This window comes from Stenella coeruleoalba (genome assembly GCF_951394435.1).
Source record: "Stenella coeruleoalba genome assembly, chromosome: 1".
NCBI lineage: Eukaryota > Metazoa > Chordata > Mammalia > Artiodactyla > Delphinidae > Stenella > Stenella coeruleoalba.
Genome location: NC_137169.1, coordinates 12,934,501 through 12,998,260, shown reverse-complemented (window position 1 = coordinate 12,998,260; position 63,760 = coordinate 12,934,501). Strand labels below are relative to the sequence as shown.

Here is a 63,760-nt window from a genome sequence, read left to right as displayed (position 1 = left end):
GGGCAGTTTTAATGGAATCTCAAGGGATTATGCTGAGTGAAAAAGTCAGCCTTAAAAGTGTATGATTCTATTTATATAACTTCTTGAAAGGACAAAATTATACAAGTGGAGAACAGATTAGTGGTTGCCAGGGGTCAGAGATGGCAGGTAGGAGGGACGTGGGTATGACTATAAAGGGCGACAGAGGGGAGATCTTTCTGATCATGGGACAGTTTCCTATCTTGATTGCTGTGGTGGTTGTACAACTCTACCCATGTGATATAAGCTGGCACAGAACTATACAATACTCGTACATACCAATGTCAATTTCCTGGATTTGATATTGTACCACTGGGGAAAACTGGGTATAAGCTGTAACCATTGGGGAAAACTGGGTGAAGGGTACACAAAACCTCACTGTACTATCTAGGCAACTTCCTCTGAAGCTATAATGATTTCACAATGAAAAGTAAATAAATAAATACCCAGGCTCAGAGGTCACTCAGAATTGAGTTTAAATCCCAGCTCCACTGTTAATTTGCTGTGTGACCTTAGGCAAAATGCATCACCTCTCTGGGCTTCATGTCCCCCTCTGTAATGTGGAACTACCTCAGGAGTTTGTGAGGGTTAACTGCATGCATGTAAAGTACCTGGTGCTTAGTAAGGACCCAACAGAAGTTTGTTGTTATTATAAAAAGGAATATGCTCTGATTGGAGTGGGGCTGGGGGAGCTGGGGCAGGCACCTCCAAGGAAACCTCATTGGAAGACCACTTCTCTTTGTACCTTGGGTGCAGCTGAGGCCCTGGAAGTAGGAGGAACTCTACCCTGGGTCATCCAGAGCCCATGGCGCTGGGAGACTCAGACCCAGTGCTCCTGGCTCCTAACCCCGGACTCTTCTCACTTTACTCCTCTGTCGGCCCCTCCCACCCATGCAGCCAGAGACATTCACTCCTCAGGGTTATCCTGAACACTCCCTGTGTGAGGCCAACAGGATTCCAAGGATGTATGGACTAGAGTCTTAGCTCATGCAGGTTCTTCTTTCTCAAGGGCTCCCTCTGTGCCAGGCTCTGGGTTCGAGTCCTTGACTCCTGAGAACAATCCCAGGAAGTAGGCTCTGTCATTGCCCTGATTTGACACATGAGATAACTGAGGTCCAGAGGAGTGCAGTATGTGGTTCACGGTCATGGTGCAAGTAGGGCTGGAGCTTTGATTCTGGCCAGGCTTTGGATCCAGGGGCTGCCCTCCTAAGGTCTAGGATAATAGCAACCTGATAGCACTTGCTAGCACCACCCTAAGACTAGCTCACTTAGGCCACAGAATGGGGCTCCAAGGTAGCTTCTGTTGTCATCATTCCCACTTACAGAGGAGGGAAGAGAGGCACAGAGAAGTTATTTAACTTGTCCAGGGTCACACAGCAATCGGCAGAGCTGGGATTTGAACACGGACAGGCCAGTTCCAGAGTCTGAGCTCTCCATCTCCCTCCCACACTGTCTCTCACTCCAGTCCACCCTTTTCAGTCTCTTCAGATGGGCCCTGCCTGCATTCTTGGGGTTGTCTGTGCTCACTGCTGCCCTGTGAATCACTGGAAATCCCCTTCCTGCCAGACTGATAGGTCCCCAGCGCCCTGTTCTGGACACAGAGCATTAGGTAATGATGGCATGGGAGGAGGATGCCTCTGTGTCCAGCCAAATTTCTTCCTTCCCTCCAAGGCAGGGAAGGGGAACCAGCCCACAACTCAGGCAATTTGATGAGGTTTGGTAAGAAATGCACTCTTTCGGAAAACGTGCACTTAATGATAGTTATTTAAACTACCCAGAAGATAAAAAGTAATGAGTGGTTTAGGTGTCAGGGTGGATCCTGGCGGGGCAGTGAGGAGTCAATGCAGGGGCCTTCATCCAGCTCAGAGTCCAGACAGCTCCCCTCCCCTGGGTCTTAGTTTTCTCATTCCTCAAAGGAAGGGACTAGATTCCAGCTGGAAAAGGATAACTTTCCAGAGCAGTCTGCTGGACACAGAAATGACGATATTTCCCACATACACACTAGACTCGACAGGCCGAGATCAGGTTCCCGCCTGCAAGGTTCATCCTCCTTCGGTGCCAGCTTTCTGCTTCCTAAGCCCCGCAATCAGGCTGGCGTTTGAAGACAGGTTGCACACCTGGTCACATATTCAAAGCCAAGAAGTTTTCCATGGATCAGGTCCAGACCTGCGTGATCCTGTGTGTTCATTTAAACAGGCCTGGGGCTTCCCTGTCGGCCCAGTGGTTAGGACTCTGTGCTTCTACTGCAGGGGACACGGGTTTGATCCCTGGTCTGGGAACTAAGATCTCGCGCGCTGAGTGCCACATCCAGAAACTTAACAAACAAACAGGCCCACTTTCTTGTCCACTCCCTGAGTGCCCTTCACAGTGGATTGTTCTAGATGGTCAGAATCTGGTCCATCATAGAACTGAGAGCATCAGAGCTGGGAGAGGTGCCAGAGTAGCAAATCCAAGTCTCTTAGGCCAAGGCTGTGTGTGAACCGAATTCCCCATTTTTGCAAGATCTATATAACACCTCATTAAATCTCTTTCTTTAAATAAGCACCTATTTTATTTATTTTTAAATTCTTTTTTGGCTGCATTGCGGCATGTGGGATCTTAGTTCCCTGACCAGGGATCGAACCCATGCCCCCTGCAGTAGAAGCACGGAGTCCTAACCACTGGACCGTCTGGGAATTCCCAATAAGCCCCTATTTTAAACTGAAATGAATCATTTTGAAAAGGAAACTCTATCATTCATGATTGAAAACATGGATTTAATTGCTAGTTAAACAAACATATACATTTCTAAAATGCACAGAAATACACGTGTAGCAATTGGAATTTAAAAAATGTTCATCTGCATCCCAGCTAAAACACCTCCTGGTGCACAGCCGTGGTGCCTGTGTACGCTGTGCATCCACGGACCACGTCCACAGTGTGTGTCCACCGGCACGTCCGTCCATGGAGCACAGACCCATCCCTTCCATTTTGCAGTGAGGATGCCTGGGGTCCAGGAGGTTTGCCCACAGCCCAAGCCTAACATCATTGATGCATATTCTGAGAAGAAGCCCAGGTCTCAGGGTTGAGGGGCAGTGAGGTATGGCATAAAGGATGTGGGTTTCAGAATTGCCTCAGACCCCCAGTTTCCCTCATTAACCGCTGCAGCTTCACAGGGCGCATCTCACTGGGCTGACTCCTTAAGAGTACTTGGTCTATAGTCATTCTCTTGCTCCTTCACCACTTTGCCCAGAGGAGCAGGATGCATTCCTACCCCGGGGCCTTTGCACGTGCTATTCCTACTGCCTGAATTGCCAAGTGAAGAGAGGATGCTGAGGCTTGTGACCCTCATGCCTCTGTGTTGGTTGTAATCTAGGGACCCCATCTAAGGTCATGATAGAATGGGTGACACACCTGGCCTCGGGCAGGTCCAGCATACAGCGGGCACTCAGCCCACACCACAGACTTGCCAGCCCACGTGGTCCACTCTCCAGGAACAGCACAGCCCTGGGGTAGAAGCAGGGCCCTGGCATCATCCAGTTCCATGCCTGGTGTCACGGTTGCCCATAGTAGAGAGAGTATTTTAAGATGTTGCCTCCGCTTGCGACTTAAACCCACAGAACCACGTGTGCTATTGCTATTCAGGACTGCTCTGTTTGCAGCCCCAGAACCCAAGTGAGGGAATTCCCTGCTGGTCCAGTGGTTAGGACGTGGTGCTTTCACTGTCACAGCCTGGATCCCATCCCTGGTCAGGAAACTAAGATCCTATAAGCCATGCCACATGGCCCCTCCCCCACCCAAAAAAAAGGAACCCAAGTGAGACCCCAGTAGAGATAGCAAGATAAGGAATTAAATGAAGGGGTCATAGGAAGAGGGGGTATTTAAGAAAATGAAGGAGGGGGACTTCCCTGGTGGTGCAGTGGTTAAGAATCCACCTGCCCATGCAGGGGACACAGGTTTGATCCTGGTCTGGGAAGATCCCACATGCCGCGGAGCAATGAAGCCCATGTGCCACAACTACTGAGCCCACGTGCCACAAGTAATGAAGCCCGCGTGCCTACAGTCCACGCTCCGCAACAAGAGAAGCCACCACAATGAGAAGCCCGCACACCGCAACGAAGAGTAGCCCCCGCTTGCCACAACTAGAGAAAGCCCGCGCAGCAACGAAGACCCAACGCAGCCAAAAAAATAAAATAAAATAAAAAACAATTTAAAAAAAAAAGAAAATGAAGGAGGGCATGGGGGGAGGACAGCAAGTAGAGAGCTTGTGGGGGACAGTGGAGTAAGTAGAGGAGTGGCTTGGGTAGAGACCTTGAAGTCAGCGGCTTTGAAAATAGATGAAAGTTATGAAAGTATTATATCATTATTCCTTATATTTTATCTTGACATTGTTATATCTCATATTGAATCCTAGTGAACAACAAAGCATTAAGTCACTGCAAAACACACTAGAAAGTACTCAGTTTAAAGAATAAGGTCCTACTGTACAGTACAGGGAACTATATTCAATATCTTGTAATAACCTATAATGAAAAAGAATACATATATATATGTATAACTGAATCACTTTGCTGTACACCAGAAACTAACACAACATTGTAAATCAACTACACTTCAATCAAAAGAGAAAAAGAGAGACGGTACTCAGCTAAGGTGTTCTAGTGATTGCACGACAGGGAAACTAAGACAGAAGGAGGTGGGCTCTGCCTGGCTCAGCGGATGCTTGTGGAGTGGATGGCTTCCTCAGGTGACTTACGGCTGAGCCTACCAGGAAGGGCTGAAGAGGAGACGCACATGGCTTTAGGTGCTGTGTTGACCTAAAGCCACACTGTCCCCTGTTGCCAAGTTTCCCTTACATGGGAACAGCCCTTTTACAGTTTAGGAAGCCCTTTCATGTGCCACCCCTGGGAGCAGGCAGGGCAGGAATGGTTGGCCCCATTGAGAGTCTAGGAGCCCAGGTCCTGGGGAGGTCAATGGGAGGAGGCCAGAATCAGTTCCATCATGCACTTTCCACGCGCTGGGGAGCGTGTGCCTGCTGGACCTACAGCCTTGAGCGGAACCCTCTCCTCTTTGGTGAGCTGGCTCTGTTTTCCACACTTGGGGCCTGAGGTTCTCAGAGATTGCCCTGTGCCCGGTCCCAGGGCCGGGTCTGTCTGACAAACAAGAAAGAATGGGTTGGGAGTCACTTGCTGAGGTTGAAATCTTGGCTTCTCCACTTCCACCTGCTAGACCGTGACTGAGTTACTTAACCTTTTTGTCTCAGTCTCCTTATCTGTAAAATGGGACTGTTATGGGATGAATTGTGTCCCCCCACCACCCCCCTAAAATTCTTATGTTAAAGTCCGAACCCCAAATACCTCAGAATCTGATTGTATTTGGCAGTAGGGTCTTTAAGGAGGTAATGAAGTTAAAATGGGATCACTAGGGTGGGCCCTAATCCAGTATGACTGGTGGCGTTATAAGAAGAGGAGAATAGGACATAGACACACAGAGAGGGAAAACCATGGGAGGACACAGGGAGAAGATGGCTGTCTACAAGCCAAAGAGAGAGGCCTTGGAAGAAACCAACCCTGCCAACACCTTGATATTGGACCTCCAGCCTCCAGAATTGGGAGAAAATAAACTTCTGAGGTTTAAGTCCCCCCAGTCCGTTATGCTTTGTAACAGCAGCCCTAGCAGACTAATACAGGGACCCATAGCAGTAGCCATTGTTGTATGGATGTTATAAAGATTAAACAGGCTTTTCTACGTAGAGCACATGGCCCGATGTCTGGCACATAGTAGGTGCTCAATAAATGTCAGAGCTTGATTCAATTGAAGACCTCTTTTCTCTCACCCGGCTGACTCAGTCCATTCAGTGAAGGTGAAAATCAGACAGTCCGGGTAGTTAGCACAGTGGGGGCCGCCATTGGTTTGGTTTGTTCATTTTCCAAAGGGTTGTTGTAGTTTGGGATGACATGACATGGCCTGAAATGCAGGGGTTCCCAGCCAGCAGGGCCACCTGACATATTCAACAGGCTGAACTCCTTCTAGCTTTATCACTAACATTCCAGGCACATGACCCGATTCTGTAGCTGAGCCCAAAGCCCTGGTTTTTCTTGTCCATTCAAACTCTGTCTCTTGTCCTCACCGGAAAGTTGCCTGGCTTCTCAGCTCCATTACACAATCGATGCTGGGCGAACGTCGGTAAGGCCTGCAAATTGTTTGTCCTTCTCTAGCCTCAAAACCATATATCCATCCTGCCCACGGCCAGGGGAAAATAGAATCTCTGCAGTAGACAGCTTTTATTTGCAAGCTTGGATGAGAGATAGTCTTAAAAAGACCAATTCTGCCAACTGGGCTTTATCACAGGCCAGGAGCACACCACGAATTGCGAACACCAGTGCAGAAGCAGAGAGGGGAGGCACTGGTAGATATAAACAACATACAGACATTGATGCAATTGATTTTGGTCCTGTTTTTCCTGGATCTGAAAAATTAGATTGGGCTCCCAAGGTGTGCCTGGTTTCATTTCAAGTTTCTCCTGGACTCCCTTGTATGAAAGCAGGATAGCAGGACCAGCGGGGGGCAAACTTGTGAAAACTGCTTGTTCCTTGAGGTGCAGGTGGCTGGAGCTACAAAAGTGTGAGCCCCTCAAGCCCTCAGGAAGAGAAGCAAGTGCACTGGCTCCTGGTACTGGGCATAGCAGCGGCTCAGCCAATCTTACTGGAATATCTTTAAATCTGAGTTTTCATCAGCCAGCATGTGCGTCTTGGTGACTAGCATCCTATACCTCTTCACCCTGGAAATAGACTTGGAATAGCTTCTGCAGGGCACAGACAGGGAGGCTTTCCTTGAGAGAGGTGACATGACTTCAAGTGGCAGTTTTCATACTTTAACATACATACAAATCACCTGGGGGGAATCTTAATAAAAATTCAGGTTCAGATTCAGTAGGGCTGGGGCCGGGCCTGAGATTCTGTGTTTCTAACAAACGCCCAAGTGTTGCAGCTTCTGCTGGTCCAGGGACCACACCAAGGGTTTCCTGAACTGGTTCAAGAGGACAGTATTCTTCTCGAATCTCCTACCAGCCGGCTCTGTGTGGCCTTAGGTGGTCTCAGTACCTCTCTGGGCTTTGGTTCTTCGTCTGGATATTATATAGGTCAACCAACATTTATGGACAGCTGACTACAAGTCAGACTGCCCTGGGTGGTTGCTGGAAAAACAAAGATGAATGAGTCACAAGCCCAGCCCAGGAGGGGCTTACAGACTAGGGAGCCTAAAGTTCCAAAGATAATATTTAAAGACCACTTGGATTCCAAAATCTCATGGCTCACTCGTAGCAGAGGCTTAAAAGATCTTCCTCTACTAGAAAACATCTTTCCAAACACCATGACAGGAAGCCTCCACCAACTACTGTTCTTAGAATCAGGGGACATTTAATCCAGAAGTAACCCCCCGAAAATTTAGCCCAAACTATATCTTGCCATTTAGCTGATGGGGGAACTAGAGAACAGAGGCAGAAAGTGTTGGGTCCTGAGCGAATTACTGGTTTCCAGCTACGCTTTTTGGAGGTAGTGCTCTCCAATAGAAATGAAATGTGAACCACAACATTTTAAATAGGTAATTTAAAAATTTGTGCTGGCCACATTGAAAAGATTCAAAAGAAACAGGTGATATTCATTTTAATACTACATTTACCTAAAGGTCAAAAATATTATCATTTCAACATGTGATCAATATAATCAAATTATTAATGAGATATTTCATACTCTTTTATGTTGTCCTAAGTCTTAGAAATCCAGTGTAAGTACACTGACAGCACATCTCAATTTGCACTAGCCACATTTCCGGCATGGCTCTCACGTTGGATGGTAAAGATCCAAGTTGTATCGTCCTAGCCTAACCCAACTGTACAAACACAGACCAGTTTTCCAGTGGGCAGTAGCATCACTCCCATGATCAGTGATTATTTTTTATAGACACTGGACCAGAAAGTTAACTGTCCAACAGGAGGTGTACCTTTCTGTGGCCAAGTTGAATAGCATTCCTTTTCTGGGAGGGACCTTAAAAGTAGCCTAATTTAACTTGATGTATGATTTTATGAACACCCGGGGCAGCAAAATAGCCTGCCGTGGGTCCCAGTGATGGCAGACTGGCAGTTGGAACCCACAATTCCGTAGTTCTGTGCGTGAAGTGCTTAGAACACAGTGCCAGACACCCAGTTAAGTGTCCGAGAAACGTCCGCAAACTTCTCTCCTTTCTCCTCTTCCAGTTTTGCACCAAACTGGTCTGTCCCAGAGAAGTTGCTCCATTCAAGTGAGATAGAATTCAGAGCACATCTTGGAGGCAGAAGTGTCGTTTCCAGCCTGCCTTGTAGGTGCATCTCCCTAGGTGACATTCGTTACAAAGCTGCAGCATGACATACCTAACTGATGAATGTCCACCGCACACCCATTTCAGCCAGGAAAGCCACACCGGCTTCCTCCGGGAAAATAGTGGTGTGGCATGTAGTTGCAAAACTTACTTTTGCCATCTGACGAGTAGGGTCAGTTCTTGGATGTTCTACCCAAAGCGCTTTTCTATGGCAGTGTGACCTCAAGAAAAACCAGTTTCGGGGCACCACACCTAGGATCATATGATGCAATCTGATATTAGCGTCTCATTGCATCAGTGTTTTTGACGCATGTGTCTTTTGCGCAGGCAAAAGGCTTTATAATTGGGAAAGAGAAAAAAGAAAAAGACTCGCTGGCTGACATCTAAAGGTACTGTCAGTACCGCTCCTAATTGGCCACACAGGGTGTTTGGAGGATAAACACCCACCTAACCACTGCCGCTTGACAGGCATCGGCATACCATTTCCTGGAGGGGACTTGATGGCATGTTTAGGTGAAATTCTTGTCTGGTTGGCTCCACTTATGTTTTATACCAAAATATCAAGGTTTAATCTCCTAGATCTTTTTAAATACATGACTATTAAGAAGAGGTTTTCAAAGGGTGCTTGGCCTTTCTGAAAAATCTCTGAAATGTACCAGATGATTTCTCATTTCCAAAGTTCTTTTACGTAAGTGCTCTTGGCTCCCTGGACACACATACACTTTTGACTCTGATCAAATACCTTAGATTTAGGCCTCTTGGTTTCTCTGTCTTCCTTTAAACATTTGTTGCCTCCTGAATCCTGCTTTTTTTGTGTGTTTTTTTTTTTTGTGGCACCACGTGGCACGTGGGATCTGTGGGATCTTAGATCCCCAACCAGGGATTGAACCGGCACCCCTTGCCATGGAAGCTCGGAGTTTTAACTGCTGGACAGCCAGGGAAGTCCCATGAATCCTGCTTCTTCCTATAGTGGTTAAGGAATTAATTGACTGCAAAAATCCTAGTACTCTAGCCATCTTCAGGAAGTTGCCTAAAGTAGGAACTTCCTTGTGCAGAATGCTTAAGGAAAAAGGAAGCCGGTAAAAATCTTTGGTAGGAGACCAAGTGATATTGAGGTCATAATGTAGAAGGGGAGACCAGGCCTGCGTCTCCAGCTCGAGCCATATTGTTCTCTCTCAACCCCACGGGACACTTCTCCCAGGAGGCATGTCAAGACCCCTGGACTTTTGTGTGTACAGCTCCCTCCACCCGCCCCGGAAGTCTTCTCACCCCTGTTCATCTGTTGAGTCTTACCCACCCTGTCAGTCACTCAGCTCAGATGATTCTTCTACAGGGATGCCTTCCCCGACCCCAGAATAGGATGAATTCCCTTGCCATAATGGCCCTACATAAGCATCACTTTGTAATGCTTATATAGGGGAGAAAAAAAGCTTTCCTTGACCCGGTCCCTGGCTGGGTTTGAAAATTATGCTGACGGAGACAGATTAACAGGAGAAAAGCCTACAAATTTATTTTAACCTAAGTTTTACATGACACAGGAGGCTTCATAAGGAAATGAAGACCCAAAGAAACAGATGTGTGTATCTTTCTGCTAGTTTTGCTGAAGCCTGGACAGTCTGGAGAACTTGGAGAGGTTAAGGAGCTTGAGGCTACATGTAGTAGACTGGGGGCAATTTAACAAGCCTTGTTTATCAGGATTCTTCTTGGTTTCCCTTTGTTTTCAGAGATAAGGTTGTCCCTGTCCTCCTGGAACAGGGAGGGCACCTCTCACCTGAGGGTTTTATGACTGTTTTGGGGGAAGAAGGTCAGAATGACCTTCCTGCTTCTGCTGTTTTCTCAAAACTTCTTCAGTTTATTCAATATGCCAAGGTGGCATAATTTGGGGTAGCATGTCTTGAACCCCATCACTTACACTTGCAATTACTTGTTGAATTATCTGTCTTACCGTTAGACTGTGCATTCCACTAGGGCACAAATCTTGTTCTCTAGCTTTGTTTCCTCAGCGTCTAGCACTGTGTGTCTTGCATGTACTGAGGCCTCAGTAAATATTTGTAAAAAAATGAAAAATTTCCATTAGAACTAGCCTCCAGTGCCTCCTTGGCTTCCAAATTAATTCGCTAATACAGCAAACCTTTATGTATGTAACTCTACCGTGTAACAGCACCTTGCTACATACTGGGGCACATCCATAGGCAAATAAAATAACAGCTTCTCTCTGCACAGGAGAAAATTATTCAAATTGTATTCATCTTTCATTCCACTCAATTAGGACACGTCCCTTGTTGGCGGATTCGTGAGCGAAGTAACTATTTTCCAGCGAGTGTCCTCAGGTGACCTGTCTAGACATGCCCAGGAAAAACAATCTAACACTCTCCTAACCCTCAAAGTAATCTCTGACGCGCTGGACGTGCTGCGCCGCCTGCGAAACGCGCAGGACCGGGGAGTGAAGGCTGGCGGCGTGGCGCCCAGCGCAGGCTTCGGTGGGCCGGGCTGCCCCGCGGGCGAGGGCGGGGGCCGGGCCGCCGCCGGGTCCGCCGGCCGGCAGGGGGCGCGGGCGCCCCGGGACCCGCGCCGCCTGCCCCGCCGCGCGTTCGCTTGCCGCCCGGCAGCACATGTGTTTCTGTTTTGTGTTGTAGCATTTGTTCTGGAAGCTTGTATTTACATTTTAAGTGTATCTGGTGAGTGGGCTGGAGACCTCGTCTGGGCTGGGGGAAAACAAGCCCTTCGGTTCTTTTAGTCTCTCCTCTTCCTTTTTTCTCCGGTTTCTCATCACTCCACGCAGGTAGGGGCTGAAAATGAAATCGACAATGATCAGTTTGCGGGGTCTGGGAAAGTTTTTTTTTAAAGAGGAGAAAAGGTAAAAAAAAAAGAGAAAAAAAACCTGGGGGAGGTTGGGGGAATTGAATGAATAAAAAGGGGAAGGAAGGCGGATCCACGTGGTTTAATCGGAGACAGACAGAGATCCCATTGTTCAAAATCAATTTAAAAAAAAAAAAAAAAGCAGACAGGGCGAAGGGGCAGGGACGCTGGGGGAAAGTAGCGGCGGAGCCGGGCACTTTGCAGCCGGGATCGGAAGGATCGGCTGAGCCGCACGCTCGGGGAGGGGCCGGGAAGAGTGTCGGGCACCATTAAAGTTTTTATTTTTCGTGTCTGTGCTAGCAGGTGTTTGGGGCCGGGGGCCGGCTCTATTTGCGCCACCACCCTCCCACCCTTCTGTGGGGGGCAGCCAACCCTAAGGGATTCGGCTAGACCCCGAGGTCGGAACCCCCAAGCTGGAGCGGAATTGGGGACTCAGGCGGGGGGTGGAGAGAACTGCATTTGAGTGGGCTTGGGGACGGGGGTGCGGAGACAAAAGCAGCAGGTGGGGCCGCCGCGGAGGGGGTAGCTCCTTCACCAAGGTGCCAAAAGGGGGTCTTTGAAGTGTCCCAAAGCCTTCTCTAATTAAAACCTCGGGGATCAGAGACTTCCTTTTTCTTTCCCTTTACTTTTTGGGGACCTGGCTGCAATTATGATGCGATGTAGGCAAACCTAACTTGAGGAAGGGCCCGGGGGGGGGGGTCTCCATTTTTTTCTTTCCCTGAGCGGATTGCAGTCGGGGACCTGGGCTCCCGTGCGGGATTCCCCGGAGGAGGCGCGCCGGGGCCCAGGAGAGGCGCGATTTCCTCCCGGCTCGCCCCCTCTCCGCCCACCCCGCGGCCGCCACTTTGGGGAGGGCAGGGGAGGAAGTGGAGGCCGGTGGCTCGGCTGGCTCCCCTCCCCCCGCGCAGTTTATAACCCGTCCATTGTGCGCCGCTGCCCCGTGTCTCCTCCAGCGCGACCATGCCCAGGAAGAAGGCGGCGGCGGCCTGGGAGGAGCCGAGCTCGGGCAACGGCACGGCCCGTGCCGGGCCCAGGAAGCGCGGTGGCCCGGCCGGCAGGAAGCGCGAGCGGCCCGAGCGCTGCAGCAGCAGCAGCGGCGGCGGTAGCAGCGGCGACGAGGACGGCCTGGAGCTCGACGGGGCACCCGGCGGGGGCAAGCGCGCGGCGCGGCCGGCGGCAGGCAAGGCGGGCGGCGCGGCCGTGGTCATCACCGAGCCTGAGCACACCAAGGAGCGCGTCGTGAGTGCGGGGCCGGGGCAGGGGGCCGGGGGGCAAGGGCCGCGGCACGTCACCGCGCGCGTCCTGACCGGGGGCGGCGGGGCCGGCGCAGGCCGCGGGCTGAATCATCGCCGCCGCCACCGCATAACAAAAGGGCGCGGGGCGGGCGCGGGCCGGGGCCTACCCGACCCCGCCGCCGCCCACCCGCGCGGCCGTTGGCCGTTGGGGCGCGCGCCCCGGGCCCCCCGCCGGGGGAGGGGCACCCGGAGCCCGCGCCCGCCCGCGCGAGGGGGTCATGGCCCCGCCCCCGGCGCCGCTCGAGCCGACTCTCTCCGCCTCCCCTCCCCCTCCCGCCCCGGGAAGGGAGACTTTTCCAAGTTGTCTCCGGCCGGAGGAGGGGAGGCGCGCACCGGGCCCGGGGCGCGGCGCAGCGTGTCCTTGGTCGCCCCTGGCCCCCTCTGGCCGCCGGTCGGCCCCGGCACCGCGGGGGAGGGGGCCGCCAGCGCGCTGCGGGAGCGGCGGTTCAAGCCGGGGCTTTGAGGTTCCCGCCGCCTCGGCTCCGGCGCTCCGGGGGGGCGGGGCTTGGCGGCAGCCGCGCATGCCCCGTGCGGTCCTGCGCCGTCTCGCGCCGCCGGGGAGGCGGGGGTGGCGGGCGCCGGGGCAGGGTGCGAGGGCGCATGCTCCGGAGAGCCCTCCCCCTGGAGGTCGGGAAGGGCCCCCACACCCCCAGAGGTGTTTGGGCTTTGTTCGTCACTTGTGGTCTGAGGGAACGAGCGCTTGGTGTGGGCTCGGTGCAGCACCCCCCCCACACCCCCGTGGTCTGAGTGGGCTTCAATTTGTTCATTAGAGTTGGGCCTTCAAATCTTAATTAAGATCGTGACCAATTCATATGCCTGCAAAACCCTGCGGAGCAAGAGATGTTACGTGGGTTCAGTGATGCTCAAACCCCACGGGTTTAGTGTGGGACATGTGTTTAGGGTCAAAGCTTTCACCAGATGCTCAGATGACTCCAAAAGAGTTAAGAACTTGCACTTAGGGTCTAGAGTCTCACGGTCTGGAGGGATCCTTTTCTCAGTCCGTACCAGCGTGATTTCCCCCGGGGGAGTTCAGACAGTATTTAAATGGTTAAAAATAATTGCACTTCTAGGTCCACTTTATAGGTGAGAAAACTGGGGCACAGAGTCTAAGGGACTAGCCCAAGATGACATGGAGCTAGATTTCCATTGGGCTCAGGGTTTTTTTCTGATGTCATCCTTAACGCCTCTGCAAATTGTTCATGTGGAGATGGCTTTGTAACTGCCATCTCAGTGGAAAGGGTCAACGTGTTAGATGGTGGAGGAGGGTGATGTTAAGGAGAGCCTGTATCACTGAAACGTGTCACCTGGGGTTGGGGACCAGGCCAGGACCAGGGTCATGGCCATGACCACAGTATTGAGAAAAGGGAGCGCAGGGACTGTTTTCCTTTAACAAATGTGATCTTCTGTGCGGGACTCCAGACATTTTCCCTCCAATCCTGGTGTTAAGAGGGAACTGAAAAGAAAGGTCAGCTGGGCTCTGCCTCTGCTGCATTGCCTCTCGAGTGTTTCCAGTCAACCTTTTAGAGTAATGAGTTTTGTTATCAGGAAGTAAAAGATTCTTACCGTGATGCTGAGATTCACCCAAGGAGGTAGTCACGGAGAGAGAGCATGTGCAGTGGACTGGCCAGCACACCATCAGGAGACTGAGGGTCCAACGAATGATGCTCTTCTGTGCTTCATGGAAAGTGCACACCTCAAGCTTTAAGTCACTTTCACTTTTAGCATCCGTTGGTCCAGGGTCAAGGCCAGGCCCAGGCTGTCCCATTGCGTTCCCAATGCCTTGCCCTAGGTGGGCATTGCCCCGAGTCCTGGGTGAATCCCTGGTGCCGGGTTCCTAGACTCCAGGGGAAGCGCCTGGGAAGCAGTCCTGAGAATCCTGTCTGCTGCCACAGGCCAGCGGCCGTCCCCAGCTCTTTTCAGAAAGAGACTTTTTACTGAGAGTTTCGCAAGCCTCGCTGCCGTTCAGGGCTGTTGGAAGGAGGTTTGTATGAGAGCAGCTGCCAGGAGTTGTCTGAAGCCGTGTTGCCTTCAGTTACCTCAAAGCGGCAGATGTTGGGCTTGTGAAAGATGAACCCCAAGTACTTGTATGGTTGAGGGACAGAGTTGCCTTGAGGAAAAGCTGTGTATTTTTATAAAACATTCTTAGGATTTCAGTCTCGGAAAATGCTCTCTCCAAGGACCTCAGGTTTCCGTGTAGTTGTATCAGATGAGCATTTTACGACCCTCTAGGTTTGATGCAGCCCGAATTCCCTGTGAACTTCGTAACCCTGTCGGTAAAGCGAGCAGCCTTGGCTGACTCCTAGAAGACAGGTGAGTGTCACAAGCTGTCCAGGTCTTTGTAGTTCTTCTAGTTTTGGGTTGCTCAGGTTTTGTGGGCCCTGAGACAACTCTGTTCCGTCTGAAAGGACCAAATAAATACAATTGAAAGCTGAGCTTGAAGCCTGTCTTAGTCGCTATTGATAGCCCACTAGGGAGTAGGCGTTGCGGCCCTCTCTCTGAGTGGTCTTCCCTCCGCCGGGAGCGACAGCCTTCTAAATGGATGCGTGTTAGAGATCGACTCTCAGCCTCGTACATGTGCTCCTGGCGCTTGGGCAGTGATTCAAAAACCGCTTTGGGCCAGAAACCCCATTTTGTTGATTGAAGAAGCTCGGAGCGTGTGTCCCGGCCAGCGAAATTCACCCATCCTGTTGGCAGACTGTTCTCCCAGCTTTTCTGCCACATGATATTTAGACATGGGCAGTATGACTGCCGATTTCATCCAGAAAACAATCTCTTGACCCATCGGTGAAGCCCAGGGAGGGTCCTGTAACCTCTGGTGCTTGCAGCCCTGGCAGCTGTCCCTGGGGTTCCTCTGGATGGAGCCCCCCGCATCCGGGGTCTTTCCCACCTGTGGGCGGGTTCAGCTCTGTGACAAAGAGGGACATGGGCTGTGATTTTTTTTTTTTAATTTTTATTTATTTATTCATTTTTGGCCGCGTTGGGTCTTCGTTGCTGCATGTGGGCTTTCTCTGGTTGTGTCGAGCTGGGGCTACTCTTTGTTGTGGTGCGCGGGCTTCTCATTGCGGCAGCTTCTCTTGTTGCAGAGCACGGGCTCTAGGCGCACGGGCTTCAGTAGTTGTGGCTCGCGGGCTCAGTAGTTGTGGCACGCGGGCTCTAGAACACAGACTCAGTAGTTGTGGTGCACGGGTTTAGTTGCTCCGCGGCACGTGGGATCTTCCCGGACCAGGGCTCGAACCCGTATCCCCTGCACTGGCAGGTGGATTCTTAACCACTGCACCACCAGGGAAGCCCATGGCTGTGATTTTTAAGTGGGTGTTAGGAGTTCTGGTCCTTACTTGAATTTTTTATTTCATATAAGGTGGAGGGAAGAATTGAATTATAAGCAGCCTACAGCAAAGAGTTATATAGATAACATCTAACGTGTGAGGAAATGAGGCCCATGACAAAAACACAGTTAAGGTACGGCTTACCACCCTCCTTGGACCACTGTCACTGGAGGAAACAGTTGACCAGTGTTGATCAACGTTTCCCACAAACACCTTGTGTCGGAAGGCTTGGGGTTTTGTATAAATGCTCAGCTGGCTCGATGGGCCAGTACACATAAGCCCTTGTCCCCTTGTGCAGGTGCTGGCATCTCCAGGTCACAGAGGAGACCCTGCTTGTGCCCAGGGTGATGGCAGCTAGTTCTGGCAGAGCTGCAGGTCCCGCGGCAGCCAGCAGCACTGCCGACCTGTTGCAGTGCTGAGCGCTCCTTGGTGTGGAGTGGTTTAGCCGTATCTGCCCACCTAGGGGCCGGTGGGGGCAGCCTGGCCTGAGGTCACGGCTCTTCCGGAATCCTCTCCCCACCCTCTGGCCTGGTAGCTCATCCCACGGTGCTTTGGTCCATTCTGAGTCTCTGCTGCCCCTCCACGCAGACCCGAGGAATAGTGGAGAGCAAGTCAGTATTGTGGGCAGAGACCCAGGGCTGCTCCTTCCACTGGGAACTTGACAATCCCCTGACGCTATTTGTCTCCTGCAGTAGACCTGTAGAATGTTCCAGCCAGGCCCGCCAGTTAAACAAAGAAGGGGAGATAACCAGGGGAAACTCGGCTCCCATTCAAGTAACTGGAGTCTGGGTGCTGTGGGGTTGGACTACCCCGATTAAGGTCATTCTCTGAATAATTGAAGTGTGGCGAAGTCATCCTCCAGTCCTGGCTGCTTTGTCGCCCCTTTGCATTGCTGACCGTGGGTGCGCGCTGTAGATGGACCGTCTGCCTCCAGCCCTGTACTCGTGGCTGAGCGGGCGAGCATGACAGGACCGGCGGGTGGTGGGCAGGGTGTGCCCGTGACATCGGGTTTGGGTTGCCCAGAGTTCCCTAAGAAACGGAATGCCCCCCATAAGGATGTGTTCCTCTTACACATGCAGGTACTGGGCTGCCAGCACGTACCGCCCGGGCAGTCACTGTGTAGGGCTTAGAATGACTGGATTTGCAGCTGTGTGGCCTTTTTTTCCTCACAGCCTTCCAAGAATGCTTCTGTAAACCGAAGGAAAACTCCTCCTTTGCTTTTAACGTCCTGGGATGCTGATGATGTAAAGGATGAAAGCAGAACGGGAAGTTACTGCTTCCCTTGCCTGTGTGGAACTAAGTGGAGCCTTCAGAAGTGGATCTTTGACTAACAGTCGACTTTAAAGAGTGTGCTGGGCATCTCAGAATCGAAGGGAAGGGCTGAGCACAGAACGAGTGCCACCCGGACTCAGACAGTGGCCTTTTTAAGTGGCACATGCTCCCCCTGTGACAGTGAGAGCGTGTGGCCCTAGTGATGGAGGATGGGGACTGAGGTATACTGGCGGGGCCACTGGCCATCGGTCCCCTGGCTCTCGGCCAGCAGTGAGGACGAGCCCATCGGAGGCTGCCCCATCTGATCCGCCAGCCCCACGTGGGTCTTCCTCCCTCCAGTGGAGGAATGAACACGGGGCTCTGCTGTTTTCCCCCCGCGGAAGGCTCCTGGCAGCGAGGGCAGTGCACAGGGAGGATAGGAAAGTCAACCGATGGGATCGCTGTGCAGAGATGCCCCGGGCCCCCAAAGCCTTCAGGTCCATGTGAGGTATGCTGTGCTTGCAGCGGGAAGATGCAGCCTTGGCCCTGAGGACAGCGGTTTTAACGCTCACTCCCTGTGTGACACAGCAGGCCTATTGCAAATACCTGTACAAGGCAGTCTGCAGAGCGGAGGGGAGGAATTGCTTTTGGCTTCTTTTGTAGACTTTTGCCAAAGATGTTTTAAAGAGAAATCAAAGGATAAAAAAGACCCTGGGCTTAACCGATGAGCTGCCGGGGCAGGTTCGGGATTCCACGTATGGAAGGGGCTGGCGAGGTGTCCCTCTGTCCGCTGTGTGAACCGCTGAGGGACAGCGTTAACAATGAATTATTCTGTTTCCTGCTGTCGTTGGACAGATTTGGGAAGCTAGAAGCAGCATTACAAGCTAATTCTTTCTCCCTCTCTCTTTGTCTCTGTAGAAACTTGAAGGGTCTAAGTGCAAAGGGCAGCTTTTGATTTTTGGGGCAACCAACTGGGACTTGATTGGTCGAAAAGAAGTGCCTAAGCAACAAGGTATGAGAAACAATTTCTAAAGAATAGAAGACGCTACTATTGATTGAGTGCTTCCTGTGTGCGAGGTGTCCAGTGTGATTCTGGTGACTGTCTGCAGGTAGGTATTCTCTTTACAGAAGTGCTCAGAGAGGCCAAGCGATTTGCCCAGGGCCACACAGCCACTCTAGTGATGGGGCTGGATTTGAACCCGGGTCTTGGGCAAGTCTCTCACTTGGGTACAACTCTGCTTTTGAAAATTCCATTGAGATTAAACAGAAAAATATAAGTAGTAGCCTCAAATAAACCTCGACACTTTTTTCCCCATCTTCTCATGTCACTTATTTTCATTAAGATGAAGAGGCTGGTGCTGTGGAATGTCAGAATGTCCTCGATATTTGTCACGTGTCAGATGGCGAACTTGTTAGACATTTCAAAAGAGTCCACGTTTCCTTGCAAACTGCCAGGTTGTTGCGGGAACTGGTTTGACAGAGCAAGTAGCAGTCTGGAGTGGAGGAAGCAGGGAAGCCCTAAGAAGTATCTTAGCCCCCAAGTGTTTTTAGAAAATTGGTGTCTTTTCTCAGGAGAATACTGGCCCATCCAAGAGAAGTAAGGCTGGTACTTTGCCATATTTTATGGCTTCTTGATTTCATTTGGAAAGATTCCCAAAGTACTTACCGGCATTGCCCGGTGAACAAATATTTGCACACTGACACTCCCTGGGGCCTCAGGATGGGCAGTGGAGATGACCTTAATCCATGAAAACAGCGGGCGGGGTTTCAGTGGCACTCAGGGTCCAGATGAGTTAGAAATGGGTTTGAGCCATTTTCTTCCTGTTGGGAAAAGTGCCCAGCCTTCAGGACCAAGCTCTCAGCCTGAGCTGCCTGATGGCTGGTGTCACCTGGAACCTCTCCTGGGACGTGATAACATCAGTCTCCCTGCCAGCCCTGGCGCAGGTGTCGCATTGTTTCTCCAAGCTGTTCTTTAAATGAGTGGCCCACTTGCAATTAGAGACACGCAGGCCCCAAGCGGGAAATAGATTCCAGAGGGGAACCCATGGCAGAGCGGGGCCGCCTCTAGTTGCAGGAATTTTGCCCCACTTGGGCTCATTTGAAGAGTGCCTTTTTGTCTTCTCCGAGGCCCACCTTTGCTTCCCAGATGTTTCTCCCTCTGAATGAAGTTTTATGTAATTAAACAAAAATTTTAAAGTCTTGCAGTGTCTTTCGGCTCTCTGTGAACTAGCCAGTAGACGTAACGGGAAGGGAGGGAGAATTTGTTTTCCCACGGGTGCCAAACATGAAGGGAAGAAGGATTTCCCCTCCCGCCCTCGCTTTTCCCAGTCCGTCCCATTCTCGAAGCTGCCTTCCTTCCGAGAGCCCATCGGCTCTTGGGTACGCGTCACTGGATCTCATAAAGTCAGCAGCCCCCTTCGTTTTCAAGATAACACAGTGATTTTGTGCTCCACCTCTGACCAGGACCAGGCCCTGGGCATTAACAACCTCCAGCCAGGCCGAGTGGCCCGGGACTGCTGCTCTGCATTTCGTATGACTAGGATCCCTCTGAAGAAGGTTCCTTGGGAGGCCCCGAGAATCCCTGCCTCTCATGAGCTGATGACATCTTGGGCACTGACATTCGTGGAGCTCATGCAGGGAAGATGCTTTGGCAGATCAGACCATCCACTCAGCTGTGAGGGGTCCGCTTAGCCACTCTGGGTCAGCCTTGGTGTCCCGTGGCGTCTCCTGGCACTGCGTGTTGTCCACAGGCATGGCACACGGCCGTCATGCCACCATGATGAGCAGACGTTAGCATAGGTGTGAAGGCTGTCGTTTCTGGTTTGCTCTTTCCCAGGAAATTGCTGGGTCTTCTTTCACCTTTCAGTGGTAGAGGAGCGTCTTCGGGTGGAGAAGCTCAGGGGTGCCCTGAATCATGGTAGGGAACTTCCCTCTCTTGCCTGACCCGCCCCAGGTAGTTCAATGAGAGGCCGCACCCGGCACCCTCTGCTGGTGGGGTGCGGGCAGGGTGGGGACGGACGGGAACAGTTCTACAGAGTTTCTCGCGTGGAGCCAGGTACTTGATGGAGAAGTTGACCTCTCAATCCGTTCCAGCATCCAGGTCAGTCTGACACAGTTGATTTCGGCAGCAGCTAGCATTTCATAATAGTCACCACGGACCTAAAAATGGGCTCGTTTTTCTGTCCTTGAGAGCCCCAAGTTGAGGAAATTAAGCCCCAGATCGGCCACGCCCTGTCCACTAACAAGGTGAAGGGGGGGGGTGTGATGGAGGCGGCTGTCTCCCCCCGCCCCCCATGCCCGCGAACGCTTCCCAGTGCCCTGCCCCAGGCACGGGGAGGCCCTGGCCCTCGGGGTGGGAGGCACGGGAACTCAGTAGGATAAGTGCTGTGACAGGATTCACAGGGCGCTGGGGTCCAGAAAGCAACGAGTTGAAAGGGGGATGCGGGCAAGGAAGGCTTCCCAGAGCAGGGGGTGTTTGACCTGAGAGGTGAAGAACAGAGGCAGGGGGCAGGAAAGGGCCTTCCGGGGGAGCAGATACACGGGCGGAGCTAGGGGTCATGACTCGGCCAGCATGGTGGGACTCCTGAGAAAGATGGGGTGCAGGCTCGGGCTTGGCCCCCAAGGGAGCCTCGTGGCTGCAGGCCCCCAGCCCCTCCCCACCCCCAGGTAGAGGGCCGGGAGGGTGAGGGAGACTGGGGGTCTTCTCCCTGCTCTTCGGGGTCGGCCCCCAGCCCAGCGGGGCTGCAGGGTGGAGGCGGTGGCACCTGCTTCTCGGCCACTGGCTGTTGGGCAGCTGGGTTCGGGCCAGAGACGGAGGTGGGGCGGTGTCGGTGCAGATGGCCACCGACGGGTCCACACCGCTGGTGCGCTGCCCCGGGAGCCCCCGAGGGTGGGCTTTACGTGGGGAGTGGGGGGCGGCCCTCTGGCTGGTGACACTGGGGCAGCTCTCGGAACCCACCGGGGCTCTGTAGCCGTTTGACGTGTGTTCCCTTTGCCTTCGCAGCCGCCTACCGCAACCTCGGTCAGAACTTATGGGGGCCCCACAGGTACGGGTGCCTTTCGGGGGTCCGGGTACGGACGGTGGTGTCGGGGTCATGCGCCGCCCACAGCCTCCTCATCACCACGGAAGGGAAGCTGTGGAGCTGGGGTAAGTACCACGGGGACGCGGCGAGACCCGTGGCCCGGCCCGCGGGTGGGCTCCCGTCCCCCATCCCCTGGAGGGGAGACCCTCGTCCGCCCTCCGGGGCTGTGCTGCTTGCTGTGCGTTTCCTCTCTTCCTGATGCCCGGCTAGTCTGTGCCCCGTGAAAACATCGCTTCCTCCCCTCCTCTGCCAGGTTTTGGTCTGTACGTAACCCCCGATTTCTCTGAATCCTCTTCTTTAGGCAGCCTTTTCCCGAACGTTCTGACTGACTCTGGATCTGATACCGAGGTGTGCCTAGTATCGAATTCCTATTTTAGGTGTGCTGTCCCCCCAGCACACAGCACGGTGTGACGTAGACCTCTGTTCTTGCCACTTTAAATGCCACCAGCTTTGACATCTGCCACGTGGTGACACCAGCCCGAGTCTCTGTTCCTCTGTTTCCTGTTCCATCGCCCCAGAGAGTTGAGTTTGCTCTTTCCAAGGTGATCTGCTTGCCCTGCCGCTGGACTCCCTCGCCTGGGTGCTGGGGGGCGCTGTCCTTGTCTTCTAGCCTCCCTTCCCTTTCAGGGTCCCCTGCAGAGTGCTTCCACGCCGCCTGCCCTGTTTCCTCATCCAGAGCCTTCACACAGGTCCCGGCTGGGGCTCAGTTTCCCCCACGCCCTCTGCTGCCTCCTGGGCTCTTCTTCCCGCAGGCGGTGTTGGCGTTTGTCCTCACCCTTTGTTTCTGGCCCTTTGGCTAGCTTTGGGTCCATAAGACTGCGTTCTTATTTTGGGATGTTTGAACCTTTTTTTTTTTTTTTTGCAATTTCATGAGTGGCTGTACCAAAGTCCAAATACATTAACATCTGTTGTCTTCCCTGCACTCTGCTAATTTTGTAATTCTGTTGAAAAAAAGCTAACAAGTGTGTCTGGCCCAAATTTAAACTTCATAGTTTCTTGGTGACACACTGACATTGCCACGATTTTCGTTTGCTGCCAGTTGGGGCAGGGTTGTGTCCCTCCCCCAAAACCCCCTTCTGCCCGTTGTGCCAACCCTGAACGCAGCCTCCTACGTCGGGGTTCCCAACTTCAGGTGTCCTCTTTCTGATCTCTCTACTGAATGTCACTTTCGTGTTGCTTCTAAAAATGTCCCCTCTGCCGACCCCCTGGGCAGGGAATGATTCTAAAAGCTGTGCGTCTGACCTGCCCCAGAACAAAGACGTGTCCCATGAGCAGACTCGCCGCTGTAGGGGGGATGAGCCAGTGGGAGTGTCATGAGTCCACAGTGAGTCCCTGGAAGGCTCAGGGCCCAGTCCAGCGCCCGAGAGCCTCGGTGCTGCGGCCCGGAATTCACGGGGTCTGCACCCGTTGACCACCTGGGCCTCTCGAGCCGAAAAACCGCGTCTGGTCCTCGTTCGTGCCTTTCACAGTGAACTTGGGCACTTTCCACTAGAAGCTGGTGTCCGCCTGTCCTGCTGGAGCGCCATAATCAAAGCCCGAGGACGGTTTTCCTGTAGTAACGGCGGCTGGTCACCCCTTCTCGAGCCCTGTCCAGGACAGTTGAGGCTCATCTTTGTGGCTCTGCTCCCCCTCTTTCATGACTGCAAGGTCAAAGTTCATTGTTGGGGAAGGATGTGGAAACCTCCCCCGCTTTCCGAATTGCCTGGCTTTCTGGCCCCATAAAATCTCCCGAATTGTTCGGTAACAAGTGTGGTTCTTCTCTTAGAGGTACCTGGGAGAGGCCCACCGAGGTGCTGAGTTTGGAACCCTTGTAGCCCGTGTTGAAAACTAAGTACGGTTTAGGGGGGCCAGCCTTCCGGCCCCCCAGCTCTCCACACCTGCTTTGAGCTGCAGGGCTGTGTCGGGGCAGGACTGTGGTGCAGAGGGCCTGGCAGGTCTCGACCTCCGGCACCCCCCGATTCCACGCCAGCACAGCCCCGGAGGTGGAGGTCAGCCCGTGGCCAGGGAGGGCCTGTGTTCAGAGCAGTCTTGGCCTTTGGCCGTCGCTGGGGTTCACGCGGCTAAGCGTCCTGCGAAGGCTGGTCTGTGGGAGGTGGGCTTAGAGAGGAGAGAAATACAGGGTCCACGGTAGACGCCTGGGGCGCTGAGGGAATCAGACTCCTGTGAGGCAGGTGTTACCATCTTAAAATACCTCGGAGTGAAGCGAATGAAGGAATTGGCGTCTGGCAGGTGTGGTGAGAAGTGAGAGCTGTGAGCTTCCCTGAGCGCTCGTCCGCTCGTGTGTACCATCCAGGTTGAACCTGGTTTTCTTCCATTTCCCTCGGGGGCAGAGAGCTGGCGAAAGTGCTCCGATCTGTCCCAGCCACTGCCCCAGAAAAGAGGGTCAGAGCAGGTGAGGTGGTGGCTGGTAGCTGCACGCCGAGGCGACTCTGGGGACAGCCCTGCGTATCTCATCTAGTCACCCGACCCCACCGGCAACCTTGAAAGGCTGGCATTGCCTGCGGAGCCGGGCTTGTGGGTTTGGAGGGCGCCTTCTGGGAGACCCAGCCTCGCCCGGCAGCTGCTCCAGCCGCCCTCTCTCCTCCTCCCCGCTTTATCTATCCTGCTCCTGACCCGCAGGGCGAAATGAGAAGGGCCAGCTGGGCCATGGCGACACCAAGAGAGTTGAAGCCCCCAGACTCATCGAGGGGCTCAGCCACGAGGTGATCGTGTCCGCGGCGTGTGGGCGGAACCACACCTTGGCCTTGACGGGTAAGGAAGGGCCGCTTCCCTCAAAATGGGGTCAGAGGCCAAATGGTCCACCTGGGGCAGGGGGTGGGGCTGCCCCCGTGACCCATGGTCACGATCAGAAAGATGCCCAGGGAGACCGCTGGACAGCTGCTTGAGGCATCGGGAGCCTAGCCCACGGGCACCAGTGGCTGGGGCAGCGGGAGGGTCTCTGCTGGGGAGTGGGTCTGCTCTGAGGTATCTGCCCCACCCCGTTTTGGAGAATTGTCTCTCTTGCATTCTTCCTGGCAAAGGAGCTGTTTTTATTATTTTAGAGCCTTTGATTCCAAGCCTAGTTCTGAATACTCAGCATTATTTTCCCTTTGGTGATGAATGTTGTTCTTTCCTTCCAGAAACGGGCTCCGTGTTTGCATTCGGGGAGAACAAGATGGGGCAGCTGGGCCTCGGCAACCAGACGGACGCCGTGCCCAGCCCCGCACAGGTGCCCGCCCTCCTCCGCCTTCAGGGCCTTTGTTTCTCGTTGCTTTGGGGTTGGCTTTTCTGGGGTGAGATCAGACATTCCTCTCCATTGTTTGAGTTACTGGGTCCCTTGTAAAAGGAGGATCTCGATGCTTTGAGTGGGTCAGGGTTAGATGTTCACCGGTGAAGAACATCTCTAGAAACAGTTTTTCATTCCGACTGAAATAATTTGTTCCAGAGGCCTGTTTGCAGCCTGTTCTATTCCAAAGTGAGAATTGTTACATGGATGTGATCGGTCTTTATCTGAGAATACTCTGAGTTTTGACTTTGTAACAAGTCACCGGCCACGTACTTAGAACACAAATAGGAGGTCGGTCGTCTCTCATTCCTGAAAAACTTTGGGTCATTTGGAGGCGTGGGATTTATACCTAAAAAGTGAACTACTGACATAAGGCAGCAGGATGCTACAGTGAGTGTCTGACGAGGGAAGGGACTTGGGTTTCTTGGTCTTAAAAAGAGACCTTGACCTCGGCCAAACGTACCTATAGTTTGCAGGATTTTCGAGGTGTTGCTGTTTTGTTAGCCATTTGCTCTGCAGTGGAATGTGACGGTTCCCAGAGTGAGCCGGGGCGGGGACAGAGCCCAGGACTCAACATCCCCTCCCCAGTCTCATCGCCTTTCCCCGCGATTTCCCGGGATGTCGGTACTTCACGCCCTCCAGTTCCTCCAGTCTGGCTTTCCCAGACCGATTAGTTTGCAATAGCGAGTCTTCTAAGCACTTTCTCAGATTTGTTTCCAAATCCCAAGCCAAATTACTCAAGGCCTTTGCTGTCTTCCAAGTTCCTAATTTCGAACCATTATATTTCTTCTTCACACCTTCAATTAAGGCTAATTAGCAAGCGGCTCTTAACAGTAGTACAAGAGAGTGTGAAACAGTTCATTTTACTGGTTGGCAATAACGCTTATAAAAGCTTTTCTTTTTAAAGTTGCGTGACATCAAAACTAGTGACTAGAGTGGGATTTGGGAACTACATGTGATTAGTTTTGTTTTCTGACACCTTCGTGCCCACACCAGTCAGTTGAATTCAGCATTCACTGGGCACCAGGATGTGTGAGGCACAGCGCTGTGCATTTTGAGGGTTACAAAGACCCGGGGACATGATTTGCTTGTCTGAACTGACTCTATACTGGGACGTATTTCTTTACATACATTCTAAGCTTTGTTGCCAGCGTTGTTGGGTCCATTAGAAGTCCTTTGTAGCCTAGTAATTGTTTCACACCAACCTGTGAGGAGGTAGAGACTTTATCAATCTTTAAAAAAAAAAAAAAGTCTAAAAGTCTGCTGTCTTTTCTTTTCAGATAATGTACAACGGGCAGCCAATTACCAAAATGGCCTGTGGGGCTGAATTCAGTATGATAATGGACTGCAAAGGAAACCTCTATTCCTTTGGGTGCCCTGAATATGGTCAGCTGGGTATGCAAAGTACATTTTTTAAAAGCTCTGTAATCTAACTGTATGTTTAGAACCAGAAGTCAGTGTGGGGCTTGCACACACATGGTAGAAATGTGGGTAATTGATCGCAGATAATAGCCTTGATCCATTAAGTGGATGTCCTGGTTAGTGGACCAGCATGTCGTAATTCATGGGGTTGTGGAGTCTGACAGTGACTTGCCTTAATGAAAGTCAGGGCTTGAGTCTGACAAAGGTTTTTTTTTCTGATTTGGGAATTCATTTTTGTATAAAAGGATATCAGAGCTCTTTTTTTTTTAATCAAACCACCTTCATTCATTTTCATATTTAAAGATTTACCTTCATTGAAAGTGAGGAAATTATACAAGAATAAGGTTGTTTTGAAAACCTCGGCCTGAGCCATTATTTCAGGTATACACACGAAGAGCCCAATATCATGAAAAAGTGGGATTGTCTTCCGGATTTTCATCCCTAAACAGAAGGGATGAAATTTACTTATTATTCATTGAGTAGAAAAGTAAAACTCAGCAGGTAGTTCTCATCAGTTCTCAGCGAGTGGAAAATGACTCTCCATCCTGACTTTACAAGGTCTCCATTTTCTTTTCCCATCTGACACCGAAGTGTTTTTTTTTTTCCCTTTCTGGCGTCTTCCCACCTTCCAGCTCCTTCCAAGTGGGAGGTGAGGAGTGGGCGCCCTCTGCTGGCTCCTGAGTTTCACGCTGCTCCGGATCCTCTGCAGCCCCTGGATCTGGGTTGCCTGGGTCTCCACGTCATTAAAAGCAGGCAGATGGAAGATAGTATAAATAGAACGAGGAGCATCTCGCTGGCCTTTAGACTTTAGGGAACAGTGACTTTGTGAAACTAAATATACCTAAGTCAGAAGTGAATAAGAGAGAACAGCCCCATGCACATTTCAGCTTTGGTTGCCAGGGAGTTGCCAGAGACTGTTGGAGAGACCGTCTCCGTGCAAGTTTCTGGTCTGCTTCCGGAAACGTGCGCAGCCCCCCTGCTGTCTGTGGCTGCCCCAGATCTGCAGACAGGCAGCTGGTCGCAGCAGGTAGGTTTTCCTTCAGGGAAATGAAATGCCCCTGGCAATGAGGATGACAGCTAACATTTAGTGAGCAGTTGCCATGAACCAGTCCCCATCGCAGCACTTTATACCGAATCTCATTTGCTTGGTTTACACTTGTTTAAAGGTATTTTGAGAAGTTGGCTTGATTTATATCTACAGAGTCAGTTAATCTTCCCAGTTTATTTTAAAACCGGTTTTCAGTGTGATTGTCCAAACCCAGAGAGATCCCTTTTCAGAACTAGAACTTGACCTCGGAAGGTGCATCCCCAGCGTGCACTCACCCCCGTGCTCGCTCCCACGACGTGTCAGGCAAGGCAGAGGCGAGAACGTACGTTTAACTCTGCTTTAACGACCATGATGATGTATTAGGTTACTGGTAATTCATAAAAAAGCAAGCCTGGGGGGCTTCCCTGGTGGCGCAATGGTTGAGAGTCCGCCTGCCGATGCAGGGGACACGGGTTCGTGCCCCGGTCCGGGAAGATCCCACATGCCGCGGAGCGGCTGGGCCCGTGAGCCATGGCCACTGCGCCTGCGCGTCCGGAGCCTCTGCTCCGCAACGGGAGAGGCCACAGCAGTGAGAGGCCCGCGTACTGCAAAAAATAAAATAAAATAAAAAGCAAGCCTGGGAAAGTGGCTTGAACTTTTTTGTCCGTTCTCGGCCCGTGCAGGGCTCCTTGAGGCCCCCAGGTGGGGCACAGAGAAGACCCTTCCTTTGGATCTGGAGCTTCCCACTTTTTTGTCCACAGCCCAGCCCAAACGTACACTCGCAAAGAATTTTCACAGAAGTCCTCGTTACAGATGGTGTCCTCGGGTGTTTCTTACTCTGTTCTATTCATTTTTCAAAAAAAGGAAAAAACTGGTTTCAACCCACAGCACCGATTCTATGCCCCACAAGTTGGGTCGCGCCTCAGGTTGGAGGACGCTACCTTGGTTGACAGGAGTCCCCACGAGGACCTGCCCAGCCTGGCTGGGCAGGTGCTCTGTGCTATGGCCGCTGCTGACGGCCGGCCCTGTGGTCGCTGCAGGACACAACTCGGATGGCAAGTTCATTGCCCGGGCGCAGCGGATAGAGTACGACTGCGAGCTGGTGCCCCGGCGAGTGGCGATCTTCATCGAGAAGACGAAAGACGGCCAGATCCTGCCGGTCCCGAACGTGGTGGTACGGGATGTGGCCTGCGGCGCTAACCACACGGTAAGGCTTGAGCGTTTCTGGCCTTTCTTCTGGCTTCCAGGGTGTCACGTCAGTGGAGACCCTTGGCTTTGCAAAGCCAGGAACTGACCCTGGCCCCCTCGACATCCCGCCCTCCTCAAGGGCTTCCCACCCTCAGTTGTCCCGGGGCGTCATTCTCCCCTGACAGCTTCTCCGTGGCGTCCACAGATGTAGCTGAACGTGCAGACGCTTTGAGTTGGGATCATGCAGTAAGAGTGTTTCTGCTTTTGTCTTTTGTCTAATAGAACATCATGGATGTTCTTCCAGGTCGATAGACAGTATCTCAGACGGGGTGTTGAACAGACTCAGTCATTAAGGGTGTTTCCTTTCCTTAAAGGTCAATCTAGATAAACGGCAATAAAATTTTGTATGTGCATCTTTTTTTTTTTTTTCTTGGCCGCTCGGCATGTGGGATCTTAGTTCCCTGACCAGGGATTGAACCCGTGCCCGCCGCAGTGGAAGTCTTAACCACTGGACTGCCAGCGGAGTCCCTATATGTTCGTCTTTTTATCTTAGTTGCGTTCCTGTGGTTATTTTGCCTGAAAATGCCTGAGAGTCAGACTTGGTTCTCGTCTCGCTTGAAGGAGCAGGGCCGGGGCTGAGAGTTCAGAGGCAGGTCGGTCTCCTGTGTGCAGGCGACTGGCTGGGTGACCTCAGGACTGGGAGCTTTCAGTCCCTTCAGGTCCAACAACTGATTCTCCCTTGTACAGCGTACTCAGGAGAAATAGATCTTACTTAGGCCCCTGGTGTCAAATCATGTTAATAAGTTGTACATTCACATGATTCAAACATGAGACATCAGGGATGCTGTGAAGAAAAGAAGATGGATTTAAAAAAAATTTTATTTTTTTTTTAATTTTTTATTTTTTTAATTGAAGTATAGTTGATTTACAATGTTGTGTTAGTTTCTGGTGTACAGCAAAAGTGATTCAGTTATACGTATTCTCTTTCATATTCTTTTCCGTTATGATTTGTTACAGGATATTGAATGTAGTTCCCTGTGCTATATGCTAGGGCCTTGATGGTTATCTATTTTCTATATAGTAGTGTGTATCTGCTAATCTCAGACTCCTAATTTATCCCCTCCCTGCTTCCCCTTTGGTAACCATAAGTTTGTTCTCTGTGTCTGTGAGTCTGTTTCGTAAGTAAGTTCATTTGTGTCACATTTTACATTCCACATATAAGCGATATCATATGGTCTTTCTCTTTCTGACTTACTTCACTTAGTATGATACACTCTGGGTCCATCCATGTTGCTGCAAATGGCATTATTTTGGTTTTCTTCATGGCTGAGTAGTATTCCACTGTGTATATGTGCCACATTTTCTTTATCCATTCATCTTTCCATGGACATTTAGGTTGTTTCCATGTCTTGCCTATTGTAAATAGTGCTGCAGTGAACATAAGGGTGCATGTAAGAAGATGGACTTTAAATTGTTGACATGTCACCGTGCACACTGCACCTGTGACCAGGTGGAGGTCACCTGTGTGAACCTGCCTGAAGGAGAATCCAAGGTGGGCGGGGCTTTTCCTCTGGGCTCTGTCTGCAGTCTAGTCAGGATTGAAATAGGAAGTGGAGTGCAGTGGCCTGCTCTGGAGACATCACCCTTGTGTTTCTGATGAGGGAAAGGGGAAGACTTGTGGCTTTAATAATAATAATTTGTTAGGGATGGAAAATGGTGTCCCTGGCCGGGAAAACATCCTCGCCATGTGGACCCGCTGCTGGTGCCTCCTCTGTCAGAGGCCGGTGTGGGTCATCTTGGGTGTTTCTGCCCTTTGCCCTTAGCCCTGGCCACAGGCTCTCAGAACAGCAGCCACCCCGCTTGTCCCCTGTCCCAGCGCTGCATTTTCTCTCTCCTGCAGCTGGTCCTGGACTCCCAGAAGCGCGTCTTCTCCTGGGGCTTCGGTGGCTACGGCCGGCTGGGCCACGCCGAGCAGAAGGACGAGATGGTTCCCCGCCTGGTGAAGCTGTTCGACTTCCCTGGACGCGGGGCGTCCCAGATCTACGCTGGCTACACCTGCTCCTTTGCCGTCAGCGAAGTGGGTCAGTGCTTCCCCGTCCGGGCCTCGGGAAGAAGGCATCCAGGGCCAAGTCATGGGTTTCCCTCCCTGGCTGTGTGCTCTGGTGGGGAGTCCCGTGACCTTTGCCCTATTCAAGACCAGGGACCTTGACTTCATCGACCTCCTGGATTCTTTGGACAGAGCCGCTTGTGGTCACCGGTGCCAAGCGCCGTGCCTGGCGGGTCCCAGTCCTCTTCCCTTTCTCCTTTGATGTTGCTGAGATGAGGATCCAGCTCTTGAGATGATGATGACAATGGAGACGCGTTTGTCTTTCCCAGGTGGTCTGTTTTTCTGGGGGGCCACAAACACGTCCCGGGAGTCCACCATGTACCCGAAGGCCGTGCAGGACCTCTGCGGCTGGAGAATCCGGAGCCTGGCTTGTGGGTACGTGGCTGTGTCTCCCGGTTGGACACACCCAGGAGGCGCCTTGTCCCTTGAGGGCTCCACTCTTCCCATGGGGCATAGGGCGCACCAAATTCTAGAGTCAGGAAGGGGAGGGACTGTGCTTGGGGCAAGAGGGGTTGGGAGGTCTTAGAACAGGTGACTCGCTTTGCTGCTTCTGAGGGTTTCGTTCTTCGAAGGCTTGGTGTGCTCTGTTCGTATTGCAGGTTCAAATCATATTTAGTTAGGAAATTTTAGTTACTGTGACACAGTGGGACCAAGAAAGTATCCTCAAGTCAGTGATTTTCCGTTTATTTTGAGGACACCTGTTGAACTCTGTAGCACTTCTTGATGAGGAGTTTTATAATGTTCATCACCTGCCGGGTTTTGGGGAGATGACAGTGTAGTTGTTGGGGGTTCGGTGTGGTTTTAATCTGAAACCTCTAGCCCCGCCCAAGTTGTCTGGCAAGTTCCGCCCCCTTTGGAATAGACTCTCACTTCATCCTGATTTGTTCTCTTCTCCTTTTCCCAGTGTGTTTATTCATCTAAAAGTGACCCCCCCCACCCCAAGAGCCCTAGAGCCCGAGTGGGGTGGGGCGGGGAGATCTGGGGCCCCGAGGCTCCTGGCTCTAAGGGCTTCTGCAGTTTGGGCCTGCGCGGGACAGCATTTGGGCTTCAGAAGCAGCCCATTGGCCCCGTGCTGTGTTGTTTGGAATGGAGTTTTTAGTGGGCCCAGCTTGATTTTAATGCTAGTAGGTCACACCCTGAAGGGAGCCCATGGGAAGTGCCCTGGGCTGCTGGGTGGGTGAGGTGCAGCGCTGGGCTGCCGCCCCCGGCGGTGACAGCCTCTGCCCGTTTGCAGGAAGAGCAGCATCATCGTGGCCGCGGATGAGAGCACGATCAGCTGGGGCCCGTCGCCGACCTTTGGGGAGCTGGTAAGCTGGTCCACCTGGCGGAGGCAGAGCCCTCTCTGGGTTCCCTGAACCACCCCTGAAAACTCGCAGGAGGAGAGTGTGTGCATGCGTGCGTGTGTGCGCTCGCTTGCGTGTGTGTGTGTGTGTGTGTTTCCTTGTTGCTTGAAGGTCTGCGATATTCCCTAATGTTTAGATCACTTGAGGTTTAATGAGTTTGCTCATCAAATAATTGTGAAAGTTCTTTCTGTCCACATTGTTAAGTTGAAATGGGGAAGTTTCAGATCCCATTTCCCCTCATGTTTTGTAAACCGTCATTGTGGGATGACGTCAGTAGGAAAGAGGATGGTTTCTCTTCCCTCTCCCCAGGAGAGTTTCAATCGACAGGAGCAGCTTGTCCTTTTAAACGGGTGGGGTCAGTTGTGACCATGCATTGAATCTTTCTGGTTTCCAGCCTCTTAGGCCTTTTGGGGACATTCTTCTCTTATTTTTCCCAAATAAGTTTGTCTGTGTTCCTGCTTTTAATCTCAGTCACTTGAGTGACTAGAACCCATGGCCCTCGGATTCCCCCACACCGTTGGCCTCCTCAACCAAATGTCTGATTCTTAGCTTTCTGGGGCGTGGTGAGTCCTTAACTTTTAACGTCTTCATCAAGAACAGCCGGGCTATGGAGCTCATCCTGACGGTCTACCTGTTCTACCTGCAATTTGATCGTCAGCCTGGCTCTTTTATTTCCTGCTGGGAACTCGGCCTATTTTCCCTTCCTTCTGCTCTCATGGGTAGGAGCTGATGGGGTGATGGAAGGAGGCGGGTGCTTCTTGACCCCCTGCGCCATCTCCAGGGCTGGTGGCCTGAACATGCCTTTTCCTCGGAGCTGTGTGCCCGCTTTCAGTCTGGTGGCTTCAGAGGGGGCCCCATGTGCCGCACACGCTGGGGGGCCCTTCAGAGGTGGCCCCATATGTGGAAGCTTGAAAGAGACTGAGAACCTGGCCCAGTTTTTTTTTTTTTTTAATTTATTTGTTTATTTTATTTTTGGCTGCGTTGAGTCTTTGTTGCTGCACGCGGGCTTTCTCTAGTTGCGGCGAGCAGGGGCTACTCTTTGTTGTGGTACAGGGGCTTCTCATTGCGGTGGCTTCTCTTGTTGCGGAGCACAGGCTCTAGGTGTGAGGTCTTCAGTAGTTGTGGCGCGCGAGCTCAGTAGTTGTGGCTCGCAGGCTCTAGAGCGCAGGCTCAGTATTTGTGGCGCACGGGCTTAGTTGCTCTGCGGCGTGTGGGATCTTCCCACACCAGGGCTCGAACCCGTGTCTCCTGCCTTGGCAGGTGGATTCTTAACCACTGCGCCATGAGGGAAGCCCCCTTGCCCAGTTTTTACGGGTTGTTCTTAGAGAAGGACAGATGTTCCTAGGGCCCATCAGAAATAGACTCTGAGTATCGATTTGGAGACTAGAGGGGAACGAGGGGGACTTGGGGGGCAGCCTCTCGTGTGAGGAGTTGGCGTGGCACTTGGCGGGTGGCAGCTGAAGCTCATCTGCCGTGTGGGCCCCTCTTTGAGCTGAGCTGAGGGACCTGTCCACCTTGAAATCGCCCATCTTCACACCACAGCACGTGACAGAACCCCCACCCCCACCCCAAGCAGTCCTTGACCGTCCCTTCCATCTCCGGTGTCCTGGAGTCATTGCTGATCATGGACACAGGTGGGGATGGGGACAGCCAGCACTCCTTGTGACCTGGTGGGCCTGAAGGGCCGCAGTTGCCATTTCTTCCTGCCCTCGCCATGGTGTCATCTGACCTGTGACTCTCCCTAAAAGGTGTCCTCATCACATAAACCCCTATAGCTCACGTCTTAGCGTCTCGGGCCTGGGGTTAGGAACCGGTCACCTGCTGGCACCTGTGGATTCTTGTTGCTGCCCGGGCCTGGCTTAGGGTCTGAGACGGCGGGGCTCGGCCACAGAGGCTTCCGGGCCCGTGGGAGGTCCAGCCACATGGTGAGGTTCCCTCTTTCTGACTGGCGTTAGTGACCCGGGTTCTGTGAGCATCCCTCTGTTTGCCTCACCAGGGCTATGGGGATCACAAGCCCAAGTCTTCCACTGCAGCTCAGGAGGTGAAGACGCTCGACGGCATCTTCACGGAGCAGGTGAGTGAGGAGCCCTGGGCCCGGGGGGCGGGGGGCAGCCGCGGGAGCAGAGAGAAAAGAGCAGTGTTGCATCGTGCCTCTTCCTGCTTCTGCTCTTTGCAGCCCGCTTGAGCCGCATCTGACATCTCCTTGTGTAGCTTTCCTGTGCCCCGTGCTAACGTTTTCTGCTGGGTGACAGGGAAGGCACAGAGGTGGGCCGGCTAGGCCCCGCGGCTGCTGTCAGCCTGAGGGACACCGGCCAGAGTCCAGCCACAGCAGGTTTGCTCCAGGCCGAGTGTATCACTCACGTCAGCTTGGTACCTTCACCCAAGACTCTATGCACCGTTAGGCTGTGGGCAGCTGGTGGGGCGAGGCCTCTCACCAGGTTGCCAGCCCTTGTCACCGATACGCACGTGGGGCTTGTGCCCTTGCACAAGGCAGGGCTGTGGTCCAGAGAGGCGCAGGGAACAGGGAGCACGGTCCTGAGTCCCCGCAGCCTCTGCAGGCAGTCGGCATCCAAACGCTGCCTGGGGGGCCTCTTTCCACCTTGTCTCCCGGGGCCGCCCAGAAGGCAGGCTAGCAGGGCATTGGTGGCAGGTCACGTTGACACTGGTGGTCCTCAGCAGAGGGCTTTTCTGAGCCTTTCAGGATGCCTGTGTTTTGACCTCTGTACTGACCCCCGTTGGCGAGCCCAGCTTCCCTGTGTCCCGTCGTCTGCATTGGGCTTGTCGGCTCCAAACTCTGCCTAGCCGAAGCACACCCAGCGCTGGTTTGTCCCCCAGGTTGCCATGGGTTACTCACACTCCTTGGTGATAGCGAGAGACGAAAGTGAGACGGAGAAGGAGAAGATCAAGAAACTACCAGAGTACAACCCCCGGACCCTCTGATGCTCCCGGAGCCTCTCCAGCTCCACACCTCTCGCGGCAGCTGTCATTTCCACGTGCACTGGGACGGGAAGTCACACGAGGAATTTTCAAAAGCAAAAGTTGACCGAAGGTGCATTTTTGTTAAGACTCCCTGAGGTTCCGTTTTTATAAGTGATTCAACGTCAACTACCTTTCCTGTATGCTTTCCAAAGTGTTTTTTTTTTCCCTCTTAATGATTAATTAAAATATTTGCTCATAGTTGACTTACCATTCCTACAAAAGAGGCAGAAACTTTGAGCAATCTAGGTTTGTTTTTTGTTTTTTTTTTTTAAGTTTTCCTTTTTTACCCCCCTCTCCTACATACACTTGTCAAAAACACCCCTTCCCGGTTGTGATTAGCACGGTGAGCCCAGCGGGTGCTACCTGGGAGAGGAGTCGCCACACGCTCAGAAAACAGTGTCCCTTGCAGGAGCCGGCAGCATCTAGGCAACGACCGTCCCTGGTGGTCAGTCTCCATCCAAGATGGCGCCCGTGTGCTCGGAAGCATCTGGGTCGCTTCTCTCCTGCTTCTCCTTCTAGCCCGGCTCAGGCCGTGTGTGTTCTGCTTCTCCCCTTGGCTGCTTCTAAGCCCCCCGCCGCCTTTTGGCCGCGACATTATTAGAATCTGCCGTTTTCCCCCCTGGTGGGGGATCTGTGTGTAGCCATTTATATCTGCTTTAGCTGTAAAAGAAGTCCAAATGAAAAGCAGGTGATGGTGGAACCAGTGGGGACTTGCGGGGGTGGGCAGGTGTGGGGACAGTGTACGTGGTTCCAGATGCGGCTCGAAGGCTCCTCTGAGCCGGGGCCGCCTCGCCAGCACTCGCTATTAGAGATTGACCAGCCAGCAGTAAAAAGTGCATTCTGGAGTCCTTGCAAAGAAGGATCAGCCCTTTGTGTACCAGCCTTTATCGCCTTTGTGCTTCTGTCTTTATTCCGAACCCCTTCCCCCCGCTGGATCCTGCTGGAAGGGGCCCGGTCTGTTTCTGAGGCCCGGGTTCCTGTTCCGCTAACCCAGCTCTCTAGTCACGTTTGCTTGGCTGTGTAACCAAATAGTTGGGATCACGGAAGAAGTCCCCTTCCCTGCGTGTCAGCACAGAGGCTGTGACTGCCACCCCGGCTCCCCGCCAAGTGCCCTGTGCCCGAACCCGTCCCCGGCGTCGCGCTGCGTGAGTTATGAGGTGCCTTTCCCGGAACCCTCCTCTCGCTTGGACCCAAGAGAGGCGACAGCTCTGGCTGGGGCTCTTGGTTTCGAGAGGGTCTGGACTGGTTTGGGTGCTTTAAAATAGATTTTTTAGTTCAGTGGTGCTTATGGGGAAAAGGGGATAGAACTTCAGTGTGAGACTTGGGTGATGGGAAAGTTAAATATTGGTCTTTTTTATTATTATTTTTTGCTTTGCTATTGTTACCACTTTTGTCTCCATGTTAAAATGCCAAAAATGATCTAGTCGTTGTTGCTTCTTTCCCTACTCGTCCCCCCTGCCCTGTCGCTCGGGGCGGTGGCTTATGCCTTCGCAGGGCGTGTAACGGTATCTGTCCTGGCCAGTCCCAAGGCCTTGCGGGAGGAGGCCGGCCTGCCTCTTTCTAATATTTAGTCTGACTTTGTGCTCGTCTCAACTGTCCTGTGTTTATAGTCCAGGGGAGAAGCTTCTGCAACTTCAGAGCTTCTGCTAAACTAACCTGATTTGTCCAAATCACCCCCCAACTACCACTGCTGACTCAAGCTTCCCTGCATAGAACCCCTCGGTTTCCTGACAGACCTCTTTCCTGGAATGGGCTTCGGCGCACGTGCTCCTTGTACCCGTGCAGCCTCCCTTGGGTTGTGCAGTCAACTAGAGGGTCAAGGGAGCAGTAGCCTGGGTCCTGGCCTTTGCAGGAGCTGCCCTTGGCCAAGTGGGGCTTCAATCTTCAAGTGGACTCATCTGAAACCCACCACCAGCCCGCTCTCGGGCCCCCTGCCAGGGACTGGAGCAGGAAAGGGATGTCCTTTCCACGTGGAGACTGCCCTGTTCTCCCACGATCACTCCTTGGGGCTTAGAATTTTAAAATGAACTTCCTAAGGGGGAAAATCCTTTAGAACAATGAGTGGGGGGAGACGGTCCTGCGCTCCTAGAGGAAAGGACACAGCAGCGGGGCTGGGGTGCGCTGATCCTTCGGGCTCCAGACGTGTCTTCCAGCTCAGGAAGGTAGACTGGACGGCTTAGCGCGAAGGGGAGAGTCCAAGGAGAGGTTGTGATTTGGTCGAAGGTGCCTGGTTTAGTGCTGTAATTGTCTTTTTTTATATATATATTTCTTGGAGTAAACATTTTAAATAAACGACATCATTGTTTACTCTGTTTTGGCTTCTGCACTTCTTTTTCAGCGGAATGAACGTAAGAACACGGAACGGCTTCTTGCGTGAGCCCTTCCTGCCCCGGCCCGGGCTCCCACTCTGGGCCCCGGGGAAGCGCGGGTCGTTTTAGCTTCTAGGCTTCAGCCCTGCTGGGGTTGGGAGGTGAGTGGAGCTCCCAGCTCTGTTCCTGGAAATGTGTGACCCTCAGGGACGCTTCAGCACCCCATTGGCCCAACTCAAAACGTGGAGTTTTTCATATTCATCGTGTGTCCTATTCCTGGGGCTTTGAGAGGAGGAGACGCGGAAAGCGCCTGAAGAGGGCTGTACAACGTGTGCCTTCCCCACCCTCCTCCACCCACTCCTCATAAGGGAGCCCTGTTGTCACTTCAGCGCTGGTCACAAATGTGCCCCTTGCAGGCCGTGCTGGCCCCTTACTGGCAGTGTGGCGAGCTGCCCAGCGGGGGGCACCAAGCAGCCAGTCGTGGGTTCAGAGGCCCCAGGCCTTCTCTGTTCTACCCACGTTGACAGCCTTTGCTCCAGGTCACCAGCCACCAGCATGCCGACACCGGTCCAGTTTGTGGAGCCTCTGGGTTGCCGGCTGCTTTATGTCATCAGATCAGCCCCTCCCATAGGCACTGCCCCGTTCCACGTACCTGGACTGCTTGGAGCTTCCCGTCGGCAGGAGGAGGGGCAGGGTGGGAGCAGCTGTGGTTAAACCTCAGGATCATTTGACTTCGTAGCATTTTTGTGCCATAAACGTAGGGGTGGGCAGAGATGATTGATGGGCAATAGGCAGCTTTGGGTCCTAGAGTGGGTGTTCGTTTCCTCTCCCCTGGACACTTCGGGCTTAACAAGGATCCACGCAGGCCTGCCTGTCGCAGCTTGGCCTTCAGAGTCTTATACCTGCTGACCAAGGAGACTAGAGCCTCTCCCTGCTGATGCCCGCTGTCCACAAGGCACGGGGGTCACTCTTCTTCGGGCCTGGCCTCCTGCAGCTCCTACCAGGCCGAGGGGGAGTCCTCTCCCTTCCCCAAGCCTAGAGTCTGTCACGTTCAGCTCAAGCACCTATGTCCAGCTCATCAGATGCTTGAACTGGAGAAGAATTTGCGTGATCGGAGCCCAACCACTTCCCACTACACGCAAAGACCTTGAAGACAAGGGACAGCAACTCCATGGTAGCCTGGTCTCCTGCCCCTCCCAGTGGGACAGCCTGACCACAGGTGTCCCAGCTGCTCCGCTTGCCATCCTTAGCCATTACCCCCTGCCCTGAAATGAGGCCGTGGCCAAAATGCAGTGAGAACGACTAGAGCTTTAATGGACATTCAGGAACTTCTCAGTGACCATTTTCCATCTTTTTCCAAGGGGCTCAAGCTGCCAGTATTGCCACCCCACTGAATGCTGAGGGACGGGGGTGGACAGGGTGAGTAAGGGGTGTAGTACCCTGACTCCAGGCCCCTGAGCAGGGCAAGGGTCAGATACTGTTGAGTGGTGATAGTGGGCCATTCATGCTGGGGCAGGGCTGGCAGCGCTAAGGTGGGTCTAGGGCACCATCCTCCACCATTTGAAGGCAAAGGGCACCCGGCGGATGTTGGCACAGGAGCAGAAGTCTCCGATTTCAGTCAGGTAGCAGTCAAAGTCATTAATGAAGGTGCACTGGAATCCCAGGGGCTCTAGCAACTGGCGGATCTTTTCCTCCAGGCAGCAGGTACCATTGATCTGGGGCCCAAAAGGCTTGGGGATGCCCAGGTTCTGGCCCATCACGATCATCTGCAGCTGTCAGAGAGGCAGTTAGGATGAACAGGGGTCAGAGCCGTGGAGGAAAGGCCCCTGTCCCTCTTCTAAGGAAGGAAGGCCACTGGGCTTATTGCAAGGGAAAACCCAGCTGCCTCTGTGGCTGGGCTAGACCAGGAAAGACAAGCACAGGGTACCCCTTCTCCAAGCCTGTGCTCAGACAGACATCGCCAATCCATCCGAGCAAACTCCACCCCACTCTGCTTAACCCTCCAATGACTCCTGATATATTTCTCAATAGCAAAACCAAAATCTTGCCCAGCTGAGGTCTGCCAACTTCCCTGTTGCGTCCTCTACTGCATTTCTCTTGTCCTGGCCTTCTAGTCTTGTTTGTGCCATAATCTTGCCTACCTCTACTGGAATGCTCTCTACGCCCGGCTTTGCCATTGGACTTCTGTCCATTTTTCACGTCTTAATTCTAGCATCTCTTCCTCAGAAGCAGCTTCTCCCACCATTACCCATACCTCCCTACTCCCAGGGCCTATGTAGCCTCCTACTGCATGCCCAGAGGGCCTCACTGGTCTTGTAAAAAAGAACCCCGTGCGATTGAATGCAGGGCCTGTGTCCCTGGGGCTCAGAGAAGAGGCCTGGAAGTGTTTAAGGAATTGATGAGCCCAAGTGTCTCAATTCATTCTAAGCACCTATGTGATGGGGCACAGTGGTGAGAGAAAGGTCAGATGTAGGCCACGGTTGGAAGGCTTGGCCTTAGCAGGGGTCTCGCATATACCCACACCCCCAAATTCCCAGTTCCTGTTCTAAATAGGGTGCTGCCCAGATACATGGACAGGAAGCTGAGCCCATGGTCTCATGGGCTCAGGGAGCTTGCCCATGGTCTCATGGCCAGCAGACAGCTTTACCCCCTCCACTCTGGTGGAGCCCAGCGTCCCCGTCTGTGAGGTGGGCCCTTGAAGTTGGTCCCTGTTTGGCAAGTCGTCCAGCCTGGGCCCCCGCCCACCTGCTCCCTGGAGGGGTCTTCTCTAACTGGGGGAGAGAAGGGCTTTCACCTCTCTTCCTCTCAGGCGCCACTGTCTGCTGGGCCCTGCCTCCGTAGTCTAGCACCGTGTCTGTCAAGAGACTGGCCAGAGTCGGCCAGACTGCCCCCAGCCCCAGCCCGGGGACACCCAGCCAGCACCCTGCACCCCTCACCAGGTCAGGGAAGTAGGGCCTCGCGTAGAGTTTCTCGGTCTGCTCGCTGGAGGGGATGTTGGCGATATGCTCCAGGCAGAAGAGCTGCGGGATGTCGATGATGTCCTGTTCCTCCAGGCCCAGCTCCCTTTTCAGGATACTGCGGTTCAGGTCGATGCACTTCTGCGGGGCGGGAAAGGGCCGGGAGGGCAGCGAGTTTGTCGGGTACCGGCTGCCAGCCCGAAGCAGCTGCATCTCCTCGGCGCTGACTGCAGGCGGGGAGCCGGCGCTCTGAAGTCGGGGCTCAGAGCAAAGGCCTGGTCTCGAGAGGCCGGGATCCCTCAGCTCATCAGCGCCAGGGCAGCCCCTAGTCCTAATTCTGCAGTAGCATGGGGCCCCTTAGCCCTCAGTCCTGGCCAGAGTGGGGGACCTGGGCGAGGGCAAGAATAGGTCCTCAAAGCCAGGCACTTGCTCCCATCCTTAGGAAGGGACACCAGCAGTGGACTCCCGGGGCACTTCCCTGCCCAGACCAGCTAATACCCAATGCCTGAGCATCTCCTAGGTCTTGACATAGGGCTCATGACCTCACACCCACGGTGCATGTCACCAGGGCTCAGAGATGCTGTTTGGACCCCCACCTGGCTGCTGCCCACCCTGCTGTGCCCGGAGGCCTCCCCTGTTTCAGCAAAGGTCAGGGCGCGGAGCTTGCCTTGGCCGGGAGCCATAAGGACTCAGCGGACCAAGCGATATTGTGCTGACGGGTGACCGTGGGCCTGTCATCGTCCTTTCTCCAGGCCGTGGCTTCCCCGCTAGAAGGTATTTAATTTCTGGAAAATCTGCTTCTCACAGCCTGTGATTCACATTTTAAGGGACCTGAGGTGCTGGGTGATTCTGACTCTGAGCTGAAGGGCCGCTTCATCCAGAAGTGTTGAGAAGGCCCTGGTGTGTTCCCTGGTGCCCAGAGCTTCCCAGAGAAGCCAGGGTCGGGGAGGTCTTCTGTCGGGAGGTTGAGCTACAGCACTGTCTTCGGGTCCAACACTAGGTGACTTGGGGTTCAAACCTGGTTCCCCAGTTCATCGGCTCAGGCTGGTGGCTTTCTTCTGAGCCTTGCTATCCTCATAGACAAGGTGGGTTTACTTCATAGGGTTATTTTGAGGATTAGAGTAAGGTATCATGTGTGATGCTTGGTCATAGTTATTGCTCAGTTAGAGACCCATTGCCAAGGCGGTCCCTGCCTCCCCCTGCCTTTTGGAGAAGGTCCCCAATCCTGGGCCCCTACCTCCACATAGGCGTTCTGCTTCCTCATGTTTTCATCAGCCAGAAGTTGATTGATGGTATTGGCCTCCCTCCCTGTAGGAAGGAGGAGAGGGCGGGCAGGCCTGTGGGCCAGGGGGGCGGGCCATGTGGTCCAGGGCTGGGCAGACTCCAGTCCTGGTCACAGATGACTGGGTATATTCTCTGGCCAGTGACGACGGTGGGTGGCCTGACTGGCCTCCAGGGACCCATTCTAGGTCAAACGTCACATGTGGGGACTCAGCAGGGTCCATGAAAGCGCAGGACGACTTCCACTGCCACAACCGGCCACTCGGTCCCGGGTCGGAGGGGAGGAGCCTGGGATCGGGTCTGAGGCGGGCAGCCTGGACCAGGTGAGCAAGTGCTATCGGCCCCCACTCACCTGGGCGCCTCCACGCCTTCTGTGTACAGCCTGGCTACCTGCCACGTATGATCTTGCCCGGGTTATTTAACTTTGTTCTTCAGTTGCTCCACTTGGCCATCAGCTGGGATAACACAAGGTCTTTGGTGTGTGACAGGTGGCTCATACTCAAGGTCGCCTTCCATAAGCCCTCCTAGAACCATGAGATCCTGGGCCCCACCTCAAAATTTGATCTGAAATTCTGCATTTCTCACAAGCTCCCAGGTGATACTGAAGCTGGTGGTCCTCAGGCCACACGTCGAGAACTTCACCCCCTCCCCCACACTCCCTTTCTAGGTTTCCAGAAGGTTTAGAACAGAACTGCTGTGGCACCAGGCCCCACAATCTCTGCTTGTCCACTTACGTCTTCCTGCAGGGTGACCAGGAGACCCTGAAGTCCCAACACCCAGGTACTTTACCCAACCTTCCCCGAAGACACCCAGACACCAGTGTTGGTAGCATCTGGTCTGTCCCCCACCGCGTGGAGCCGTCCATGTGTTAAGTTCCCCTTTGCATATATCCTGGCGACCTCTCAGCCACCCCCGAATTCCTGGCTGATCTGCCTGTCCTGTCCTAGTACCACCAGAATTACCCTGAAAGAGAACAAGATGTTCTAATATGGTACATTTCATGCTTTTATGCTTCCCTAGGATCCTTTTCTATCAGGAGGAACCAAGTAGAGATGGTTCTCTAGAAAGGACATCTGGGACCGAGGAGCTGCCCTCTGTTGCGGAGGCGGGGGGGTCCCCTTACCATTAGAAAGGAGCTGATCTTTTCTAATCCCTTCAAACAGACGTGCGTCTCCATAGCCCTCCTTCTGTTTCTCCTTGAACAGTTTGTAGCAGGAGCTGGGGCTGGCCAGGAGCAGCCAGAAGTTCTGGGAATCAAAGAACTAGGGTCAGATTCTAGCTTCCCTTCCCCAAGTCTCTGAAAGAGGGGGGGAGACATCCTCTCCAGCCCCCAACACAGACCTTTCTGTCCTCCACCTTGTACTGTGAGGGGATGAAGCACATGAACTCATAGGCATGGCCAGTCATCAGCCAGTCGGAGAAGAGTTCCACTGGGGCCTGGACCTGCTGGGCGTAGAGGAAGTCCCGGAGGGTCTTGCTCAGGTTCCGGCAGTCCTTGCTAAAGGGAAGACGGAAAGAACAGCCCGTGAGCTGGCATGGCCCAGGTGGGCTGCCAGCAACTCGGTGAGTGCCAGGCTACCTTTGGGTAACTGGCCGCTCTACCCATTGGCTGGTCCGTAGGGGGGTGGGGTGGTTATGAAGGATCCCTTACCACTGGAGAGCACAGGGAACTATATTCAATACCTTGTGAGAAATCATAATGGAAAAGACTATGAAAAAGAATATGTAGACAAGTATAACTGAGTCACTTTGTACAGCAGAAATTAACACCACATATGTAAGTCAACTATACTTCCATAGAAATTTTAAAAAGAATCCTTTACTCTGGCTCAACTCAGGACTGAGCCAATGGATTCTGGATGAAGACTGAACCCTGGGACACGAGTATTTCCTGGCTTTAGATGAGCGGCCACCGAGAAATCTAGCCACACGTCTTGTGGCAGCAACATCGTGTTGGGTCAATAGGCCAACCAGATTTAGCATGCTTCAATTTAAACCCTGGAATCACCACTCAATGAGTGGCTTGTCTGCTTCTTCTACCTCTAGTCTCCTACATGAATCACAGACTCAGAGGTCCTGACTTGACGGTTTAAGGTCCAGAGCAGATGACCTGCTGAGTCCTCTGGGAATCAGGTGGGTCCAGGTGAACTACAGGAGTCCCTCCCTTTGGTTTTAAGGCATCTGGCCACTACCTGGCCTCTTGCCTCACCTGGGGTAAAAGCTGCTGCCAATGAGGATCCTGCCTAGAGGGTATTCTTTCCCTTGGGCCTTGACAGGTGGGGACACCATCAGGTTCCCAATGGAATCTATGCTGGCCACCGTATGGTCCTGGGTGCGTTGGGTCATGTAGCCAACCCCAGGGCTCTGGAAGGAGACCCGGCAGGGGCAGGGTGTTAGGAGGGACAGGCGTTAAGCCTCAGTCTTACCCCATTCCAGACTCAGTAGATCCCCACACCCCCTTCCCCCAGAGGCCACCTGGGCCCTCTCCCCTGGCACCCATCACTTCCAGCAGGCACCAGGCCTGAGAGGTTGGACCAAGTTCAGATCAGTCAAACCGAGCCCCCACCAGTGAGTATTTCATGGGGAAATCGTCGAGCTTGGGGAGCCGAGGGGTGTCGAGGACCAAGGAAATAGTCTTGTGGGGAGCCTGGGTATAGCAGAAGGCCATCTCATCCTGGAGGACACAGGGAAACAAGTTGTGAGTTTCTCTCGCTCCATCAGCTGCTTTCCCACATCCAGTTTTCCAGCCACAAGTGCTCCCTGTACACGGGCCACCTCCAGAGAGCAGGTACAGGGAGAACCCCCTTCTTCCTGCCACTTCCTGCTCAGCCCTTAAAACCCTGCGCAGGCATCCCCTGCTTCTTGGGGATTTTCCCTGGCCTGTCCTTCTGTTCATCAGGTTTAAAACCTGATGAGTCACCTAAGATTCTTCCTCCAATCGTCTCCTGCACCGAATCCATGAACAAGCCTTGTTGGTTTTATTTCCAAAATATGTTCCAAGTGGACTCCTCTCTGGTACTATTCAGGGGAAGCCACCTGGGGAAGACCACCTCTTCCCCATGTGACTGTCAGGCCCTCCAATCAGCATCTCTTCTATTCCTGCCCCTCCCTAAGGCTGGCGCTCTATTTCTCAGCCAGAGGGTCTTTTTAAAACCTAAGTCAGGGGCTTCCCGGGTGGCACAGTGGTTGAGAGTCCGCCTGCCGATACAGGGGACGCGGGTTCGTGCCCCGATCCGGGAAGATCCCACATGCCGCGGAGCGGCTGGGCCCGTGAGCCATTGCCACTGAGCCTGCGCGTCTGGAGCCTGCGCGTCTGGAGCCTGCGCGTCCGGAGCCTGTGCTCTGCAACGGGAGAGGCCACAACAGTGAGAGGCCCGCGTACCGCAAAAAAAACAAAAACAAAAAAACCTAATTCAGAACGTTCAACTCCCCTGATTCATACCATTCAACGTCATCTTGTTTGGTTTTGTTTTTGCTGCACCAGCGCAGCTCGCGGGCTTTTAGTTCCCCAATCAGGGATCGAACCCGGGCCCTTGGTGGTGAGAGCACAGAGTCTTAACCACTGGACTGCCAGGGAATTCCCCTCGTCTTGCTTGGGACTGGTTTCTTCTCTTCCTTACCTTTGTGTAAAAGGTCCCCGATAGATAATTTAGCTCTTACCTACCTCTGACGGTAGTTCACTCTGATCTGGCCACACCGGCTTTTCTGTTCCTCACGTGGTGGATCTTCAGTCGGCTGTTTCTGTGCCTGAAGGGCTCCTACTTCTAATCCACCCCCAACCCCAATCTTTGCACGGCCAGCTCCCTGCTTCCCACGTTTAAAGACGTTCCTGACCACGCAAAGCGCCGAGGTAAATCTAGTAACTCACTAGATCATATCATTTTCTTGCTTTCATGGTACTTAGAGTTCTATCACGGCAAGATCAAGGGCAGAAGTCGGCCCCTTTCTCCTTCATCGCTACTACTTAGGTCCTCGTCATTTGTGACTACAGACCAGACCTCAAAAGACTGGGCTCGACACTTCCTGCTCAGTCAGGGTCAAGCTGGACCCTGGGGCAGTGCCCCAGGCCTGCCAGCCTGTAGCTGGAGGCATCAGCCCCTCAGACACCTGGGCCTTAGGGTTAGGTGTTCTGTGGTCTCAAACTTGTACGTTTTGGAATGGGAGGAGGTGGGACTCCTTAGTGGCTAGGACTTGGGCAAGTCATTTCATCTCAGCCACCACTGACCTCCTAAGAACAAAGCCGCCCCTGGTTAGTCTTAGCTCTGCTGGAAGGCTGAACAGAAGCTGGTGAAGTTTGTTGTATGTGCCGCACATGGTGTTTCCCCCACCCCTCCCCCACAGGTGGGGGGTTACCTGGAGCCACCTGCCCAGGCGGTTGGGGTCCTCGTAGACAGATGCCACCTGGATGTTACTCCTCTCGCTTAGCTCCATCACTGTGTTCACGAAGCCCTGGACCTGCAGCTCTCTGCCACGGGAAATAAGCCAGCTCTAGGACGGCCTCCAAGGCTCCCCAGCTGGTCATGACCTCTCTGTCACAGGGGAAGAGGGAACCTCCTCCTGCTCAGGAGAGATGATGCCCCTGCCCGTGAGGTAAGCAGAGCTGCTGTCCCCCCACTTCATGGAGCACCAATTGGTAAGCTCAGGGTGTGCCTTGCCCGGAATCACTTGGTTTAGCTCATGGCAAAGTCAGGTCAAGAATTGCTAGTGTCTCCTTAAAAAACTAAAAACGGAACTACCATATGACCCATGATTATGGGTCATAATTATGATAATTCAAAAAGATATATACACCCCAATGTTCATTGCAGCACTATTTACAATAGCCAGGACATGGAAGAAACAACCTCTTGTTCCATCAACAGGAATGGATAAAGAAGATGTGGTGCATATATGCAATGGAATATTACTCAGCCATAAAAAGAATGAAATAATGTCATTTTCAGCAACATAGATGGACCTAGAGATTGTCATACTGAGTGAAGTCAGACACAAAGACAAATATCATGTGATATCGCTTATATGTGGACTCAAAAACAAAGGGTACAGATGAGCTTATTTACAAAACAGAAGTAGAGTCAACGGTTGTAGAAAACAAACTTACGGTTACCAGGGGGGAAAGGGGAGGAGGGATAAATTGGGATTGACATATACATGTTACTATAAATAAAATAGATAACTAATGAAGACCTACTGTATAGCACAGAGAACTCTACTCAACATTCTGTAATAACCTATACGGGAAAAGAATCTAGAAAAGAATGGATATATGTATAACTGAATCACTTTGCTGTACACCTAAAACTAACACAAAATTGTAGATCAACTATACTCCAATAAAAATTTTTTAAAATTACTAGTGTCAGTCTCCACTCTCATGTCCTAAGACCCTGCTTGTCCCTACTCTGCGGTCACATTCCACTCCCTGCCCCAGTGATCTAGGAAATGCCCCCAGGCTCTCCTGCCTTGATCTACCCAGAGGGCTGACTCCTCTCACCGCAAGGGGGCTGTACTTTTCTCCCGAGAAGCCAAGAAGCCTAGCGCCCCCTTGAGATGGCCAGCAAGGTTGTCATATTCATATGGTTGGCAGGGGTGGGTCTTGAGCCCTGAGGTCTTAGTGCCATCATGTATAGCACCAGGCTTACAGGTCCACAGTGCACATCCATTCCTTGTTGGAGAGAAACAGTGATGTTTGGGGCTGACGTTGAGACCACCCATTTTACCAGCAGGTCCTCATGAGTTGAATGCCAGCAAGGTCACCATTGGGAAGGGTAAAAAATTTGGATTCTAATCCAGGTCCAAAGCTTGAATTGCTATTCCATGCTACTGTTCCAAAGAACCTACTTTTCGATTCTACACAGACAAGACTGCAGGGAACTGGCCAGCCTGATGAGGTCTGAAACAGTCTGAGATGTGTGCTGGGGGAGGAAGTGTAGCCCCAGTCTTGTATACCATCTGTGGCAAAGCTAGATCAAGCTGTGCCTGAATACCACCCTTACGGGAGAGTCTTAGAAGATCAGAGTCTCAATAGATGCCTCCTGTGAGTGAACTTCTGTCTTCAGATACAAAAGACAAGAAAGATCTTACACCTGGATATCAGTTGTCAGCAAAATCCCTCGAGCTCTTCCCTTTTACCTTCTCATTCTGAAGCCTGGCATTCCTCTGTGGACCCAACTCCCTAGCAGCCCTCCCGTGGAAGAGCTATTTTTCTTCTTCCCCTCCACTGAGTCTGGAGGAGGGATGGACGTACTCCTTGCCATGAGGTGCTACGGCCAGGCCACCGTGACCTCTTCAGATCCTTGACTTGACAAGGTCTTATTTCTACCCTCCCATCCTAATGGTCTCACCACCTCCAAGATCAACTGTCCAGTTCCATCACCTCCATCTTCCCTGCTCACTTTGGTCCCTGGGCCAGCAGCTTGATATCACTGTGATGCCTGGCCCTCAACTGCTTTTATTCCCATCACCCCGTGTCTTTTCTTTTCTCCTTATCTAACTTTGAGTCTGTGACGCATCATAATAATTATACCCTTATCCTTCCCCTTGGCCTTATCTGCCTGGCAAAACCACAACCCTGCTTAGATTCAGTTCTACATTTCTTCTTCCCTAGAGCTCGTTACCAAAAATAGTTGGAGAAAAACCACAGTGACGGTTCTCTAAGTTGGCAACTTCAACAGGTCCTTAGCACCAGACAGCATCCTACCACTAACAGTTCCTCTAGTCAATTTGCTCCTACAACGTGGGTGAGCTGTCCTATCTATTAAGGCCAATGTGACCTGTTCGCTTTTTCCCCACCAAGTTTCCCCCTTCTCTGCTGGATCACATCCATTAGCATTATTCTTTGCTTCCCTTAAGAAACAGCCTTCCCTTTCCCAAATCCCCTTCAGACCACTTCTCTGGCATTTTGCAGAGTACTCCCCTCCCATTCATTCCTTCGACGCAATTGTGACCCCACCACACTTTCAAACCCACCACTCAGGATCACGCTCTGCACAGTGGCCTCCATCTTGCCAAACCCAGTGGGCACTTTATTCTCCTCGGAATTTCCCATGGTTGGCCTCTTACCAGGTATCACCCTCCCCTCACCTCTGGGTCTCCGCTCTCCTGGTTTTCATCTGAACTTCTTCCTTCTCAGGCTCCTTTGCTAGGTTCTTGTCTGGAGCCGAGGGTTCGACGGCTCTAGAGCTCACTTCTCAGGCATCTTCCCAATATATTCCCTCCTCCTCTGAGCTCAGCTAGGCCTGTGGCTCTGAATACCCACAACGTGCCAGGGCCCCCCCATCTCCAGCTGCCAGACCTTCCCTTGAGCTCCAGACACTTAGAAACGTAACGGGTGTCTCTAGCTTTATGTCTCTAGAGCCAAAGCACGAATTGACCACCCCCCCCCCCCCAGGCAGGGACACCACCATTCATCTCGTTGCATACCCCAAACCCAGGGGACACTCCTGTTTCTTTGCATCCCATCCCTCAGCTAACTTGGGGGCGGGGGAGCCTACCTTCCAAGCAATCCTGAATCTAACCACTGCGCTCCCACCGCCCCGGCCCGAGCCATGGCTGCGTCTGGCCCACGTGATCGCAATGGCTGAACTGGTTCCTTTTATTTGTACCTCTGGTTTTCCACGTGGCCGGAGTGGTTGTGCAGAACCCTGGATGGTTTCCCATGGGTTTTACCTGCCAGAGTCTTTTCTCCCCTCCTCCAGCCGCATAGCTAGAGATCGTTCCTGGCCTCCCTGCCGTTAGGTGTGGCCTGCACCTCTTCAGGCCATTGGCACGTGAGCAGAGCAATTCAGGAGCCTTCCAGACTCCAGCAGCGACAAATGGGTGGCTTTGCCCGGACTTTGGCTCTTCCCCTTTCCTAGGGGCCGGGCCTCAGAAGTGCCTGTGCTCAGCCTCCATCATAAAGATGAAGCTGCCGCCCCAGGGGAAAGCATTATCACAGCCTGAAAGGAACCAGGGCCCCTGACTGCCACTGTGGGCATCTAGGTGGGAGAAAGTTGACTTTAAACCACTGTCTGGGGGTCCGTTACAGTCCCGGAGGCTACGCCCTAATATGTTGAGGCCCTGCTCACCTTGCCCTGTCGCCCCTCCCCCTCCTCTTGCCTGCTCTCTCCTGGTTCTGCAGGCTTCCCTGCTGTCCCTATAACGATCTCATCCTTACCCCTCCATCCTTTTACCTGGTTTTATAGCCCTGGATCCTACCTGAAACCATGCTGTTTGTCTGTCTCCCCTTAAGACCAGAGGGGGACTGCCGTGGTCACGGCTCCAGCCCTAGCCTTGTAAGTATCCAAACAAGCATTGGGTGGCTGCCTCAGGTGGAAGGATTTCACATTCCTGGTGAGAAGTCTAATCATCTTTACCCACCCCGCCGACAGACAGGAGAGCCTGCCAGTTATAGAAAAGACTCGGTCCAGGCAGCCGGAGGGTTTCTTACCTGCACAGGTATACCTCTAGAGGCATCTGGGTGCTGGAGACAAAGACGCAAGGAGCTACCCGGAACACCACGGTGTCTTTGTACACCACGGTCTCTGGAATCGACTGCGATGTGAGACGAGGTGCTGCTGGTGACCTGGTTCCCCGTCCACCTTCTCCCCCTCCCCCCACCGGGCCTCCAGCTGCTCAGCCCAGCCCACCTCCACGCCCTTACCTGTCCTCTACAGACTCTTACCCGAAGGTGACACCCTAGCTCCACCCACCGTGCTCCCATTTTCTGCCCAGGTGTGACAGGTCTCCCTTCCCCCACAGTCCCTGCTCTGAGGGCTGCTCTTCTACCCGGGGATGTACCAGGTCTTGAGACTCTTCCACCAGGGAGGCCGAGTAGGAAATCAAGCCCGAGAAGCTGGCGGATGGGAACTCTAAGGCTTCAATGTAGAAGGTTTCCTCCAAGTCATCCTCGACGGGGGCCAAGTTGTAGGTGTGCTGGTCAGGCCCCAGCACCAGCTCAAAGGTGCTAGAGCTGTCTTCTAGGAAGGAGAGAAGGACAGACCGGCTGCTGAAGGAGCCTGGTGCCCATCACCACACCCAGTGGCACGCTCCTCAGGTCAGAAGTCGGGCCGGGAGTCCCAGGAGAGCGGGGGCCAAGATGGCTTTTCGGCCCCTAGGTTCCTGGTGTTTAGGGCTTAGTGGACAGCAGGTGTTTGTTCACAAACGGGGGCCAGTTACTCACTCTTCAAAGACCTGTCGGGAGCTGGGACTCAGATAAAAACACCTGCCTTCAAGAGGTGAAGGCTCATGGTGGGCCTACGCTTTGGCCAACCTTGGGGAGAATATCGTAAGTCTTCAAGATGAGAAGCTGTACAGAGATAGGCTTGGAAGCCTCACCCAAAAAGTCCGACACAAGCTGGGGCCCTGGCCTGCTTCACCGGCCTCTTGCTCTGGGTTGCAACACAGTGATCACCCGAGTGGGGCTGTGGCTCGCCTCGCAGACTGGCTGCAGGCGGTTCTGCAGAAGAACCTCGTCGCAAGGGCTAGGGGTGCTGGCTGCAGGCTTGGCCTTAGCGTGTGGCAGGGCCAGCTGGACAGCCCCAGCGCTGGGGATGTACCTAGGCGGCCTCCTGCTTCTAGTCTGCCTGGAGGCTTCCTCGCTTGCCCTGAGCCAGACCTTGAGGGGGCGAGACCAGATGACCACCCCTTGCGTCCCTGCAGGGCCCCCGCCCAGGGTTCGCAAGAGGCGTGCTTGGCGTGCTGTTGGGCTGGACAGTGACTGCCCACCACCTGGTCTCCCTCCAGCTGCTGGGGGCCTTCTCTCGTATCTAGTCGCTTGCGCTTTGGCACAGTTAACGTTTCTTGTGGACTTACTACACGCCGGCACCTGGGGTCGGGGCTCGGACTCATTTGCAGCCTCACCATCCTTTGGGGCAGGTGCTGTAACGATCACCCCCACTATACAGCAAAGGGGGCCAGGAGGCCCAGCCACAACAGTTACCTTTACCCAGAAGGCCCTTTCTGCCTTCGCTCAGCTTACCTGAGCTCCCACCACCTCCACTCCCCAAGCCCCTGCTTGGAACTCGGCTGTCTGTCCATCTGCCCTAGGCTTTGAGGGCAGGTAATATCCTTATCCTTCTAGAGCAGGAGCCCCGGGGCACAGAGGAAAGTCTCCCTTGAACTGTGCTCCTTTCTTCTACCTTCTATGTGCCCCGGGCTTAGAGGTAGGGCAGTTGCCCTTTGATCTTCAATGGTACTTCTAGACCATCTCTTCATTCCTCAAGAATCTTGTCCCTTTGAGGGACACGCTATCAGATAATGCCACCTGCCCCCTTCCTCGCTGTACCTGACTACCACCCTTTCCATCCTCCGTGGATTGTTCTAGAACTGGCTTGTCTCCACCACTAGGCTGCTGGGTACCATTTATACCATAGACCAGACCATCCAGTCCACTTCTGCGACCTCATTTCAATGAACTTGAGTTCTGCATCATCTTAGACGCCAATGTCAAGGCTCATGGCTCGGATACCACCTCCAAGACAGATGCGGCGTCTCTTCTTTCAGTCTTTCCAGCTCATCTACAGTCTCATCCCAGCCCCAAACCTTTCTACACGGCCGATTCCCACCCTCCACCCTCACTCCCCTTTGCACCCTCCTCACGTTCCAAGACACATTACCTGACCCACTACCCTGCACATGCCGTCAGCTCCCACACCAAGACCTCAACCCTGGCATTCAAGCAGCTGGAGAAAGCCACACTTTCTAGATCTTTTTAGATCTTTCCTAAAAGAAAGATCTTTTAGGATATGATCAAACCTCAGAGGGGGCCTCCGCTGTACTTGGAAACACTATTTTGTGGCCATTAACTCTCCCTCTTCCCATATTCTGAGTACTGTGTATCCATTCCTATAATTTTCTCCTGAATCTATTTCACCACCCCTGTTGGATGGATCCCATCTGCACATGGATATGCTGTGTTCTACCATCTTCAGACACTGTTCCCCACCCCCACCCCATGCCCCACCCAGTTATTACCGCCACATACTTCCCTTTATGGCAGACTCCTTCCGTGGTCTATGTTCGCTGTGCCTGCCCATTTTACTCTTTTTTTTGGCTGCACTGCGCAACTTGTGGGATCTTAGTTCCCTCAGGGATTGAAGCTGGGCCACTGCAGTGAAAGTGCTGAGTCCTAGCCACTGGACCTCCAGGGAACTCCCTACTCTTGTTTATCCCCACTGTTCTTTTTATCCCCACTGTTCTTATCAAGGTCACTAATGACCAGCTTTGAAAACCAACTTTCCCACTGATCTGGGCATCTTAGTCACTCAACCGCGCTGATCATAGTTGATCACTGCTTTCATGCAAGTGTTTTCCTTTCTTTCCTCGAACATTATGCTCTGGCTTTCAATTTCTCTGGAAATTTCTTAAATTCCTTTGCTCTATCTTTTAGACTATGGCTCTCCAACTTCAGCTCAACTCAGTTTCACCTGGAGGATATGTTAACACAGTGTGCTGTGTTGCCCTACCCTAAATTTTTGAATACTTGAAAAGGCAGGTAGGTAGCTTGAAGTATGGCATCTTGGGCGGGTACACACATCCCTGGCCTCCTGAGCAGGGTCCAAGGCCCATCCAGCCCAGCCCACCTCAGAGCTGCCTGGACATAGTGGGCTTCATAGGACCAGAACAGCCCTCATGGCCTGAACCAGGCCTAGAGCCACAGTTTCTAAGGCTCATTTCTAGCCCACATGTCAAAGGACCACATACAACCTGGGCTGCCTTTTCTGCTAGTCCCAGGTCACTTCCAATCCAGCTGTGACCTAGGTCTGCAGAAGAGAGGGAACAGCTGCCTCGGAGGTGAGGCCCCCGAGTGTGGGCAAGGAGGGAGCTGCGGCGCGCTCCCCCACGCTGGACACAGAGGTGGCCCACCGCGAACCACGTGCTCCCCAGTTGCCCAGCTGAAGCTAGACTTGGCTTTTAAAGAAAGTAGCAAAGAGTTAAATCTTAATTGAGAGGCACTGAATACTGAACCCGTTTAGGGAAATCCAAAGACTTGTCTGTTGAAGGGTATTTTGCTGGAGTTGGGCACATCCACTGTCTAAGCCAGCAGCCCTCCCTGCTTTCATCTGTAGAATAGGGACATGCCACCTGCCTGCCACATGGTACCTGGGCTGCGTGGTACCTGGGCCGGATGTGGTAGCATAGCTGCCACTCTGGCCTCCCAGCCTCTGAATTCTCAAAACCTAATACAGCCAAGTCTCGGTTAAGAAACAGATGGATTCGCCTGGCAGGAATACTCGGGAGAAGACATTAATCTATACAAGGCTATAGCCACCATTTCATCTAATGCCCACCTCTCTTCATACGGCTATGAAAGTCCTGTAGGAGAGGCACGATCATCGCCCCCACTGGGGAAAGTGGCTTGGAGGTACAATGACTCACCCACGTGTATAGACTTACTCCATGGTGAAGGTGGCAGCCAGAAGATCCCAGGGACACAAGTCCGGCTGTAATAGACCCTGACCTGTTGCTCTCGGTCCCCAGCTGGCTTCTGACGGGGACACTGCCGGGAGCAGGTGTGGCCACAACTGGCCCTGGCATGTGGAGAAACACTCACTTTGTGGCCGGTAGACTCTTGCCTTCTCCGACTCTTCCTTGGAGGTGTGGAGAACCACCCGGCATTTCTTTAAAATGCAGCTGGGTCCCTGAACTCTCAGTATCATCTGGGACAGACTCTTTGTTTCTGAGCAAAAGACAAGGCAAAGATTCAGGGGCTTCTGGAGGCCAGCGCTCCAGGGATGGAGGGAGCAGTAGGGTCGGGGTGGAGGGGCTTGTACCCTGCAGCACCGAGGACGCTGTGCCTCCCGCTCTGGCCTAGGCCTGCATCATTGTCTCTGCTACTTGCTGCACATATGGCTACAGGCAACTTGCCGTGGCTGGGGCCCACTCTGAGTGAGGGTGGCATCTACCCCATCAGTTGTAAGGGGTAGATGGTCCCCACAAACACCTGGAACAGGGCCTGGCATGGTCAGTTCAGCGTGCGTTCCCCCCCAGCCTTGGTGTGAACCAGGAAATCCCATTCTACTGCTGGGACCTGGAATCTACGTCCAGACCACAAGTCAGGACCAGATCCAAGAGGGCTTTGGCTAGGACACCCAGGGTCCTGCCCCAGGCTACAAGAGTGTTTTTAGGGAGGGTCTCGCCTACCCCTTGTGTGTCTTCATTTAGTCTTCTCAACCACCTGTGATGTCCGTTTTATCATCCCCATTTTACAGATGGCAAAACAAGACCAGGGAAGTTAACATACTCAAGTTCATGGCCAGGAAGTAACTGTTTGTTACCTGACATCAGAGCCCATGTTCTTGCCAAGGGGCCCCTTTCTGCCCAGTTACACGCTTTCAAGCCATTGAAAAGAGACTTGATGGTCCCAGAGCAGGGACATCAGCCTGGAATCTGGGTTTGCTGAGGGGTGGAGCAGTGAAGCCCCAGGGGAGGCAGAGCCCAGGGAGGAAAGTGGGTGATGGTCCTTGGTCAGCGGCCAGTTCTCACCCTCTGTAGAGAACACCTTGCTCTTCCTGTCCACAAGCTGGTGTGCATCAGCAGGGCTGCAGTTCACAAGAAGGATAGCACCCCAGCCCTTGGGGCCCCAGACCCAGTTTTTCTGTAAAGAAGACAGGAATGTTGGTTCAGGCAGAAGCCAGGTTAAGTCCTTGGCTTTGCAGATGCTACTCCACATAGGGGCAGAGTCAAGCCTTTCTCCAGGGCGACAGGGACCTCTAGATCAGACTTTGCCCACTCAAGTACCTACAGGGACAGGACAGTAACATCAGGTAAGCGGGCTGAGAGGAAGGCGGAGATCTAGATGTGGGTTACCAGTTTCCTACCTTGGCTCAGTGTCAGTGGAGGAGGGGTCTGGGGCAAACTGGAGGAGACATGTCCCATCTGAAGGGGGCAGCTGACCCTCCGGCCTTGTTGGTTACACAATCAGGCTAAGATGGGAGACTAGTGCCACCAGACATTCTAATCTTTTGGAAGAGCTAGAAATTGACGTCATCAGTGCTGATCTGTATTGTAGCCACTTGACACTCTGAAGGCCAAATGGAGTCTGTGGGCCAGATCTGGCTCCTGGGCGCCTGGCCTGCTTCCCATCCCCGGCAGCCTCACCTTAGCCTGCTTGTCATTGGTCTCGAAGTGCCCACTGCGGTAGACATCCACGTCCAGGGAGAGCTCTGCAACAGGAGGGAGAGGCCTCAACCGTCTAGACCAGCTGGATGCAGCCTTGGAGCTGTAGGTAAGTCCCCAGGGCTGCCTAAGGCTGGTATCAGGGTCCTCCAGCCTTTGGGCATGCTGCCGGCTTGGAAGAAATTTCCTCAGAGGCAGACAGTGTCTCGTGAGCAAGCCTGGAGAGGCCCAGGTACTCATGTATCTCCCCCAACCTCCTGGGAGGCCACAAAACAAGTCCCCTGTGGTCATGAGGCCACTTGTGCCTCTTGGCTTCTTCCCAGGTGATTCCTACGTGGAAGGCCCTCCTCCCCAGCCTCTGGGAGGGCTCTTGGCTCCCTAGGACACAGCCAGGGCTCCATACACGGCGATTCCAAGCCCCTTTAGAGCTGGAGGATCTAGGCTTCTGCCCAAGTATCACCACAGAGGCTCCTTCTGGGTCTTTACATCCCACCTTCCACCACTCCCCACCCTGCTGACCACCGCGTGGCTTCACCCCGGTCGTATTTTTGTTCATAACTCTTGACATTCAGCGTGCTATTTCTCAACTGGAATGTCAGGGCCAAGGGAAAAGACCTCGTTTACTGCTGTCCACTCAGCACCTGGCAAGGATGCCCGTCACCAAGCAGGCACTGTTCTAGGTCCTGGGGATACAGCAGCGCACAGGACAGGCCCTGTCTCCTTTGATCTTAGGATGTATGTGGGCGTACCCATGCACACATGCGCCAGTGGCAAGGGGTGAAGAAATAAGTAAAATACATATTATGTCCAATGGTAAAATGCCGCAGGGAACAAGGGGGTGGAGGGGGTGTCTCAGTTTTGGATCAGAAAAGTCTTCTAAGTGTGAACAGAGACCTGCAGGAGGCAAGAGAGTGACCCGTATTAGTATCTGGGGTAAAAGCAATTAGAATAGGAAGTGCATGGTGGGAACTTCAAGGGTCAGAGAGGCCAGTGTGCCTAGAACAGGATGAACAAACGAAGAGAAAGAGGCCGTGGGTTAGAGGTAGCGTAGGGGCCAGCTGAGGTAGGTTGTGTAGGTAACGGTGATGCCAGCTTTAATCTGAGGGTGGGCAAGCGGTAGGAGGCTTTGACTGGGAGAGACGTTATCTGATAGCCTTTTAGAGAGGTGCCTCTCTGGGGGTCGAATTGAGACTGGACCTGTAGAGGATCAAGGATGGAGGAGGGAACCGCACTAGGGACCTGTCGGTGACCCAGGCAGAGATGACCGTGCCTCGGACCAGGCTGAGAGCTTTGGGAGTGGCTGGTGGCTGGATTCGAGCTAGACTTAAGGCACCACCGACAAGATTCATGATCAACACGGGCTAAGAGGAAAGCAAGGGCGACACCAAGGGCTTGGGCCTGACCAGCTGGAAGGATGGGGCTCCTAGCATCATGTGGGAGACGACTAGGAAAGAGGCGCTTGGGGGTAGAGGGAATCAGTTCAATTTGGGGTGTATTAAGTTTGGTTCAGACTCCACGCTTCCCATGCAGGGGCGCCGGTTTGATCCCTGGTCAGGGAACTAAGATCCCACGTGCCAGCAGGGTAGGGCCAAAAAAATAGATAAATAAAATTAAAAGAAGAAATGTTGATCTAAAAATTGCATATCGCTTTCTCTGAAACACTCTCCTAGGGTAATTTGATCTGGTTTGACATATAGGAAAACTGCCTATCACTCTAAGTATTCAAAAAATGTTACCTGTTATTACAAAGAAAGGTTTGAGACATTGGTCAGACACTCAGGAAGCTATGTTGGTGAGTAGACCCCCCAAGTTTATGGGCGATGCTGGGCTAGAGAGTTTTGCGAGTCACCTGTGGGCTGTGTGCAGAGCCACGTGACCGGCTGCCTGAGCCCTGCAGCACTGCACTGACAGGCGGGGTCGGGGGGGTGTGGCCAAAGGATCCAGCACAGGGATCTGAGAAGGAAAGGCCAGCTGCAGAGGGGCAAAGCCGAGCGCAGGGTCCCTAAGTGGCTCAAGAAAGGACCACCAGTGTCGTGAACACTGAGGACAGGTCCAGGAAGAGGAAGAGAATAGACCACTGAACTGAGTGCAGTAGAAGGTGTTCGGGGGTTCGATGAGGACAGCATTGGTGGTAGGGGTCTGGTCTGAGCAGGTTCAAGGGAAAGTGAGGAAAAACTAAGGATGCAGAGAGGTGGGGGAGTGGAGTTTGAAGACAACATAGAATCAGGTCTAAGAACAGACATTAAAGCTGGTTCCTTAAGATAATAGGCATAGGGCTTCCCTGGTGGTGCAGTGGTTGAGAGTCCACCTGCCGATGCAGGGAACACGGGTTGGTGCCCCGGTCCGGGAAGACCCCACATGCCGCGGAGCGGCTGGGCCCGTGAGCCATGGCCGCTGAGCCTGCGTGTCCGGAGCCTGTGCTCCGCAGCGGGAGAGGCCACAACAGTGAGAGACCCGCATACCGCAAAAAAAAAAAAAAAGAGAGAATAGGCATAATAACTTGTTCCTATTAAGGGAATAGATATAGTTTGTTCTGGAACAATCTAAAGAGGAGGGCAGGAGGGGTAGTGGCTTCCTACATCAGTAAGAACTGCTGAAGGAATGTTATTGAATGAGAGGGGAAAGAGTCTGGTATGGTTAAGATTAACTTGGGACCAGACACGTCATCCATTGCAACAGAGGAAGCGGAATGTAGGACCCTGACACAGGTAGGTGGATGACGTGAACACATGGGGTGCCGATAGCCTCTGTTCTGGTCAGAGAATGAGGTCAGCAGTGAGCTTTGAGGGACCATGGGAACGGGTACTGTGTGAATCCATCTGTGACCCACGGGAGGCATCTCATTACAGGGAGAGCCCCCTTCAGCTCCTCTGGCCTCTGCAAAGCCCACCCCTTCTCTCCAGGGCTGGGAGGACACTCACCAATGCTCGTGAGGTACAGCACAGCTGTGGCCATGGGGACATCCTCATTGTGCTGGTAGTAGGAGACCGAAACCTGTGGAGACAGCACCCAGCACCCATGGGAGCACTAGAGGGCAGGGGGGCCAGAGCAGGACCCTGAGCCATGTACCTGTGTCTGGCCGTTTGACCTTGGTCTTGAGTTACAGTTTCTGAGCTTCCGGTGCCTTGCTGTGAGCCAGTACAGTCACCGTACTGTAATAACCCCCATGTATAACAAGCTGTGACCCTCCAGGCCCTTCCACACCGAGGCCTCACAACAACCCATCCAGGTGGGCTCTACCCCCAAGGGCAGAGAGATCGAGGGACTAAATCATTCAGCCAGAAAAAGGGGTGGCATAGAATTTACAGTCTTGGCTGTCCAGCTCTAGAGGTCAAGCTTTAAGTCACACGATACATCCTCCCCACTCTACCTGCCCCTCCTGGGACCCCACCTGTTGCCCCATGAGATGGGTCATGAGGATGTGGGGCCTCCAATGGGTTAAGCTGCCCAAAAGGAAGCAGGACACTGGGGCGGAATAGTCTTTCCTGTGCCCCACACCAAGCTCTGCTTCCAGAGGAGTCTTTAGACAAGGACCTGCCTTTCAGCCACTGGCCTTGACCACAGGCCTTCACCACAAACCACGGAACTAGCCATTAGCTGGGGCCAGGAGTAAGCATCTCACTGTCGATGGTGCTGGAGGCTGAGCCCTGGGCAGAGAACACGTCTCAGCTCCTCTAGGCTCAGCTGGGCCACATCACAGCCTCCACCCTTATCTGTGAGATGCTCAGTCTTACCTAAGTGTACCACCTGCCTGTTAGGGAGTTGCCTGCCCTGCGCACAGTGTAGAGAGGGGTGTGTACTGCCCTCAGTCAGCCCCGCTTAGTCCTCTGCTAACTACCCTCCAGAAAGTTCTGCCAACACGAGTCCCCTGGTCCTGAAAGTGCTTCCTCAGCTGTTCTCACCCTCAGCTTCACATTGGAGTCACCTGGGAGCTGTGAAGCCCCAGAGGTTGATTTGATTGGCAGAGGGTGTGGCCTGGGCATCAAGTGGTTCTAATCACTCAGAACCACCACTAACCATTCAGACTCTGATGAGCCTGTTTTACGAGGTGGAAGGGCACCTCTCCCTCACAGGGGCTCTGTTAGGGTGACAGCCTGCCCAGGGGAAAGGGCACGGACTTGGGCTTAGATCCCGGACCTGTCCCACAGTAGTTATGCTATTTAGGTTTACAGGGGTCTCTCTAGCTCTGTTTCCTTGTTATGTAAAAGGAGGTAATGGCAGCCTCTGGAAATTCAACTCATGATACCTAGTGCTCAGCGTTGAACTCAGCGCAGCTCTTGAGGTTCATCAAGAGGCTGGGAGATCAGTCTTAGCCAAAAAGCCCATTTGAGTTCTGCTGCTGAAACCTTTTAAGCCAGACTTCAAAAGCAGCTAATTTGGAAGCTGGTGTCCTGGTCAGAAGCACATATGGAGGAGACAGACATGCTTGAGCTTGAAACCCTGTTCAGCTGATTACTGGCTTGGGCAGAGCACGTCCCTCACTCAGTGCCTCAGTTTCTTCGTCTGTAAAATGGGGTCACGGAGTGCCCACCTCACAGGTTTGCTGCAAGCACTAAGGTCAGATGTGCAAAGCATTTGGCACTGAACTCATAGACTCAGAGCTCAGGAAACGTCAGCTGTTAGAAGGGAGACCCCAGGGGTCGTGTTAGCTCCATCTCCCGGGGGAGTCCCCCTCATCTTCCCCCCAGGACCTACCTTGCCCTTGTCGTTGGCAGAGCTGGGGGACGTCATCCCCACCAGCACGTTCGTGGGATGTGACAGGGGCCACCAGTTCATGGCAGCCTCCTCCTCGATCCTTACTGGGTCTGTGCCATAGATTTGGACCACGACTCCCGGAGAGCTATCGACGGTGAAGGACTCGCACTGCTGCGGGGCACACCTAGGTAGCCCGGCAAGGAGACAGAAGTTGGGGCGCAAGAGCCTCACCTTCTCGGCCTAGAGTGCAGCTGGTGTGGAGGGGAGTGCCCCCCCCAGCCTCTCAGGTGCTGAGACGCCCTAACTTATGGTCAGGGCAGTTTTGGGGTCCTAACACAACTTCAGCCTTACTCTTACCATGCCCTGCTCCAAGGACCCCCATGTCCCCCCTCCGACAAGCTCCAGCCCAGACCCCATCCTCCCACTGACACTCTAGAAGTTACCAAGCTATCAATACATCTTATTTATAAACTCCTGACTTCCAAGGTGGGGAGAGCCACTTGTCTCAGCCACAAGCGATCCCTACAGGGGAAAAACATTCGGAGGTCTGTGCCGTGACCTGGGGAAGACATGGACTCGTGAGTCACCTCCCCACCGAAGCTCCAGCTCACGGGAGCCTCCCTCACTCAATCCTCACGGCTGCGCTGGGAGCCAACCTCACCCCCATTTCACATGTAAGGGGACCAAGAAGGGGCAAGGCTCTTGCTTCAACGGCCCCACAGCCCATGAGGGGCAGAAGCAGGACTGGGGGGCCCTTAAAGACCCAAACTAGGCTCCCTGAGATGAGGCAGGACGACAGGGTAATATACGGAGAATGGAGGTAACCCCCCAACTCCATAATCCAAGGGCAGCCTCAGGAGGGCAACGAGGCACCAGCCCGGCCCCGCCCCCAGCTCCTCACCCATTGACATCCAGGTAGATTTCCATGCCCTGCACACAAATGGCATGGGCAGGGCTGTCCAAGGACAGATGGACAGTGCTCTGGAAGGACATGGCCCGGCCCTCCAAGCTGACCGCCCCCCAGACCTGCTCAGCAGCCCTCACACAGTAGCCTCGGATAACCCCGGGGCTCCCCCATCGCCCTGCCCTCTTATGGGCTCAGGGCCTCTCCAGCCCGCCCCCTTGTTAAGCAGCTACCCAAGTGTAACTGATTTTCTCCGTGCAGGTTTGCTGGGAAGAAGGGAGGTGCCGAGGAGCAGCTGGGGTCAGAGTCCGCGCATCACGAATTTATGAAGCACCTAGTGCCTGCAGACCCTCGGAGGCTGAGGCTGGCTGCCTACGTCTCCAGCCTCCAGCTGGGAGCAAGAGGGGCTCTGGGAAGCTGGTGCCTGGGACTGGTCAACCTGGCCATGGCGCTGGAGGCTTAACTCAGCTGGAAGCTGTTAGGAGCAAATATCTGTAGGGGGTGCATGGGGCAGTGGTCAGGAGGGGGCACGTGGCAGCACCTCTAGGCTCTGGGGCCTGGATTCTAAGGTGTGTGTTTCTTGGAAATTGATGAGGTAAGGCACAAAGTGCTGGACCAGTGGTCCTCAGCACTCTGGTGGTTGCAAAAATGATCCGGGGATGGGGGCTTCTTTTTTTTTTTTTTGCGGTACGCGGGCCTCTCACTGTTGTGGCCTCTTCCGCTGCGAGCACAGACTCCGGACACGCAGGCTCAGCGGCCATGGCTCACGGGCCCAGCCACTCCGCAGCATGTGGGATCTTCCCAGACTGGGGCACGAACCCGTGTCCCCTGTATCGGCAGGTGGACTCTCAACCACTGCGCCACCAGGGAAGCCCTGGGGACTTCTTAAAGTTGCAAATTCCTGGGGTGTGGTCCAGGAAGCTGCCCCCCCCTCCCCAGGTGATTAGGGGGATCCTTGACCATAGCTGTGTCACCAGCTCCCAGCAGGGGCCGGGCAGGTATTGGTGGAATGAATGGATGAAAGAGCCCTGCTGAGCGTGTCACCAGCTGCTCCCCATCTCTGCTGAGTTCACTGAGCAAAGAAATGAGAACACCTGTTCCAGCCCATGAGGCTTACCAGCTAACTTTAAAACTGTTCATTTTATGTTTTAAGTGTGGCTTATAGTTATTCGTGAATAGCTATGACATTCATGGGTCCAAGTTCAAAAGGGGCTTAGCAACAGTTTCCCTCCTCCTGTCTCTCACCCACTCAGTTCCCTTACGTGCAGGCAGCCAGAGGCATCAGGTTCTTCTAAGTCTTTCCAAATAAATGTTATGCGTCACCAGGCCAACATGAACCTATCTCCTCCCCCCTTTCTTGCATTTACATAAATGGTAATATATATTCTGCATAGTATTCCGTACCTCGCTTTGTTCACTTCATTGTATTTATAACTCAGAGAGAAGTTCTTCGTATCAGTAGGTAAAAAGCATCCTGAGCCTTTTTTATGGCTGTGTAGTATTCTGAGGAAGGCTGTACAATCATATATAAGCGTTTGTGTTCAGTCTTTTGCCCTGGCATACGATGCTGTGATGAGTAACCTGTGTGTAACTGCCTGGGGGACATAAGTCGGGTACCGTGTGAAGGCTGCCGGTGAGTCAGGCTTGGTGAATTCGAGATTAAAAAGAAAACTAGCCCTCCTTGGAGGCTTTAAGCATGCAACATAACTGCAGGAGTGGCTTTTTTGGGGGCTCTTGGAGGCAGGGGGTGGCCAGGAAGACCCTAACTGCCCCTCTGGTAGGAGGAGCCCATCATGTGTATGCTCTCACCCCAAATGGCTCACCCGCACCCACCCACCCATCTGCTCACACACAAGCCAGCCAGAGCCTGGCTGGAGGAAAGGGATGGTCTGACTTGGGAGGGGTCGAGAGGGCTGGGCTCAGGGTTCTGGAGCGGAAGAGCATGGGAGTTCTGTCTCTCCCAGCTTTGGGCAGCCCTGCTTTGTGCGGGGCTCTGAGTATGGGGGGGGGCACCCTCGGCCTGGTGCATGGAGAACCCTCAGGGCATGAGGGGGGCTTGGAGGGATCTAGAGCAGGTCCTGCACCCCCTCTAGGGGGATTCCTGTTCACCACTGACTCTCCAGCATCCACGAGAGTCCTGGACATAGTAGGTACTCAATAAGTTTTTGTGGCCCAAATGACTAAATGACCCCCAGTCCCCACAAAAGATAACCCAGTGGGCTTCCCCAGGTCTCTCCAATGAAGCGAGGGGTTTGTAACCATAAGGCAACTTTTACGTGGATTCCCATGTTTCCTCACATGCTGACTCAGTGTAGGAAGTCCTCCCTCAGTTCCTCAGTGATGTTTCCTGAGATAATCAACTCCCATGGTCACTTTGGGTCACTGGTGGACATTATGGTATGCCACCTGACCCCCTCTTCAGGGCGGAGGCATTAATTCCCCAGCTGCTATGAGTGTTGGCTTCCGGCTGCTCACAGCAAGTCCCTTTCCTGGAATCGTCTACTGCCAATTCCCAAGGTTACAGTCCCTCCTTGGGGGCAGCTACGTCCAATGTGGGGAGACAAAGGGCAGGCTGCTTGTCTTAATTCAGGGCCCAGCCCCAGAGCATGCCGGGGACTTCCCAAAACCTTTGTGGTCACTACATCCCAGTTCATCGTCTCCCACTGCCCCTCAGACTCCCTCCCACCTATGGTTCCTAAGAGCACCCTCCCACCATTCCCCCCACCCCACCCCCGGCCCAGAAACCTCCTGTGGGCAGAATCTGTTTCCGGGAACCAGACATAAAACAGTCACCAAACAATCTCAATTCAGAGGTTTGAAAGTTGAATCCCACACAAAAGAAAACCCCTTAATTTGCTTTTATGAAATTAAATCTATCCCCCCCCCAAAAGGTGATAATTATGTGATGGGATAGAGGTATCAGCTAACACTACAGTGGTCATCGTATTGCAATATATAGATGTATCAAATCAACACGTTTGTACACCTTAAACTTACACAACGTATATGTCAATTATATTT

General features: G+C 53.2%; 2 protein-coding genes across 4 annotated transcripts; one reads left to right on the top strand and one right to left on the bottom strand.

Moving 5' to 3' along the window:
* The first annotated feature begins 10,994 nt into the window (after positions 1–10,994).
* RCC2 (regulator of chromosome condensation 2) lies at positions 10,995–36,787 on the top strand. 3 transcript variants are annotated; one of them, XM_079912100.1, is made up of 13 exons: positions 10,995–11,030; positions 12,165–12,450; positions 18,002–18,095; positions 21,087–21,230; positions 23,785–23,916; positions 24,285–24,373; positions 25,711–25,825; positions 27,920–28,086; positions 29,968–30,148; positions 30,444–30,549; positions 31,409–31,481; positions 33,514–33,591; positions 34,353–36,787. In XM_079912100.1, the coding sequence occupies exons 2-13, from the start codon at positions 12,172–12,174 to the stop codon at positions 34,455–34,457; spliced, it is 1,563 nt and encodes a 520-aa protein (XP_079768226.1). In that variant the 5' UTR covers positions 10,995–11,030; positions 12,165–12,171; the 3' UTR covers positions 34,458–36,787. The 3 variants fall into 3 exon arrangements, with proteins under 3 accessions (XP_079768226.1, XP_079768224.1, XP_079768225.1); XM_079912098.1 differs by lacking the exon at positions 10,995–11,030 and adding an exon at positions 11,045–11,134; XM_079912099.1 differs by lacking the exon at positions 10,995–11,030 and having other exon boundaries at positions 11,857–12,450.
* Positions 36,788–38,343: 1,556 nt separating this feature from the next.
* Positions 38,344–60,828, bottom strand: PADI6 (peptidyl arginine deiminase 6; the record flags this gene model as incomplete). The annotated part of the gene is made up of 16 exons (XM_079930279.1): positions 38,344–38,577; positions 39,742–39,903; positions 41,000–41,070; positions 42,167–42,290; positions 42,385–42,541; positions 43,253–43,407; positions 43,610–43,717; positions 45,397–45,508; positions 49,472–49,575; positions 49,822–50,000; positions 53,576–53,701; positions 54,508–54,619; positions 55,123–55,187; positions 58,062–58,134; positions 59,836–60,019; positions 60,737–60,828. The coding sequence occupies 16 exons, from the start codon at positions 60,826–60,828 to the stop codon at positions 38,344–38,346; spliced, it is 2,058 nt and encodes a 685-aa protein (XP_079786405.1).
* Positions 60,829–63,760: the final 2,932 nt, after the last annotated feature.

Bases quoted from the DNA above. Each gene is read 5' to 3' on its own strand.
- RCC2 (XM_079912100.1), top strand. From the start codon at position 12,172: ATGCCCAGGAAGAAGGCGGCGGCGGCCTGGGAGGAGCCGAGCTCGGGC. The intron at 12,451-18,001 runs GTGAGTGCGGGG...TTGTCTCTGTAG, and splicing joins AGCACACCAAGGAGCGCGTC to AAACTTGAAGGGTCTAAGTG. The intron at 30,149-30,443 runs GTCAGTGCTTCC...TGTCTTTCCCAG, and splicing joins CTTTGCCGTCAGCGAAGTGG to GTGGTCTGTTTTTCTGGGGG.